Genomic DNA, 71,943 nt, shown 5'->3' with positions numbered 1-71,943 from the left:
ATCAGGCTAACAGAAGAAAAAAAATTGAAGATGTAAGACATAGGCCTGCATTTTCTGTTTCTGGTCTTAGTTCAGATGGTAGGGAAGGCTGGCTCCAAGCTGGCACCTCCGCCTTTGGCCATGTGGTCACTGGTAGATTTTCAAAGTCAAGGAAATTTAATGTCCATTTGCAATTCAAAGAAGATGTTTCCTTGGAATCCATCATGTCTCCTTCCTTTGTGAAGCCACAGGTTTCTATGTAGGTAGAGAACATTGCATTTCTCAAGAAGTCTCCATGTTTTGCATCAGGAAAACTTTAGGTTGTGTAGAGGTAAGTATTTTTCTCCAGCACCAAATTTCGAATGAGTGGATTTTCTTTCTGTTTGCTTCCTTCACTGTCCAGATGTCTCATCTGTATGTGGTAATTGGGAATACAGTGGCCTGAACGATTCTGAGTTTAGTGCTCAGTTGTATTTCTTTGCTCTTCAGTATCTTTTCCAGTTCTTTCATAGCTGCCCTTCCCATTCCTAGTCTTATTATTATTTCTTGACTGCAGTCTCCATTCTGGTCAGTTTTTAATCCTAAATAAGAGAATTCTTTAACTATTTCAATATCCTCGTCGTCTAGATTGAATTTGTATATTTCTTCTGTGGTCATTATTTTTGTTTTCTTTATGTTCAGTATCAGACCTCCCTTTGCACTTTCATCTTTGACCATTCCTGAATGTTTTCTGCTAATATTATGGTGTCGTCCACATATCTTAGGCTGTTAACGTTGCTTCCTCCCATCTTCACTCCTCCTTTTTCTGATTCTAATTCTGCTTTTCTTATGATGTTTTCAGTATATAAATTAAGCAAGTAGAGTTATAGGATGCAGCCTTGCTTGACCCCTTTGACTATTGGGAACAACTCTGTTTCCCCAAAGTCTGTTCTGATGGTGGCCTCTTGTCCTTGGTACAGATTCCCCACCATGACTGTAAGATGTAGTGGCACCCTCATGCCTTTGAATGCATTCCATAGCTTTTCGTGATCTATACAATCAAATACTTTTCTGTAGTCTATGAAACGCATGTTGATTCTTTTCTGGAATTCTTTGGTACACTCCATTAGCTATCACATGCTTGCAATTTGGTTCCTAGTGCCCCTTCCTTTTCTGAATCCTGCTTGCACCTTTGAAATTTCTCTCTCCATGTACATTTGTAGTCTAAGCTGCAGAATTATGGGCATTATTTTGCTTGCGAATTTAGTACTATTGTTTTTTGTATCTCTTTTATTGTGGATTGGTATGTATATTGAGCGTTTCCAGTCTATCGTCCACCGCTTTGTTTCTAATATTTGTTGGCATATTTCAGTTAGCATTAAAGTTGCACACTGGTTATGCTGGAAATTTGGGGGCTGAAGGAAAATTTCACTGAGGGTGCAGGATTCTCCATTTTGCCTCATTCCTTGGCTAGTTACACCACTGCACCCTCTTCCAATCTATGTCAGGCTGCAAAATATCAAAACTAGATGGAGAGAGATCCCACATCATTAAGCATAATTAAATACCTCTTGTCACATCCTTGATTAGTAATCAGATGTGTAAGGCAAAAGCATGGTGCTAGGACAGTGTGTAAAAGTCAAGCCAGCTATGAGTCCAACTCACTGCTGCAATTCTTTTTAAAATTATTTCTCCCAGAACTGAGACCCAAGGTAGCTACCAATAAGATTAAATAGAGGTGCAAATAAAATCATATGAAATTATCAAAACACATCTGAATAAAAGGGTACAAGACCCTCCCCTTGAAAGCCTCTTTATCAGCAAACACTTAATAGCCAAAGGGTCACCTGAATAAAAACACATTTGCCAGCTGATGGAAGAATATCAAGAAAGGGGCTATAGGGAGGAGGTACTGATCTAATGGAATTACCAACTTTTCAAACATCTTGCTTCTGTGTGCAAGTAATAGCACAAGTTACTGCTCATCTTTATGCTATGAGGAGAATAATAATAATAATAATAATAATAATAATAATAATAATTGATATATCCCACCTCTCCCTACAGATCGAGGAGAGATTACAATAGGAAATAAAATACAAATACAACATTAGCAATAAACACAATCCCCCAAACTGTCCACCATACATAAATAACAATCAATTACAGTTTAAAATAGTAGATCCTAAAAGCAATTTAAAACATACTGAATGAGAATAGGGTGACTAGGGGCAGATGGAGTTACCCGCCTTGATCCTCTAAAGGGAGAGGTGGGATACAAATAAATATTTTATTATTATTTATTACCCTTTATGGGAGGTCAGTCCGGGAAGGCCCACCAGAAGAGATTTGTTTTGACAGCCTTCTTAAAGGCATCCAGGGTGGTGATATGACAGATCTCCTCTGGCAGGTCATTCCACACTTTCGGGGCAGCAGAAGAAAACATCCTCTGGGAAACTGTAGCCAATTTGGTCTTATGTGGCTGCAATAAATTCTTCCCAGAGGATTTGAGTGTGTGGGATGGATTATATGGTGAGAGGCATTCCCACAAATAAACTGGGCCCAAGCCATTGTAGAGTTTTAAAGGTGATAATCAACACCTTGTACTGCACCCGGAGGCTGATTGACAGCCAGTGGAGATATTTTAAAATTGGTGTTATGTGGTCAAATCTGGATTTACTAGTGACCATATTTTGCACCAGCTGACGCTTCTGAACTTGGCACAAGGGTAGCCCCATGTAGAGAAGCCTCATGTGTTCATTTTCTGCTGGTGAAGTGTGGGTTAAAGACAGCAAGCCAGGGCATTTTTTTCTGTGTAGTTGGCAACCACAAAGTTAATTATGGAAAAGACAGAGGGATCCATATATCCAGGGGAATATAGTCAGATTACAGAGTTAGATTTTTTAAAAAGGGATAAATCACCAGTTGCATTTGGCTTCTGTGTCAGCGACATGGAGAATCCAGCCTGGGTTTTAGTATAAATGATAAAGGAGATATCCAAGGTGTTGAATCTATTTGGAACCTGGAACATCTCCTTTAAAGTTCAAACTCAAACCCAAAGTGGATTAATTATCTCATTGACATGGAAGCCTCCAGTTGTCACTGCTTATCACTGAAACAGATGGTTGCTTCCTCAGCAAGTTGCAAATATCCTGCTCAGTCACGGGTGAAGACTGAGCCTTGTTTATAGTAGTGGAGGAGAAGTCACAAAGTGCCTTGAACAAAGCAGTCATTTCTGACTCCAAGGAAGCAGCTTCTTTAAATCAAATGATGTTTTTTAACAAATGGGACCTGAAGCACCTGTTCCTTCACTGAGTTTGCAATACAAATATAAAACTTGCATTAGCTAGAACAGCATGGTTGTCCCTGGACTAGTGCTGGTCTCTGAGCCATTGGCTGCTTCCTGACATATTTTCAGGAAAGAAAGATATAATTGTGACTAATGGGATAAATATAGTGTCAGTTCCTGGCACACTGGGGAGATATATTGCTAGCCCTTTACATAAGATAGCCTGAGAAACACTAAGCTAGAATGTTCATTTGTGTCACAAAAGTGAAAATCGTTTGCTTTCTCTACTGTTGTTGTTGTTGTTGTTGTTATTATTATTTAATTTATATGCCACCTTTCTCCCAGAAAGGGACCCAAGGGAGGTCACAAATAAAAGTTTTAAAACTTTTTGATAAAATTTAAAAACAATTAAAATTACCACACTAATACCATATAAAATCACATAAATCATACAAATGTTGAAAACATAAATAGAGCACACATTGATATCAAAACTTCCCTGACGATGATTATACAGTCGGCCCTCGTTATCCACGGATTTTTTATCCACGGATTCAAGCATTCACAGCTTGAAAATATTCCAAAAAAAAGTATAAATTCCAAGTAGCAAACCTTGATTTTCCATTTTCTATAAGGGACACCATTTTACTATGCCATTGTATTTAATGAGACTTGAACATCCACGAATTTTGTTATCCATGGGGGATCCTGGAACCAAACCCCAGCGGATAACAAGGGCCCAATGTATATTAAAATCAGGCTTGAGTAAAATAGTCTTTGAGCAAAGGCCAGCAGGGAGGGAGGACAGCCAAGTCTCCCATGGAAGGTATTCTCAGAGGTTGGGACCAGCCACCAAGCAGGCTCTCTCTCATGTCTTCATACTGTGATGCTGGTGGGACCAAGAGAAAGCCTTTTCCTGTAGATCCTAGGACCTTTGCTAGTTGAAATACAGGCCTGTTACAGACAGCCAAAATAAAGCTGCTTCGAGTCACAGTGGAGGTAAGGTGTTTCAATGATGCATGCGTCCTAAGAGTCCAGAAGCCACACCAAAGCCACGCTCCAAGCTGGAGCATGGCTTTGGTGCGACTTTTGGACTCTTAGGACGCATGCATCATTGAAACACCATACCTCCACTGTGACTCGAAGCAGCTTTATTTTGGCTGTCTGTAACAGGCCACAATCTCTCAGATAGTCTGGACCTAAGCCATATAGGACTTTATAGGTCAGGACCAGCATTTTGAATTGTGCCTGGAAATGAACTGATAGCCAATGAAGCTGTTTAAACAAGAGAGTTATATCCTCCCTATATATGTCAGCATTCTGGCTACAGCATTTTGAACCCACTGAAGTTTCCAAACAGTTTCCAAAGGCAGCCCCACATAGAGTATGTTGCAGTAGTACAAACTGGTGTCATGAGGAAAGCCTTGCAAAAGCAGCACATGAGAGGCTCACAGGCTATTAAGCATCAGCATCAGCTGAGCATAGTATACATCTTTTTCTTTTTTCTTTTATGGATTTAGAATGTGACATCAATGGTGGAATATTTACTCTTTTGTAAAACATTGATTATTGCTGTCCTCCCTGGGTCTGTGTGCAAAACTACAAATACTGTAGATACTTGACCATAAGTCAACCTCATATATAAATCGAGCGAGGTTCTGAGGCCAAAATGATGGATTTTGATATGACCCGTGGATAAGTCGAGGGTAAAACTTAAGGGCATTGAAGGAAAGATGTAAAAGACAAAGCAAAGCAAAATAATGCCAAAGAACTTGCAAAATTCCAGTAGGCATAACTATTTGTGCTCATACTAAAGGCTGGATGGATGAGAGAGTAGAAGGGGGTCAGTGAGTTAAAATACTGTACTTACATTGACCTGTGGATAAGTCGACTCAGTTTTTTTGAGTCAATTTTTCAACATAAATTTCTAGATTTATACGGTACATTAGTATATACAGTAGCACCAGCAACATATTAGATGAGTGGCATAGTACAGAGATGTTATATCCCAATTCAGTCACAAGTGAGAAACTTACCTCTCTTATTGTAGCAAATTATCCATATAAACAACTAATACCTGAGAAGAGGTAACCATGCTAACCTATAAAACAGAGAGAGTGTGTTCTTTCAGTGGCGAACTGTGTTGCGCTTCTACAGTTGGGAGAGCTTATGTGTTACTCTCAAATTGTTATGTTTACTATGTTGATAGTAAACTGTTAGGGACATTATGTGCCCTAGACCCAATAATGTCAGTACATACACATAACTCACTGTACAGTGTTGTTTTTAGATTCAACCTTGAAAAGCATTGAAAGGTATTGGGAACCAAATTATTCAAGATGTTGTCTTTTTCTGTTTTGTTTACAGGCCCTACCACTGTTTTCTTATCCTCCCAATGGATTATTGCTATCCTCCCTGGGTCTGTTTGCAAAACTACAAATACTGTATATACTTGACCATAAGTCAGCCTCATATATAAATCAAGCGAGGTTCTGAGGCCAAAATTATGGATGTGTGCCAGAATTTGAATTCAAAGTAGAATCTCTCTTCCTAAGAGAGGTAATTTTACTGCTGTGGGTTCATAAGGCAGGCAGTTTTAAAACTGTGATGTGCCTAAGCTCTTTAAGGTTTTAAAAGTAAATGCAAAATAAAAAATTGTGCCCATTAGCAACTAGGAATTCAGATAATGTTGTTTGCATTCAAGTCATTTCTGACTTATGGCAACCCTAAGGTGAACTTATAATGAGGTTTTCTTGATAGGATTTGTTGAGAGGGCATTTGCCATTGCCTTCCCCTGAGGCTTAGTGAGTGAGTTTCATGGAGTTGAACCCTGATCTCCAGAGTCATAGTCCAACACTCAAACCACTATGCCAGTGATGGCGAACCTATGCCAGAGGTGGCACTCAGAGCTCTCTCTGTGGGCACATGTGCCATTGTTCCAGCACAGATATTGCCAGAGTTTGTTACTAGAAAGCCAGAGGCACATGGCACTTTGCAATAAATAAGTGGGTTTTGGGTTGTAGTTTGGGCACTTGGCCTTGAAAAGTTTCACCATCACTGCACTATGCCATACTGGCTGAATTAGCATAGAGCAAAATAATGTGACTTATGCTCTATACGATTCCTAAAAGAAATAGGTCCAATACACAGGTCTACAACCATTATTTCATTAGACGCCACGTTCAAATAGTAGTAACCAGAACTTGCAGAAAAGTATCTTCTCCAGCTGTACAGTGTTGTTCATATACCTAATGAGCTAGGAAGACCCGCTGTGTTAAATGGGATTTATTCCCAAGTATTTTATGTTTATGATTGCACCAAAGTCTGGAAACCATGACAACTTCTTTTCTGATTTAAAAGTGGAAAAGGCATATACAATAAAGAGGTTTAAATATATTCTGTGGAAAAAGCCAGCTTAACAGAAGTTATAAAATAAGATGTTACAGAATATAGTGAGTTTTTCTGACTCATTATCTTTTCCTTTGTCAAGGATAGAGATCTCAGCATGGTTTCAATCCTTTTTTTCCATAGCTGTATGCTGTGGTATACAATGTATTAGCTTATCAGTGACTAAGCAAACAGTTGGTTGCCAACAAAGCTTAAAGCTATGCACACAATATGAACAACTGTGGGAAAATGTCACTCCCTGAAGAGCTCTATTGCCTGTTCCTCAGTCTCCCAAAAGCCTGGGTAAGCACCATATCACTTGGTATTTGAAAGATGCTTGCAAAAAAAGATAAAAGGAGCAACAGGGATGCTTCCAAGTTGATCTTGATGGGTATCTCTTTAAAACATAAAAGACCAATGCTGAACCTTCCAAGCATTCTTGTGTCAAATCCAGGAAAGCAGTCTGAAAATAGACAGGTAAAACGTTCTGACTCAAGCATTAAACAGTGCTAATATGATTAAAAAGCTAAGTGGCATCCTAGTCATTGCAGTTGGCCCTCTTTATACACTGATTTTTTATACAAGGATTAAAGCATCAACGGCTTGAAAATATTAAAAAAGTATAAATTTCAAGTATCAAAGCTTGATTTTTCCATTTTATATAAGGGACACCATTTTGCTATGCCATTGTATTTAATGGGACTTGAGCATCCATGGATTTTGTTATTCACAGGGGGTCCTGGAACCAAACCCCAGCGGATAACCAGGGTCTACTGTACTTATTTTGATACAGTGCAGTCCATGCAAATGATACTTTGGAAAGAACAAGTTCCAAAGGGCTTATAGTGGAAGCAGACACACTAGGAGAGCAAAAGGTTGGGTAAAGAAAAATATTTAGCTATTTCAGTCTCCTGGGCTAATTTTAACTAGAAATCATTGAGACTAATGGATTAAACTAAAGATTTAATATGGGAAGGGGGAAGGTCTCATGTTTTGAAGAGCCCAAAATTTGGTTTAACTCAGAACTTGGAAATTTGTGGAGTTCCAGATGTTCTTGGATCCCAATTCCCATCACCTTGGGCAGTGTTGAGGGTAAATGAGAGTACTGTAGCAGTTCATCTTGGAGGGCCCATACTGCTTAAACTACAGAATGTAAATGCACATGGACCTAGAATAATGTATACAACAAAATCCTTTATTCAACAGCATTAGGACTCAGTTAGGACTCAGAGTGGACACCAGAGCACAGAAAGTTATTTTCTAAAAGTAATTAACTGCCAGCTGGTTCAGAGATTCTGGGAACTATAGTCCAATAGTTAACTTTTTCAAGCAGAGGTAATTAACTGCAATTATAGTTCCAGAACAGCCAGCATTGTGTAGAGGTCTGAGTATTGGACTAGGGCTCTGGGAGATCATGGTTGGAATTACTGCTCAGCTGTAGAAATCCATACTTAAAAAAACTTAGCACTTCACTTTCAAGTTTCTCAGAAGTAGCTAGTTACTTTTTCAAAACTTCTTACAAATATGAATGCTGCAGGTGATTTGCTTATTTTCTCTGTCCAAGTTATTCTTACCGCATCCACTTACAGAGGCCGCAGGTTCATAAAAGATACTATCACACTGCAACAGAATTGAAGTTATCCCATGCTACAAGCATAAGGTAATGCAGTTACAACTTCACTATTAGAAAAAGCTCAGTTAATTTTATGTAGCTTGTTATTTGTAATGAATTACTTCAAAGCTCTTGCCAATATAAACATAACACAGAATAATCTGGTAGCATCTTGGACTGTATCATTTCTGACAGCAGAAGGGAAGAGGTTCCATTTTTAACACCCCCCAATCCACCTGAAATCAGTAAACGAAATCCTTTAAAAATAATTCACAATTTAGTAACAATGCAAAAAGATTATGCATCAAGACATATGTAGATAAGTCATTAATATTGTACAAAGAATTGTCAAGTGTATTAGTCTTTTGTATCTTGTTTAGCTCCAAAGCTAATATTGTTAACAACTGTATGTCTATTAAAATGTCTTTCTAGCAAACTGCAGCTGGTTTTGTTGTGGATGTTTCTTCCTATGCAAGCAGAATGCATTTATATCATATTGACATAAAGCTGTCATACTGGTTTCCATTGTGCAAAGACCTTAATTTAAGTGTCTTTTTTTCCAAGTAAAGAAGAGTACCATAATCTTTTAAGCCAGGTTCTTAAGGACAGATTGTCTGATGATTTCCTTGTCATGGCAATTTCCATTCTGGCAGCTGCCAACAACATTGATTTTTTTAATGTTATAATGGCACGTTGGGTCCCCTAAAGATGGCAAGGAGCAATAGCACCTTGCAGTGGTGGATTGTTTGGCCTGTTATTCTATAAATAAGGTCAATAATTCAACTTTGGAGCAGTCAAGCCACATGAATATGGAAGGTCCACAGCTGGTATAGCCTCTCCAACATGGCAGATAAATTGAATTACATTAACTTGGGGAAATCTGGTGAGTATTAGGTACCACTTGTGGATTATTTTGTATTTCTCTTTGGTCTTGGATTTTATGAATTTGAAGAGAAGAGATCCAAATGATACTCCATTATGCATATATTATTTCCCCTATTTAGACACTGATTTTAGGCCTACACCCACGGCTTCTTAATGTCAACTTTCAATCGGCCAGTTATAAAATTTTGATATTGTTTCTCTTGATATAACTTTTTTTCAGTGCTGATTGCTTTAAAGCATATTATCATCTGAGGGGGAACTAGATTTATTTTGTAAAGTTTTAGAAAAAGTACAAATATGCATTTTTAAATGCCAGTTGACTCTGGAATGTTCTATCTTCTTGTCCAAGTTTCCCAACGTGGCCACTGACAAAAAGGTCATCCATTGTGTATATTTTCCAGTTCTTCCAACCATCAAAGGGCCACTGTTTATTTTGGAAACATAGCTCTGGGTGGTAGAAAAATGGTTGGATTGAGTAGGACAGTGGGTCAAAAATGCCTGCCATCTCCCTTAAATTTGTGAAGTGGAATTGCAGAATACAGTAATAATAATAATAATAATAATAATAAAGAATTTTGCAATTTGTCTGTCAGTAAAAGGGGAAGGCTTTTTTATTTGCATAATGATGTGAGCAATTTCCATTGTTATCCATATTATGAATCAGTTGCCTAATTTGGGAGGCCTGAAAATAGACTGACTAAATCTTGTTCTCCAGCGTGCTCATTTACTATAATACAGGAAACATATGCTGATGTAAGTAGTGAAAGAATTAAGCTATGAGGAAGTAACACACATCTTGGTACACATGCCTGGCTGGCATGCTCAGTATGGATTATGTTATAAAATGCAGGCTGCGCAAGAGTTTACACTCATCCCTCCACATTTACAGTTTGGACTTTTGTGGCTTTGATTATTCACGGATTTTATTAGTATGTTCTCTCTAGGAACATCTAGGTCCTCCAGTGCAACTCTATGGTCAACTTTAACCAAAAGTCGCATTGAAGGACCTAGAGATTCCTAGAGAGGACACTCCACTAGGCATTTGTAGCTCCTCCAGCGCAATTCTATGGTCAATGTCTGGCAGATGTTGACCACAGAGTTGCACTGGAGAGATTCCTAGAGAATTGTACTCTCAGATAAAAACATGGTGTTTTTGCTATTCACAAATAGTGTGGAAAAACCACACTCACAGGAGCCTGTGCCCCTAACCCCAGCAAATGCAGAGGGATGAGTGTATTTCAAATGGTACTGAGATGCACAAATGAATGGGAGAATACATTTCCATATGAAATACAATAACTTTCAAAATTCACAAAACAGTGACACTTTAATTGGGCCACTCTAAATACCCAATAAAGGTATCACTTTCTTGCAGATTTTGGATGTTATTATACTTTGCTATATATATATGGCCAACATGGCTATACCTGGATATGATATATGAAATACAGGCCGTCTTTCATGGAAACCAGAGAAGAAATGAGGTTTTTCTAGAAAAGATCCTTGGTGCTAAGACCCACGCTGCTAAGAAATATAAAATGAATAATTTAAACAGTAATCCAATACATTTTGTTTTCCCCCCATAGAAGCTTGATCTTCCTGCTGGAGAATAAGGACCTGGAAGTGAGTCAGACTCAGGATGCTTTCTTCTAGGGTTGTTCCCCCCCCCAGCCCCCCTCATTTTTTAACAAAACAGGAAGAGGAAGAAACGCCATAGTAGTAGTACTACTAAGATCGGAGTATCTTTGATGATTGTGTAAGAAAAGGGGGATTTTGGCAAGTGCAACTCAGAGAGAGACTGGCAACATTTGCAAATGAGTAAATAAAATGCTTAATTTGTACAGTGTTACTCTGTTCTCTATTTTAATATAAGTTGTCATTTTAATTGTTTTTTTATGGTAAATTTGTAATAATTTGAAATTGACTGTAGACTAATTCAATAAATCATCCATTCACAAATGAACTAAAGTGGATCCTAGGTCGGGCAAAAGCTTTTCAGTGGAGGGGAGGAGAGGACCATCATTTCTAACTTCTTTGCCCTCTGACTTGTTTTTCCACAGGAAATCTATTTTATTAATGATGATGATGATGATAATAATAATAATAATAATAATAATTTGTTGTTGGTTGATGGTCTTGAAATAATTTTACACTTTTAAAATTTTTAAAAAGCAATTTGATATGTTAATTTGTTTGTGCTTCAACTTCTATATCATCATCATCATCATCATCATTGCTTCTTCTTCTTTTGATCTTCTTGTAACCTGCCTTGGTTCCCATGCCAGTAAAAAGGCAGCATGTAAATAAAATAAATAAGAGCATGAAGGGCAGCTTTCTCTTTCTTTCTTTCTTTCTTTCTTTCCTTCCTTCCTTCCTTCCTTCCTTCCTTCTTTATCTTCCCTTAAACTTCTGGGGAGAGTTCTATCTTCTATGGTCTATTGTTCCAGTCCTTCACTGGATTGAAACCAAAGCCTTTTTCTTCTCCTTCTCCTACAGCTCCTCCTCTTCATACCAAGCGGATGACACATTCCTACTTCCTTGCAAGCCAACACTGTTTAAAGATAGTTTTTTATGGGGTTTTCGTGCTATGTGGCCATGATCTAGAACAGTTTATTCCTGACATTTCGCCTGTATCTGTGGCTGGCACCATCAGAGAACGCTTTTTAAAAGGTTTTGGTGGTGCTTGTTGTACTTGTCGAATTCATTTCTGACTTATGGTAACCCTACAGCAAACCTATTTTCTTGGCCGTTTTCTTCAGACAGGGTTTTGCCTCTGGGGCTGAGAGAGTGTGACATGCCCAGAGTTAACCACCAGGTTTCCAGGGGAATCAAACTCATTTTGGAGTTTATCACACTAGGGAGATCCCACTGAAAAACAGGATTTAAACTAGATTCGAATTTAAAAAAACAAAAAACCTGCAAATGCGGGATGTTTATCACACATAATGACTGACAAAATAACGTGAAGTTAAACCGGAGCTAAAGCAGAGAAAAACGACAGCTTTTTACTTTCAGGAAGTTCCAGTTTAATTTCACATTATTTCACTTTAACAACGATGTTGTCTGATAAACTTCCCACATTTGTAGGTTTTTTAAAAATTTAAATCAAGTTTAAATCCTGTTTTTCAGCAGGATCTCCCTAGTGTGATAAACTCTTTTGTCTCACATCTTTTATCAGATCTTTTGGTAGATATCAAGAGGAATGGACTCCATCATCAATTCCATCTGGTTCTGTATATGGATGGTGTTAGGAGCCGCCATCTTGTCCGTTCCCTCAGACAACAAAATGTCTTGGGCCTGCTCTATCTTTGCTGTTGTTGTTATTGTTGTTGTTGTTGGGTGCCTTCAAGGCGTTTCCGGCAACCCTAAAAGAGAACAATACAATGAATTATTATTACTATTATTATTATTATATTTATTTATATCCTGCCCTTCTCCCAGAACTGGGACTTGACATTAAAAAACAACATTTTAATTAAATGTCTAATTAAAAATAATAACAATAATTATAAGCTGCTCTGAGAGCCTTCAGGGCTGAAGGGTGGGGTATAAATACCATAAATAAATAAACAAATAAATAACATTAAATAAATAAATAAATAACATTAAAAATGAATTGTATTGTTTTAAATCTACCGTTCGCCGCCTTGAGATATTGGCGAGATATTGGGATATTGGAAAAAAGGAGGGATATAAGAAAATAATAAATAATAATAATAATAACAGCAACAACCGATCATGGGGTTTTCTTGGCAAGATTTGTTCAGAGGAGGTTTGCCATCGCCTTGTTGTTGCAGTAATTTAATTTTGTTTTAGTGTAATATTTTTGTATGTTTTTAATTGTATTATTTTTTTTAATTGTATTATTTTTTAATGTTATAAGCCGCCCTGAGGCCCAGTCCTGGGAGAAGGCTGGGATATAATAATAATAATAATAATAATAATAATAATAATAATAATAAATTTTATTTATAGCCCGCCTCTCCCTGCGGATCGAGGCAGTTTACAACAAACAGAATAATAATAAAATAAATAATTAATGAACTGAAATGACTGTAATAAAAATTTCATTTCACTTCAATATACAATTAAAATATACATTTCTAATTAATCCTCTGCCCCAACCCCCCTCCCAATCATAAAAAGTAATAAACTAAAAACAATAACAATGTAAAATAAACAACAATATAAAATACTAATTAAAAGGATTTTTTAAAAAAAACAATAGCTAAAATTGAAAGTAATTGGAGGCAAGACTTCTATCCTTCCAGGGAGGGGTATACTACTACTAATAATAATAGCCTTCACCTGAGGCTGAGAGAGTGTGACTTGGCTTAAGGGGTTTACATGGATGAGGTGGGAATTTGAACCCTGTTTCCAGAGTCATAGTGCAAAGGTTTCAAACCATGCTCGATTTTATATTACTCAGAGGAAATAACAGTGTTGGTGTAGTGTTTTTGAGTGTTAAAACAACAACTCTGGGAGACTAGAATTCAAATTCAGCCATGGAAACTCCACTGGGTGACCTTTGGTCAAGTCACACTCTCTCAGCCTCCTCAGCGGAAGAAGGCAAAGGCAAAACTCCTCTGAATAAATCTTGCCAAGAAAGGCCTGTGATAGGAAAAGACTTGAAGGCACAACAACAAGAACAGAGCCCTATTTAAAACACTTGGATTGTGGTGGTTGTTGTTGTTGTGTTTTGGACTCCAGCTCCCAGAACCCCAGACTACTGTATTGGCCAACATGGCTGAGGCTTCTGGGAGATGAAGACCAAAAGCTCTTTTAAAGGGCACAATTTGGGGACCATTGATTTGAAGATACACAACAATAACAACAACAGAGCCCTATTTAAAACACATGGGTTGTGGTTGTTGTTATTTGGATTCCAGCTCCCAGAATTCCAAACTGCTGGCCAACATGACTGAGATTTCTGGGAGTTGAAGTCCAAAAGCTCTTAATAAAGGGGCACAGTTTGGGGACCATTGACTTAAAGATACACAACAACAACCACAACCCAAGTGTTTTAAATAGGGCTCTGTTGTTGTCGTGTTGTGTATCATTATTATGTAATGGTGGGGGGGGGTTGTAAGGGGACAATATAATGTGACTATTGTTTGTATTTTTATTCTATGTTGTTATATTGTTAATTGTTTTATTATCATTTCTGTTGTAATCCGCCTTGATTCCTCTGGGAAAAGGCGGAATATAAATACAGTAATAATAATTATTATTATCTTTAAATCAATGGTCCCGAAGCTGGGCGCCTTTTGTGAGATTCTTTTTGGGACTTCATCTCCCAGAAACCTCAGCCATGTTGGATAATAGTTTGGAATTCTGGGAGTTGGAGTCCAAAATCCCTTAATAAATAGCAGTTTGGGGAGCCACTGCTTTAAATTATTCCTGATATATGGCACTTAGCCAGATTTGTCCATAGAGGATTTTTATTTCTGAGGCTGAGAGAGTGTGACTTTGCCCAAAGTCACCCAGCTCGGGAATCGAACCCTTGACTTCCAGAATCAGAGTCCAGCGCTCCAACCGCTATGCCACTCAACCCTAGCGGCGGTGACGCAAGCACTAGAAACGCTATCTGAGAAGGCATTTTGCCCCGCTCCCATTGCTGACGTCACCCACTGCCTTGTATGCCTGAGTAAATCGGAGTGGGTGGGGAGGAAGGTTGCTCGTGAGGCCATCGCGGCTGGCAGCCTCCTGGTTGGCTGCTTCGGCTGCCAATCTCCGCTTGCCCCGCCTTGGCTAAGCCAGGAAAGAAACGGGGCGCTTTATCGTCGCTAATTGGTCGGTGCTGCTGCGCTACCGCTGAAGCGCAAGAACGTTCTGTGGTGAGAGGAGAGGCGCCGCCATTAGCTTCGCCGCCGCTGATATGACGTTCAAGCGGAGCCGAGACCGCTTCTACAGCACCCGTTGCTGCATCTGCTGCCATGTCCGCACCGGCACTATCATCCTGGGTACCTGGTGTATGGTAAGAAAAGACCTTGACCCAGAAGGAGGGAAAGCGAGGGAGGATTCCTAGGTCTCGAACTGCGCATACTCAGAGGGGGGAGGCATGTGCGGTGGGTGAAGTTTCGGCTGATGTTTCATACTGCGCATGCGTCCTCCTAGTTCAAGTTCATCGCTGTGCTGAGGTGGTCTGCGCATGCGCATTCCTTTTCTAGGAGATTTTTTTAATCAGCACTGGCAAATGGAGTTCTTAGCAGAGTTTGGAACCATTTGTTGTTGTTGAAGGACTACATATCCCAGCATCCCTCACGCTCAGTGGCCAACATGGCTATGAGGTTTTGAGAGGGTGTTGTTCCACAAAGAGAGAGAGGAGTTTTCCAAGGCTTGGGATGTCATAATGGAAAACCAGTTTTGGACAATCAGCCAATCAATCTTTATTGCTTTTGGCCAACTTATATGACACAAATATGTTAAAATTCACAGTTAAGCCCATTCAGCCATGAAACCCACAGAGTGAGCCAATACCTGAAGGACCAAAGGTTGGAAACCACTGCTGTAGCATGTATCTAATTTAGCATCTCCCCCCTTGGGAATAAGACTTATTGAATAAGACCTATTGGGAATAAGAGCTATCAAACTGGGGTGGGACCCCTGGGAGAGTTAGTCAAGAGGGGGCACAAGGCTTGGAGGCCCTGACCATCCAGATGTAGGCATAAAGGTGGACACAAGGGTCAAAGGCTTGAGAACCACTGGCCGACAGAGTTCAGTGTGGCTTATTTCGAAATTGCTGGACGTAGGACTAGAGTGTTTAAACGTAAGTAAGCTTGTGACCTTTTTGCTCATAGAGTTGTGAGGAGGAGGAGGAGGAGGAAGTACTTTGAAGGCTGCAGGCCCAGAGGTCTGACCAGGATTGTGTCAGAATAAACCATAGCGAGCCAGCCGTGTGCTTATGCTGCCGCACCTCACTTCATCTTGTAAACAGCATAAAATAAAACTGAATTCCCATGAATCGGCCCTCTTGTCATGTAGAGCACCTTTTTGATCCTAGTATATTTGATCAGACAGTGGTTTCTCTCTTGTTGCCAACACCATGGAGATGTGAAACTAAACTGGCAAAACATAAGGTGTGTTGTCTTTGATTGAGAGCTAGGTAAAGTTACTTTGATACTACAGACTCCTAACCGCCATGTCTCTGAATGCTGTTATCTTCTCATGGTCAACCAGGCATTTCTGTTTCCTTATCTTGGCTAGTCAGGCATCTCTAGAAAACCCGTAATCAGGGTGAAGACCATTGCTGAACCCCCAGCAGCTGTTTTTCAGTACCATGCTGGCTCTGGAATATGAGAGTTCAGTACAACTGTTGGAAGATTTGTTCTTCATGAATTTGCTTGATCCCCTTTTTATGCCTGACTTTCAGAAGCTTCTAGCAATGAGTCTGGATAGGAGGTTGATGACCAATAAAGTCACACGGTTTACACTGGTCTAGAATGTGATATGGCAGCAAATGACAGAATTGTGAAAGGAGGCTTCCAGGAATCTTGAGTACAAGAGAAACTGATTCACTGTTTTTTTCTTATGAAATCTGTATAAAATGCGGATGTTGCAGCTATTTCCCTTTACAGTGAATTGATGGCTTAGAGCCAACAGTGACTATTTTCTGTAGTTATAACCTCTAATGTTGGTTTACGCAAGGGGACTTTTGGGATGCCCTCATTGTTACCCAAAAAGTCTCTCCAAGAATGTTCAACATAGACTTGTGTCACTCTGCCCAGGTCTCCAATATGGGAATAAGTGTTGGTTTGCACACTGATTCGCTGCCTTTTTAGTCTGGTGCTGCTGCTTGTGTTGCTTCTTCCTTTCATCAGAAAGAAAAAAATCATAGTGGAGGGGAGAGAGACAATTTGTTCAGTAGAGCTCTTCTTATACTTGTTTCCATACATGTAAGACGGCCTGCAACACATGGGCCTGTTACAGACTGCCAAAATAAAGCTGCTTCGGGTCTCTTTGGAGGTATGCTATTTAAATGATGCATGGGTCCTAAGTAGGGTTGCCATAAGTCAGGACCTCCAAACCGGGACAAATGTAGGACAAGAATAGGACAACATTTTCAAATGTAGGACAACATTTCTAAAAATGGAGGACACGCCCAAAAAATGGTGATTTTAAAAAAAATGTTAATCTAAATGCATGTTTCTTAGGCATGATCAAAATGGAGGACATTTTGACATTATTCCTGGACAGATGTCAGGAATGTAATTCCCTTTCTGGCCACACACACACATCAATTCTAAAACACACACACACATAGCACATTTACACTATCATTTTCTCTTTCTTGCTTGCTTCTGTTAGATTTTTAACACTTTTGCCTAATGAAGATGTCAGTGGAGCTTTGAAAGCTTGCATGATATATTTTGTGCATTTTGGTTGGTACTATACAGGTATCACTGCATAGTAGATTTTGGCTGTTACTGCACTTGTGTGTCCAATTTGTTACCATAGAATATTTTAATATGTGTGAACATTCTTGACAAGTGTAATCCTGAAAGGTAGACCATTATGTGAAGAATCATAATGACAATACTAGAAGTTCCAAAAGGTTGGAATTAACAAATAGAGTATGGGCAAGTCCTACTCTCCACCCTCTCAGCCTCAAGGAGAGATGAGAGGTCAGGCAGCAAACCTCTTCAGAATACAATCTTGCCAAGAAACCCCAGGATAAATTTGCCTTATTATGGTCTCAAAGTGCTTTTCAGTTCTAAGTCTCTGGTGCCACAGCCATTCTGCAAACTACAATTCCCACATCCAGACAGGGCTGCCATAGGTCAGAAAAGAGTTGAAGGCACACAATAGCTACAACAAAAACAACAGAAGAGGAGGAAAGAAAAGAAGAAGGAGGGAAGAAGAGGGGGCTGGCTTGGTGGCTAGAGAATTGGAGGAGCCAGAATGGCCCTGCAAACCCAGTGGGAGACCTTGGGCAAGTCACACTCTCTCAGCCTCTTAGGAGAACGTAAAGGCAATCCTCTCCTCCTTTGAAGAAACTATGCCAAGGGAACTCTACACAATTACAACAGAAGAGGAGGAAGAGGGGAAGAGGAGGAAATAATAAGAATAACTTTATTATGGCCATTTGGCCAGCACAATGACAAAATTCAAATTTAAAACACATGATAGGTTCATGTAGAGGCAGATTAGAAAGTATAAACAAATGACAGTCTGCAGGATCAGGCAAAGACACAACAACCCTTGGGTCCTCCAGGGAAAAGAGGAGGAAAGAAAAGAAGAAGGGGGAAGAAGAGGAGGAGGAGGAGGAAGAAGAGGAGGCTGCCTTAGATGGAGGAGAGAGACGCCTGGGGCATTTTCTCCCTCCTCCTTCCCCCTTCCTCCTCTCTCCCAGAAACCATAGCCACCTGCAGAGCAGAGAGGAGCCCCAAAGGAAAGGAAAAAAAAAGAACAGACTTTAAAGGGAGTCCCTTGTGCCTGCCTTTTGCCTTGGTGCTCAGCAGCCCTTGGGGACGGAGGCTGGGGGACAAAGGAGGCTGCCAGACCAGGAAGCCCCTGCCATGCTCCTTCTCCTTCTCCCTGGAGGCAGACATCTTGGCTGAAGAGGAGGAGGAGGAGGAGGAGGCGTGACTAAGGGGGTCACATGCGGAGAAGGAGCCAATCCTGCCTTCTTCCAGGCAAGCAGAGCTTGTCAGTCAAAAGTCTTGACTGGAGATTGACAAAATCTGGCCTGGAGTCTGCAGGAACCCGGGAATGAATGGGCAAAACGGGCGGGAAACGGTTTAAACACTCCAATCCGTGAATTTCACGGGGGCAGCCGGGTTATGGCAAGCCTAGTCCTAAGAGTCCGGAGGTCACGCCAAAGCCATACTCCATTCCTAAGCACTGGAGTGCAGCTTTGGTGCAGCTTCCGGATTCTTAGGGTGCATGCATTATTTAAACAGCATACCTCCAAAGAGACCCGAAGCAGCTTTATTTTGGCAGTCTGTAACAGGCCATAGTTTTGATGCAGTGCCTGATTAGTTGTTTTAGATGTGTGCCTTCATGTCAGTAGTAGTTCCCAAAAGGTGCTTGCCACTAGGGAATTCGTATTGCATGTGTGTATATGCAATCATCTGAACCTGGCAACCTAAAAGGAATGTGACAGCACCCCAAGACTGGTTTTTATTTTAACATGAACTTTCAAGGATATAAACCTTCAGACACAGTACAGAGTGATGTTAAAGTCTCAGATTATAAAGTATATGTGTAATCTAAGGCTTTAATATCACTCTGTACTGCATCTGAAGAAGTGGGTTAATATCCATGAAAGCTCACGCTGAAATAAAGACCAGTTAGACTTAAAGATGATGCCACACTTGCTTTTTATTCCTCCCTTCCCGGACGGAGATGGATATTGAATCTTCCTATCCTTTGACCCAGAAGTGCCTTAAGTTATTAAGTTACTGATTAAACTATCAGTAGAAGATGGAGTGCCTTTTAGTAGCTGTCCTCTGGCAAATTAAAAGAGGGAAATGTTCACTGTTATGCTTGGACCAGAAATTATTACATAATGTGTCTATTCAAGAAGCATTTTTATTGTGTTTTTGTTACAGATTAAGATAAACCTATTAAACTAAGCTAAACCAAATCTTCTTGAAGGAGAATGCTATGGTCCAGTTAATGAAACCATGCCCCATTTTTGTGCTAGACTGCATCTCCTTCAGTTGTATGTTCTGTATGGTGCAGTGATCATCAAACTAGAATAGTGTAAAACAGTCACATTGGGGCTTTGTGTGTGCATCTGTGGCCTAAATTGTCAATCCGTGCTTCCATGATAATTCTGTGGGAGAGTCAATGATGTTAAAATATTGGGCATTATGACATACTGACTTCTGCAGTCTCATCTCTACTATAAAAACCTCTTTTCTCAGGTCTAGGATTCAAGGTGTCTTAGAAATATTGAAACAGATACAAGTAAAAGCTCACATCAAAAACCAAATAAATAAATAAAAAAACCATAATCAAACTATCAGTAGAATTAAAAACATTTTAAAAGTACAATCATTGAAAAAGGGGAAGGAGGAAATAGACAATTCAACACATTATTAAAGGCCTTTCCCCTCTGAGCAATCAGTTTTCAGAGCTCTGTCGAAACAGGAAGGTCTTTGTCTGCCTACAGAAGGGTAGCAAAGAGGGTGGTAGATGGGGCTCTAGGGCTGCATTGTCACTGCATAAATAATCCAGTTTGACATCACTTTAACTGCCATGGCTCAGCACTGTGGAATTCTGGGAATTGTAATTTTAAGAAACATTTAGCCTTCTCTGTCAGAGAGCTCTAGTGCCCCAGCAAACTACAATTCCCATAACGTTGAGCCATGGCAATTAAAGTGGTGTCAAACCAAATTATTTCTGCAGTCTGGATGGAGCCTTGGAAGGGAGTTCTAGAACCTAGGAGCAGCCACCAAGGAGGTCATCTCCCATGTGCCTCCAGATATATCTCTGAGGGTTGGGATGGACTGAAGATCTCCAAACGCAAGCAGGCTCATATGGGAGAATATGGTCCTTCAGATAACCTGGAGCTAAACTCTATAGGGACCTCACAGGTCATAGCTAGCACTTTGAATGTGGCCTGACATGATCTGACATATTTCGCAACAGGGGAGCTGTATGTTCCCTGTAGTTAACAGTCTGATTGCAGCAATTTGGACTAGCTGTAGTTTGCACATACTTCTCAAAGTAGTAATAGCATGTAGAATGTATTACCGTAATCCAGATGGGATATAATGACGGTAGCCAGATACATAATCTCTAGGAATGGGCACAACTGTTGCACAAGCCTTAGCAAACGATCAAATGCAAAGTAAATTGTTGTAACCCACTTTGATCTCTTTTGGAAAAGCGGGCTATAAATAAACAGTATTATATTATTATTATTATTATTATTATTATTATTATTATTAAATGAACTGAAAAATCAGCTCTTCCTTTGTCATGAAAAGAAGGCAGTGAATGTGAATTGCAAAACTCACCTACAGATCCCCCTTTAGTCAGTGGTTTCATATGAATTTTATACCTCTAAATTAGGTATTTTAGGTAGGTAATTTATAAATTGAACCAGCGTGGAGAGCAGTGTTCAATTTCCGGCCATGTTCAATATCCTAGGGCAAGTCACATACTCTGAGCCCTAGGATAGGTTTGCCTGCGGCTTGCCGTAAGTCAGAAATGACTTGAAGGCACATAATAACAACACAATAATTTAGAAATTAGGCACAGACTGTAATACTATATGTGTCACGCTCTGAATGTTGTGCTTGCTTTCCTCCAGTGTTTATGAAAATGAAAATTGTTACTAGTGCTGATAGACCTCAGCTAACAAAGCCTTCTGATGAATAAGCTCCTTATTACAAAAGTCCATCCTGCCTCCACCCTCCATTTTCATATCTTCTGTCAAGCTGGACATTTTTTAAAAAACAGCCTTCTTACTGGAAGTACTTTCATTATCGGGTTTCAACAGCATGTCTGCAGCAAAGCAATGCCACAAAACCTGAACAGGGAATGAATGGGATTATATTGTAGACCAGATGATTCTGCTGTAGCTGTATGTGCTTACAGCTACCTCCAGAATCACCTACTGAGCATGTGTGAAGAACAAAACACAAAGAAAACATGAAAGCAGATTAACCTGCCTCACCACCTCCTCTGGCATGTTGATAAAACATACATCTATCATAAGAAGAGTGGGGACTGTTTAATCATTGTAGCATGCATTTTGGAAGTGGCCTCTAGATGACTGCTTCATTTCTCATGTGCATCATGTTAGTTGTGTATAAAAGTTTGCTGAAATCTGTTCAACCACTCTTCTTTTTTTGTAACGCATGAAGACCTACCCCTATTTCTCTTTTAATTCTACCTTTGGCACTGATGTTTTTGCCCAGCAACACATACATCTACTTCATTAACTGAAGCGTACCTGTCTTCTTTTCATGCATACTCCTGTCCTGCTAATTTCACTTTGAAGTACATGTCATTATTTCAGTGTCCATTCCAAATAAATACATTGGGGGTTTGGTGACGGTAAAATCTGACCACATTGTATTGGGTAATTTATCTACTGATCAATAGTCAGATTACACTGTAGTTTTATGTGAGAATTGTTGTCATTGCATTGTTTTTGTTTGTTTGCCTTTTGACTGCAGAAGCTTTGTAAGAGATGAAAAACTGGTCTTTAAATTGTGTGGGGAACAGGAATCTGTCAGATGATAACTCAGGCATACCAAAGTTCACCCAGGACCTTATTATCCATCATCGTAGCTTGTCAGTTGTTCCTTATGTTTATATAGCACCGTCTTTGTATATTATGTTTTATGAAGAATTGGTGAATAGATTCTTTTCCCAAAGGGTTTACAGAATACATATGTATTTCATATATTCATACTTTGGTTTAGTTACAGTAGGGAATGAGAAGAAGCTTGGTTCATTTCTGGCACGGCGTATGTATTGTGCCAGGATAAACTGCTTCCATATAAAAGTTATTCGCTGTTTGTGTCACCTTTGTATTACGTTTGTGGGTAAAAGTTTTATAGTGGTCCAGTGCATACTCTATGAAAGTTCTGTGATGCTCTGAAGCACTAAAGAACTATCTCCTGTGTGTTTGCAGAAGAAAACACTGTAATTCATATAAAAGCAAGAAAATTGGGTTCGAATCAAAATTAGTTGTTCTTCTAACAGGCCCATTGAAATCAAGTGATCATGATTAATGGTACTTAATTAAGCAGCTCTGCTTCAAGTATGAATATGTCTGGATTCATTCCATTATTCTAAAAAGTAAAATCTAAAAAGGGAGAAAGTCTGCTTTAGTAAATCTTTAACATGTTGAAGTGAAGTGCATCTTGCCATCCTAAATCTCCAGGATATTGCTATGCAGTTCACTTCATTAACCAGAACCTTGTACAGTGGGCCCTTGTTATCCGCTGGGGTTTGGTTCCAGGACCTCCCGTGGATAAGAAAATCCGTGGATGCTCAAGTCTCATGAAGCATAATGGCACTACAAAATGGTGTCCCTTATATAAAATGGAAAATCAAGCTTTGCTATTTGGAATTTATACTTTTTTGGAATATTTTCAAACCGTGGATGCTCAAATCCATGGATAAAAAATCCATGGATAAGAAGGGTCAGCTGTATAGTAACTGTTAGGAACTGACCAGTGTTGGGAACTGAATGTAATGTCATGTTTTTGTTGGTTAATGTAAGTAAATCATCGTACTGTACACTCTTTTTTTCACATTATAACCGTCTTATTAAAAATAATAATTGTAAGCCGCTCTGAGAGCCATTAGGGCTGAAGGGCGGGGTATAAATAACGTAAATAAATAAATAAATAAATATGGATTAACTTTGCAATTCAAATGTTTTAAAGCTGTACCCACTGTCTAAAGATGATGAGGACTGTGCTGCAGCATGTTCAGAGGCTGCCAACATTGAGAATGTAATATAGATCATTCCATTTGACATAGGCAGTTTTTCACCTATGGCTTTACCTCTTATCTTAAAGATTATAAAAAGCCTGTTAAGAACTTCCAAGAGTAAATTGGTGGGTAAATTTTGCTCCAGATGTTCTTGGAGTGCACCCTCTAGCATTTTTCACCATTGGGTATGCTGATTTGGGTTGCTGGCAGTTGCAGCCTAGGAACATCTGGAGGGCTGCATGCTCTCCAACCCTTGTTTAAAGGTATATTATTGTCTTATCTCAATAGTGCAAGAAGTACTTGTGTTTTATGAAGTTGGAGATGGAAAATGCAGTCCATAGGTGTCATGAAGCCTGCGAACCCTGTGCAACCCAACCCCCTTTTTGAAGTCACCAAGTCAACCTTCAGTCCCCTTGCCCCCTGCTCTTTCTGTTTAAAACAAAGTTGTCAGTGAATAATCCCCTAAAATGTCCTTAAATGCCTTCTGGAGTGGCAGCATGCATTGAAACAGCTCTTAGACCCATTCTGGTCCTCAAATTTATATATATATTAAAAAAAATGCTGAACATTAACCGTAAAAGGACACACACATCTAGAAATGCAAATCAGAAGTGCTTCTGCTCATTTCAGGGTCATATTTTCAGCCAATTTTATTCAAAGTGCAGGAGTACAGATTGATTTCCACTATAGTTTGCTCACTCTTACTTTTAAGTGAGGTCAACAGAGCTATTGTATGATTAAATAAATCCAAAGTTCTGTGAGCAAGGCTTGGATAAAGCTTTTCTGGCATCTTTGCTTCCAGAAATCTCAGATGACGCGGTACTGTCCTTCCCCTTGTGGATGTGCCTTGGGTTCATTCAGAGGGATGCAAGTGGTTGGAATTGTTCTTTTTCGTAACCTTGATACTTGTCTCCCTAGGAATGATATGCATGAGAACTTGATCTGTGGGATTGTTAGAACCCTTCCAGCCATGTTCACCCTTGGCACGAGTTTGCTCTCTGGAATGTCCCACTCATACTTTCTTTCTGTGTTGGCAGTAAGTTGGGGAGGCTGAATACTTAAACAGTGTCAAGTGCTCCTCTTGAGACCACTTAGTGCCATTTTTATACCCTTAGTAAGGATACCAAACATAATAAAATTGGCTTCTAGTTTCTTGGGAGACCATGTCTTCATCCTACTGGTTAGCAGTGGCTGCTGCCTTCTCTTCAATGGTAGGCTGTGGATGTCAACACAGTACACTGGACCCCCCATATCTGCAGGTTCAACCATCCATGGCTTGAAAATATCTCCCCTCCTCCCCCCCAAAAAGGAGTCCCCAAAGTAAACCCCATACAGTGGGCCCTTGGTAACTGCTGAGCTTTGGTTCCAGAATCCCCCTGTGGGTACCAAAATCCATGGATGCTCAAGTCTCTTTATATACAGTGGCATAGTAAAATAGTATCCCTTATCTAAAATAGCAGGATTAAGGTTTGCTTTAGGGAATTTATGTATTTTTGGAATATTTTTCAAGCCATAGATACTTGAATCCATGGATAAAGAATGTGGATATGGAGCAGGCTCCAGTTCTGTGCTCTTGTTTCTTTCACATGCCTTTCCTCAGAAACATCTCAAGGATCCTTGTATGTGCTGGCAGCCCAGTGGAAATTAGGTCAAAAGCAAAAGAAGGTCAGGTCATAGTTATGAACTTGATGAGGACAGACAGATGGTAGCAGAAGGTTACCTAACTGGATTCAAGGCTGTGTTGCAATCCAAACACTACTCCTGGATTCATTGTCAAAAAATTGGCCCATCTACCTCTGTTTGTCCTGGCTCCTCCTATTCCTGTCATGTGAACCACAAGCAGACCAAGTAAAACCACTGATCTTTTGGGGGCTCTGTTCTCATACCCTTTTGTACCATTAAATGTCTTCAAGAGCTGGTTGTATTAATGTTCTAATACCTTCTTTTATTTTGTATGGAAGTGATATATCAGGATTGCACACACACCCTTTCTGTGTCTCAAAATAACTTCTTTCTCTAGGGGAAATTTGCATTGCTTTCTGCTAGGGTCATTGATGGGTTGCAAACTGTATTTCTCCAGCAGTGTCATTTCTGAAATGATGCCAAGATAAACAGCTACTTAGCTGTAGAAAACAGATCAAATGTTGCTGTCAGTTGCAAGGCCAGTTGCTCAGCGGATGGCTAGAATTGTAGCACTTTGTTGTTGTTAACTGCCTTCAAGTTGACTTCAACCCATGGGGACCCTGTGAAGGAGAGACCACCCAGTTATCCTGACCTCAACTGCTCATGGCCATGGCTTTCCTGGTTTAATCTTATCTGTCTAGTATGCAGTCTTCCTCTTTTCCTATTACATTTCACTTTACCAAATATTATTGTGTCTTTAGTGAGTCCTTCTCATGATGTGTCTAAAGTACGACAGCCTCAGTTTAGTCATCTTGCCTTCCAAGGAGAGCTCAGGCTTGATTTACTTTAGGACCCATCCATTTGTCTTTTTAGCAGTCCATGGTATTTGCAGAAATCTTCTCTAGCACTACATCTCAAATGAATTGATTGTCTTCTTATCAGCTTTTTTCATTGCCCAACTTTCACAACCATGAATAGAGATAGGGAATACTATGGTGTGGTCCATCTTAATTTTAATGTTCAGTGATATATTTTTAGACTTGAGGATCTTGTCTAGTTCCTTCATGGCTCCCTTCCAAATCCAAGTCTTCTTCCGTTTTCTTGACTGTGTCTCCACTCTGATTGATGATGGAGCCCAAGTCTGGAAAATGCTGAACTATTTCAAGGTCTTCATCATCTACTTTATAACTGTGTTGATCATCTGTGGTCAGTTCAGCTGTAAACCAGCCTTTCTACTTTCTGCCTTTACTTTCTTCAATAATCTTTCCAAATCTTTGATATTTTCTGCTGGTAGTATGGTGTCACCCGCATATATGCATATGTAGCACAGGGATGGGTAGAATGCAGCCCTTGGGCCTATAAGGTTGTTTTTATGACATTTGACCCCTCAAGATTGCCCAGATCATGCTTTTCTTATGCGCGCGTGCGTGCGTGTACACGTGCGCACACACAAACACACACAGGTAAATTGCTTTTCAGAAGCTTTTGTCAGTGAGTCCTTGGTATCCACCGGAGTTTGGTTCCAGGATGCCCCCTCCCCCCCATTACCAAAATGGATCCTCAAGTCTCATTATATACAACAGCATAGTAAAATGGTGTCCTTTATATAAAATGGCAAAATGGTTTGTTTTTTGGAATTTATATACTATTTGAATATTTTCTGGCCATGGATGGTTGAATGTGTGGATAAAGGATCTGTAGCTCCACAGTGCTGACTGTATTTTCAGTGCAGAGGGCCTTGCTGTAATTAACAGGAAATCCATTATTTTTTTCCCTAAGCCATCAGTGGACTCCTGGTTACTTCATTTTGGGGGTGTTTTTGGCAGTCCAGATCCAGTCCAGACTCTGGCAGATCCTATGAGCAGAAAATTAATCCCCAGACATAAAGCAGTTGCCTACCTGTTATAAAGCCTGAAGTCCATTGGAATCAGCCTTATTGAACATACTGGAACTTGTTTTTGACTGATGGGAATGGTTTTTGCCATAGAGCTCCGCTCATCTACCACCCTGGCCCAATTTAGGAAGGGACTCAAAACCTTCCTATTTAACCAGGCATTCCCCGACTAAACATCCTATGGGCCTCCCTCCTCACTCGTGGCCGTGTGGTTGGGCTAAGGGGTTTTTATTGTTTTTATGTAATGATGTTGTTTTTAATCTGTTTTATATTGTATGTGCTGCACTAAGGTGCTTTTGTAAGCCGCCCTGATCTATTTGGAAGGGCGGGGTATAAATAAAATTTTATTATTATTATTATTTTTGTGTAAATATACTTAGGGTCACACTGGAAGACTGTAAAACATTTTGCTGTATAATTGGTAGTAGAAGTAATTTTTGCCAAATTAAATATTGTCTTCTAGTTGTACAGTGTTTCTTTTCTATTACAGGTGGTGAATCTTCTAATGGGCATTTTGCTGACAGTTGAAGTGACTCACCCTAACACTGTGCCAACCGTTGATATTCAGTATGAAGTTATTGGTAACTACTATTCCTCTGAGAGAGTGGCAGGTAGGTTTTTAATTTTAGAGGATGGGGGGAAAATAATTTTTGAATACTAAAGCTTGTATTTTTCAGATGCATCTAGCAAAAGCTTGTTGCATTTTAATCTGTCAAGTATATTGATAGGGTCCAATACTTTGTTTGGATCTACTAGCCAAGCCATAATTTGTGATTGTCATTGATCTCTCTGGCTCAGGAAAAGAGTAAGGTGCCTTATAAAAGGGAAATTTTCCTTCAGTGGGAGAGGATATCCTTGGGTTGCTGTTCCCACTTGCTCTGAGAGGTAGGAGTGTTTCAGTTAGGTTTGACGCGCACTCCTTGATGGAGGAGGAAACTGCATCCAGTTTCTTTCCTGCTTGACTATAAGGCAGACTGCCAGTACTAGGGGTGCAGCTTTTGCTTTATCTGCTATTCCAGAATTGCTACTACAGTGTGTAGCTCCCAATCTATGGAGGCCAACTCAGGGTTGTTGAGAGACATTTGTTGAAAAGGCTGAAGGAGGAAAAGAAAGACATTATTTTCACCTTAATTCCGTCAAGATCCTTCTCCCAAAGAAGGGAGGCTGAGCAGATTCCTCTTCACTTGAGAAGTAGTGCTGAAGCACAATAGGGACCTTTGTCTCACTTTTCAGACAGGGATAAAAGAGAGTATCCACTAGTCTGTTTCATGTAGAAAGGATATATGTTTACTACAGACTTCAGGCACAAAGAGAAAAATCCATCTGTAGCTGTGTGTCTGTCTTCCTGTTATTAGAGAACCTAGTCATTTCTGGGAGATACTTTCCCATCCTACAGAGGCCTAACGTAACAGGGCGGTTAGCATGGGCAGTCTGCTTTATCAGAACATAAAGAAGCTGAGTCTGTAGAGGCTTAGAAAGAATGGGTCTGTCCATGCCCTCCATTACTGATAGAAAAGCCCCTCATTTGGAGGTATTTATTATTAGATATGCCAGATTAGGGCAAAGAGACTGGCAAAGAGTCTGGAATACGTACAGTGGGCCCTCTCCTTACACGGGGGATCCGTTCCGCATTCTCCCGCGTAAGAGAAAATCCGCCTATACTCGAGCCCCATAGGAAATAATGGGGTGCATGCATGTGGCGGCGTGGTGTGCATGAACACCATTGTTTTCCCCACGTGGCTTCCACGTAAATTGGAAGCCACATAAAATGCATCCATGCGTGGCACAGGTGCACTGTACTTGGCATCTTTGAAGTGCATGAAAATCAGAGCTAGTCCTCTCTGCAGTGTTGAGTAAAGGAGTCCGGGCTACAGTCTGACAGGAGAGACTATAGGAAATGGTTCTTTCCCTTCATTTCATTATTCTGACCTGTCAGATGCACAGTCTTCCTTCAAAACAGGAATCGGAAGGTAAATCTCATACAGTAGGCCCTTGGTGTCTGCTGAGGTTTGGTTCCAGGATCCCCGAGGATGTCAAAACCCATGGATGTTCAAGTCCCAGTATATAAAATGGCATAGTAAAATGGTGTTCCTTATATAAAATCAAGGTTTGCTTTTGGAATTAATTTTTTTTAAAATCAACCTGTGGATGGTTGAATCCATGGATAAAGAATCTGTGAATATGGAGGGCTAAGTGTATCTTGTCAGTCAGCCTGAAGAATAAAACTTTTGTCTGAATATATCCCACTTCTATAGCCTGAGATGCCACAGAAAGTTTCCAAGGGTTTCTTATTTCCTACATAAGGTAGTTACAGTTTAAAAAGAAAATGATGATGATAATGATAATAATAGTTGTTCCTTGATTTTCAGTTCAGAGTTTCCTTAGTGCAGGAGTGGGCAAAGTTTGGCCTCAGGTCACATAAACGCTCCAGAAAATTTTTAATATCCCAAATTACCTACTTTTGAAAAGCAGAAGTGGACTTATGGCCACTTTCAGGCTTTTTTGGGGGGTGGGGGTGGGGGTCAAACTGTGTGCCCTCCGGAGGATCCCAAAGTCAGAAAATTTGCTCCTAGATCTGCCAGTAAATGGGCATAGATTTGCTGGCTCTTGAGGTAGTGGTTTCAGAACTTTGGATAGCCTCAGTGTTAGCCATTATTAGGCATGGTCATTCTATCTTTTTATAGCATTTCCAAGTCTCTGACCTAAAAATTAGTGGAAATTGCACTGTAACAGAACAGAGATTTATGTATGCTAGCTACAATTTCTGCCCCTGATTATTATTGCAAGTTAGCTATAATTCTCCCTGCTTGTGTTATGGCAGAAACTGATTAGTTTAGCTTTTTCTTTGGCAAATACACTGCTCCCTCGGGTTACGAAATTAATTCATTCCGCGGCCGCTTTCGTAACCCGAAAAGCCTTCGTAAGCCGAATTGCCATAGGCGCTAATGGGGAAAAGCCGCGTTTCGTGCGAAAAAGCGCCGAAAAGCACCAAAAAATTTTTTCGTAACCCGAAAAACATTCGTAACCCGGAACAATTATTTCCAATGGGATTTTTTCGTATCCCGGAAATTTCGTAACCTGGGTATTTCGTATCCCGAGGTACCACTGTATTCCTTTTGAAATACAGGGAATGCACATGATCTGATATTTTACTTAACTATTGCTTTGGGCTTGCTTTCTGAAGGAATGTAGATGACCTAATAAAGCAGTATTCATCATTCCTGCGCACGTATTTGTTAGATTTCATGCATTGCCAAAAAAAGGGGGGTGGGGTGAAATCCACGTTGCCTGTTATTTTTTCTGGGCCACATTTTCTTCTGATGGGTTGCAAAATCTAACAGAGTACATTTTAGATGAGTGAGCAATTCCAGGACTTCATGGGTTCCAGCACATCTGTGTGCCAGATATTGTTCCATTTCTCTCTAGCACTCAGATAGTCTTATCAGATGATGACAGTTCAAAATGGATTACATTGCCTTCCCAGATGAGCAGATCTCTGCCTAAGTTCAGTACGAAGTTCACAGAAGGGTATGGTGTTCATCCTTGAACATGAATCTGATTTATGTCTTTTCAACAATGTCCTAGATATTTTGAGAGGGGGAATGTAAACCAGCCCTTAACAAGTCGGTAATCTAATCTTGGTATCTAGTGGTACTAGTGGTGAAAATACAGAGATGTTTCAATTAGTGCAGAAATAAAGAATCTTAGAACTTACATGGCACTGTTTATTTTCTCCAATGGATGTGGAATATCCTTCTTCCCTTGAGTGATTAGTTTACATTGCTGGATAGGGATCAGGAATTACAGATTGATAGATTGACAATTACAGATCGTTGGGTATATGTCTAACCTATACTAATGTTATATGGTTTTAATCATTCATTCATTCATTCATTTGTTAATATGACTGAGTTGTAACTTTTGGGATTTTGAGAGATATTTTCTTGCCTCGTTTTTATCTCCTGTGCTGTGGTCATAGGTTCTATCTGTAGGTTCTTTCTGTAGTGGTATCTCCATCAGGGAGTGCACTTCAAGTCTAATTTGCATATTTTTGCCTATGCAAACAAGTGGAAGGAGCCATCTAAGGATATTATCCAGCTATTTCAGAAAATAAATATATCATAGTGAGTCCCAACATTTCCTTTTCAGTACATCAATCACCTGTCAGTGTACATCCATATATTACATGGAATAATTTGTGCAGAAGCATGATGGCATTTAAAAAAAATTACTAATGTAAGCAAAGACTTACACATATACTTGACTATAAATCAAAAAAAATGTATGCCCCAAAATTGACCCTAAAATCCTGGGTTGACGTATATACGAGTCAGAACAGTAATACTGTACTGCTTAGAAAGATCCTGATGCCCCACTTTCTGTGCGTTGGCAGTGATTTCTGAAAGAGGTGAAATATGTGATTCTCCTCTCAATCAAATGTTAAAACCTACCCTCCCCATTTTCCTCTGGATCTTTCTGACCATGGAGCACCCCATTTCCCACCACTTTCCTTCCCTTCTCAATCCAATGTTAAACCTTCTTCTCCAGCACCAGGGAAGTGGTGTTTGATAGAGAGGGCAGTGGTATTTTCCTTTTGTCTTGTCCTTTAGATCTGTGGTTCTCCACCTTCCTAATGCCGTGACCCTTTAATACAGTTCCTCATGTTGTGGTGATCCCCAACCATAAAATTATTTTCGTCTCAGTTCCTAAGACCATCAGAAATATGTGTTTTCCGATGGTCTTAGGCGACCCCTGTGAAAGGGTTGTTTGATCTCCAAAGAAGACGCGACGCACAGGTTGAGAACCACTGCTTTAGATCCTTTGTTACATGTCCTTAAGTTTTACCCTCGACTTATCCACGCATCATGTCAAAAACCATGATTTTGGCCCTAAAGCCTTCCCTCAACTTTATATATCAGGTCAACTTATAGTTGAGTATACATGGTAAAAAGATACGTTAACTTAATTACACCTGTCAAATTAGTATGTATGTTTATTAATAATGCTGCTTTTGCATAATCTTGTAATTAGCAATGGGATGAAGGGTGTCAGCTAAGCATAAGACATTCTCCACAATGAAATCTCTACGTTTTGTTTTATATGCTGTTAGACAACTTCACAATTATTGCTTCTGTCTTAGTATATTTTCTTCAGTTGAGCTACTCTCAAGTTTTACCAGTAGGGGAGGGGACATGTCTTGATCTCTGCTATGTTTGTTGAAGTTATCAAGTTCACAAACTGTACTGAAAATCAATGGCACAGGTTCGCCCAAGTGACAAGATAGTTAGCAACTCTTATTTTATTTATCATAAGAAAAGTGGAAAACATGAGTTAAGAGAGGACTGGCTACAAGAATAATTTCTAATTGGAAAAATTAGTAAAATCTGTATATGTTGGTGTAGTGGTTTGAGTGTTGGACTATGACTTTGGAGGCCAGGATTCAAATCTCCGCTCAGCCATGGAAACCCACTGGGTGATCATGTTCAAGTCACTCTCTCAGCCTCAGGAGATGGCAATGGCAAACCCTCTCTGAAGAAACTTGCCAAGAAACTCCCATGATAGATTTGCCTTAGGGTCACATAGTTTGCACCCAGTATTCCCCATAATTTTACTTTACTTTATTTTTTTGCTATAAGAACTTCCAGTATTTATGGTTACTACTACTTTCTAGATCACACTGCTGTTAAATGATTCACAGTGTTCTTGTCATTCATGGTGGTGAATAAATACTAACTTTTAATAGATTGCAAATACAGTGTTGAATTTTTAAACATCCTTTTAATTCTAACATTTTGATTTTTTTCCCACCAGAAAATGCATGTGTTCTCTTTGCCATCTCACTCCTCTTGTTCACAATCAGTGCTATGATGGTGTATGGAGCAATTGCTGTAAGTATATGTAAATGTATTAATGACTCTTGGCACTAAACTTGTATGCTTGTCTTGTTTAAGTATCACAAATACTTCTTATTTTGCCTTTTTAGCATCGGGTTGGCTGGCTGATTCCTTTCCTCTGTTACCAGCTTTTTGACTTTGTTCTCAGCTGTTTAGTGGCTATAAGTTCTCTAACATATCTTCCAAGAATAAAGGACTATCTGGATCAGCTAGTAAGTATCTAAGAAAACTGTTCTAAACATGAAGTGTGTGAGACAGTGTAATGTGTTGGATTATTTGCTATTTGGAACCCCATCCACATCACACCTGGCAAGTTGGCAGTTTGGGAGCAGCACTGTTTAATCAAGAATTTATTTCCTCCTGATAAACTTCCTCCATTGAAAATGAATGTGGTTATTTCCTTTGGTTTTGTGATCCTATAGTCCAGAGTTTATACCACATTGAATGATACTGGGAGACTTATCCAGATCTGCTTTGACTGGTTCCAAAATAGAAATTTCCTCCTAATGGACTTTGAATTTTTTATTAAACTGTTTTTGTTTGTTGTTTCATCTAAATTCTCTACACAATTGATTCAGAAATGAAGACAAAACAGTGGAATAACTTGTGTGTATGGAATAATTCTTTGAATGTGTTTTAGTCATGTGGTAACTAGTATACGATTTAAACATTCCTATTTTGTTTTCTAGCCAGAATTCCCATACAAAGATGATCTCCTTTCCCTTGATTCAAGCTGTCTTCTGTTCACTGTTCTGGTGATCTTTTTCTGTATCATCGTCTTAAAGGTCAGTTTTTTTATAACAATATGTTTCATCTTTTAGGAGACACTAATGCCTCATTAATCTGTCAAAGTCAGTTTTGTGAACATTAAAACAGGGTAAGAATTTTTATTGTAGCCCTTTCCAATTAATTGGGCAGTTTTTAAGTCATAGGCAAGAATTCCTGGCAGGTTTCTTATCTAGATCCATATAAGATCCTACCAGAAGGGACATTTTAGAACCCCAGAACCATATTTTGTTGCAGAATTCATAGAGACAGGCAGCAGCATCTCAAGACTTTTAAGCAATGACCCTTAGATTCAGATCACTGCACCATGTTGTTCTTTTTTAATAGCCAATAAACAGTTGGAACAAAAATTGTTCCAACAAATCTGTTGCATTTTGCCATTGGGATACTTTTTTGTTTCATACAGTATAATGTATTACAATAGAAAATGTCCTTTGTCATTGGTGGTGAAGAGAAGCAGAAAGGCAGAGTTGGAAGGATCTGAAACAGATATCCACAGACATTTCACTGTGGAACACTAGAGACATCATTTGGGAATGACCAGGGCTAAAGAAGCATGCAAACAAAGAAACGGTGCAAGGTATCTTGGAACTGTTCTTCAAAGAAAATATTCTTCACCATGTAATCTGTGAAACAAATAGGGTAGCTTAGTGTGTATTTAGTGGATACAAAAAGAAGACCCCTACCATAGCCAAAGTGAGCTGAAAGGGATACATTGGTGGAGGTGTAGCATGAACAGTTTATGTTAATTATGTATTTAGTCCATCTGTATGCTGCCTTTCTTCCAATGTGAGACCCATGGCAGCTTATAAAACTAAAAGAAAATCAGCTAAAAACCTAACAAAAAATTAAACATAATTAAAACCTTTAATAACTATTAAAACCATTAAAGTTCACACACATATATGTGTGTCATGTGTGTGTGGGCACAAAGTTTTGAAGCCTTAGAAGATCTATGGCATCCATTCTTCTCATTCTTAGGCTGCTGACACTTTAGAAGACCCATGTGGCTGTGTCATTGAATAGCTTCAAATTGTTATATATCTGGGAGACATCGAGCCACTGAAAAGCACCTGGTTAAGTTGGAGATAAATTCTAATTTCAGAATTATAAATCAAATAAACCAAGAATATGTGGGATAAAACTGGTGGTGATGTGATGCTCAGACATTATATTCTTTGAGGGGAGACATTTACCCATGGTAACAGCCTCATGCACTACAGGTATGATAAAGCATGGTGACAACACTAGTTTAATTTATTTCCACAGTGGGTGAACTATGGTGAAAGACCACTTCTGTTTCACCAGCTTAAAACCTGCTTGAGATCTGCTAGCCAATGCCCTAAATACATTGGCACCATTTCATAGAATAAGCATGCGGTACACCCCCACAGTGTCACTTGTGCAGTAGGCGAATGGATAAGAAAATGAGTCAACATTGCACCACTTCAGTTTGTGACAGAGTTGCCTCTAGAGTGGCTGGAACAAAGAATGGCCCTTTGCTGAGCTACGTTTTCATTGTCAGGGGCTATTCTGTTTTTGGGCATAGAATTGCCCCAGTAGTGCTAGGTCTTTCTGCTAATAGAAACAGCCGTTTTCCCTCAGGGTTTATGTATATTTCCTAACAAAGCAAGTTGAAAACAATATATGTAAGATGTTTAGGGTACAGTAATTATGTTGGTTATATTTTATTTATTTTTGCAGAAGTCAAGTCTTGCAGTACTGGGATGTATTCTGTCTCATGCAAACATGTCTTTTCTGGGTTTGGGTGTTTGTGTATTCTTGAATAACCTCCATTCTATACTCATAAACACTCATATGGATATGGGGCATTTTTATCCCCTAAAATACATTAGTATTGTTGGGACTTAGAAGAAAGGACAGAAGTCACTCAGTGCAAGTCTTTTCTAATCCACAGTATGAGGATTAATGGAACAAGAGTACATAGCTGTAGCAAAGACCAGTTAATTAATTCCATTCACAGTTCTTTTCTTCTGTGCTTTGTTTTGCTCTCCTGTGTGTTGACATACTTTCCAGCTAACCTGAAGGTAGTAAAGTAAGTTCTGATACACTTAAAATGCTTCCTTTGTAACTACATGAGCTTGATGCTATAGTTGTAGCTTCTTAGAGAGCTAGAAAACTGGAATAAACAATGTAATTTGCTTCCTTCATTTACTTGCAAAATATATGTATGTGGCTTGTCTCTGTACAGTTGCATAGTTCATAAATCTGCTGTTGACCACTTTCAAATGTCCTCCCCTTCCTCCTCTGCAGGCTTACCTGATTAACTGTGTATGGAACTGCTATAAATACATTTGCAACAGAAACTTGCCTGAAATAGCAGTATACCCTGCGTTTGAAGCACCTCCACAGGTAAAATCTAAATAAGACAAACTATTAAACTTAGGGTGGGGGGCATATTTCTGCCAGCCTTGGTGTGGTTGTATCTGTGCAGACAGATTGCTGCCCTGCTCCTATTGTGTTTTTACTGGAAATATTTGCTGACAGGAAATGATTGAGCCCTCACTAAGTTTGAAAGGGAGTCTTCAGTATTTCAAAACTTAGCCTTCTCTAGGATGGGCTGAGCCAGTGGGTTGGCAGTCCCAGTTCCCTGGATTAAGCTAGCAGGTTGCAGTCTTCCAAATTCTCATATTCTTCCATCAAGCATTATTGTTAAGATACAAAATAGAACAACGTGATTTTTTTTTATGGAGGCATGGTTTTCGAATTCCCCCAGTGCTCAGTTTAAATCTCTTGAATTAGTGATAAAGTAACCATGTGTTGATGAACTAGTACTCCTATTGATCCCGCTGTTGCCAGCCTGTTTTGGGACTGATGACAGTCAGAGAGTATCTTCAGGGGAGGCACAATTTTTTTACCCATGTCTTAAATAGAATATGTGGTGATTCAATGATGCCACTTTTGGGGTAGAGCAGTCACTTCTTTTTTTTTTTTACTTCTCATAGTGTGTGTGAAAATAATAAAGCAAATTAAAAACGAGGTTTTTATTTGTGCTGGTTTACAATCTGTTAGCATGGCTGTGGGGAAGAGCTCTTTGGAAGACCTTTTGAACACAATAGTCTAATCACAAAGAAGCAACTTTACTTAATAATACAGGTAATTTGAACTGTCTAGAGGAGCTATATGAAATCCAGTTTGTTAGATGCATGCTGCAAGTATTTTGACACTCAGGAGCAAAAGGCAGCTTACAGCACTGAGCTGGGATAGAATTGACTTTTTTGTTGAGAACAGATGAAATTTTTAGAAACAGTTGTTTTATTAGACAAACAGTCACCCATCCTTTCCCCGTGTTTCCCTTTACAGTACGTCCTACCAACATACGATATGGCAGTGAAGATGCCAGAGAAAGAACCTCCACCTCCTTACATACCTATCTGAAGCTACTGAACATGAGTTGAAAACACTTGTACCAGCTTCATTTTTATACTGCAAGACTGCTTAAGTATTCAGGGCTTTAGGAGCAACACTATGGTTGAGAGGCATTTGATATAACCTTACTAAACAAAATCCATCTGGGAGTGATTTCTACACCACTACCATGGTAGCTTGATTTTATTGATCTTCTCAGTCCTCCTAAGCAATTATTGCCTTAGGGCTTCATTCTGCAAGCACCTCTGTCTCTGTATATAGCTTCATATTTGTTGATTCATTTAACATGGATGAGTGAGAGCTAGTTTGGGAAATGGGTGTTCACAAGATCAGGTGTTTTACAAATATAGATAAATCTGAGGGACAATCAAACAAGTGGCAATATGACAGCTTGGGTTTTTTATTATTTCTTTTTTTAGAGTGGGGAAAGAAGTTCAAAATGTGGTGTACATTAACATTTATGTGTTTACTTGGCACTTTCTCCTATATCTTACCTTGTTCCTGTGTTATCCAATGCCTTGAAACACTGTTTTCAGGAAATCTGAAGCTGGCATTATGGTTTGAGGTTTTTACCATATGCTGTGAATGCAAGTGTTCACAGTAAATACATTTGTGTCAGTTGCATGCTTCTAATTTGTATGTATTTTCATCTTTGTTTATAAATGATACTTTAATAAAACTTGTTTTTAAAAAAAGGCAAGCAGTGATCATCAATGATTTTGAAATAGGGTTTCTGCTACCAAGCACAAACTTTGATAGCCACAAAACATATTATGAGAATTCTGTATAAAATCAACTTGTATGTTTCAGTGAGGAAATGGTTTTGTGGCTCTCTCTCTGTGTGTGTGTGTGTGTGTGTTGTCATTTTGCCAAGTTTTGTGACTGGGATTTGCAATGTTCATTTCAACATTTAATATGGGTTCACCTGGGAGAACGTTCAGTAATCTCATAGTCGACTGACCTGAAGCCATGGTTTAGATTGGATCGTATCCAGTCAGGGTAGATTGCTTTTACATTAAATCACTTTTGCGATTGCATTAGATTTCCCGTAGGGGTAAAAAAAGTGCAAAGCATTTAATTATAATTAGAAATGTACTTAGAGAACTAACTAAGACTACAGTACATTGTAATTTCCCCTGTGATGATGGCACCCTAGGAAGCCATATGATTTCCGGGAGGGAGTGGGATCTTTGAGGCCTTAGAAGGGATGAAACAACTATCTCCATGGACACTGCTAAAAGAACATAGCTAGTGCTTCTCTGGAGTCAGGTTCCACCATAAAGTTCAAAGAGAAGCTGTAGAGCCACTGGATTTAGAGCCTTTAAACTCCCCTTAGAAAGGGGAAAGAACTATATCTGCTCTTGAGCTGCCTTAATTTATTTCCTTCCTGCTGAAATCAATTGGAGGAAAAGATATGGAGAAAATGCTATGTGAAAAGGAGAAATTCTACACTTCTATGTTGATGGCATGAATCAATGGCACTCCAAAAGATGGTTCCTCCATTTTCTTATCCTGTATGATAGCTGTATACTGAAGTCTTTTTCTATTCAGGAGAGCATACTTGGAAATTTATCATCTCAGGGTACACTGGCCTAAATCCTAGCACGAATTTCAACTAGAGTAGACCTGTTTAACCAGTTGGATTTACCTGCATGTGGACTCACCCTTCAACCACTGTTTCCATGGATTTATTCCAGTTTGGCCAGTCTTTCCATTTTCTAGGTGGGAATTATTTAACCCTCCAGATGATTTTGGGACTGCAAGTACAGTGGTACCCCGGGATACGAAAGCACCGCGTTACGAAATTTCCGGGATACGAAAAAATACTATAGGAAAAAACTGTTTCGGGTTACGTTTTTTTTTTCGGGTTACGAAAAAATTTTTTGGTGCTTTTCGGCGCTTTTTCGCACGAAATCGCGGCTTTTAGCGCTAGCACCTATGGCTTTTTCGGCTTACGAACGATTTCGGGTTACGAACGGCGCCGCGGAACGGATTATTTTCGTAACCCGGGGTACCACTGTACCAGCATTCTTCACCATTGCCAAGTCTGTTGCAGTCTAATAACATTGGGGAGGGCTCAGCAGGAGCATCACACAACAATTAAATATGTAATTCAGTGTCACAATATGTAGTTACTTGGGCAGCCAACTTGGATGCCTTTAATGGAAATAAGACAGCTTTGGAGAGGATGAGATTATCAATATCTGCTAGTCATGGCTGTGTATTTTATAAGAGGCAACGTATCTCAGAACACCAGTTGCAGGGGGACCCAAGTGGAAGGGTGTTGCTATTGTATCGTTAATGGGCTTTTAATAGACATCTGTTCGGCCACAGTGGGAACAAAATGCTAGGCTGGGTGGATCTTTAGTGATTCAACAGAACTCTTAGTGGCTTGGACACTTTTTTTAGGGGGGGGGGATAGTGTTCACACTATGTTACTAATATTCATAAACATGACTAGCAGTCCTGTTATGAATAGTGCCAGAGGAGATCAAACCTGAACTCTCCCTCGAAGCCATGATCATCAAACTGCAGCTGTCATACTTTGGCCATGAGAAGAAATGATTCAGTAGAAAAGACAATAATGCTCGGTAAGGCAAAGACAGTAGGCAAAGAGGAAGAGCACATTAGAGGGATAGACTCAGACAAAGAAGCCGTCTGCAAAACCTGAACAAGGTTGTTGATGATAGTGCGACTTGGATGTCTCAATTGTAGAACTGCCATAAATCAAGGTTGACTTGACAGCAATTAACAACAACAAAGATGGAAATAATTATACTCAGCACAACTTAGTTTCGACCTAAACTGCAAATTAAGAACAGTCAAGACCGCGGATCTCAAGACTGTGAGGATGGAGGGGTGACTGTAGTCTAGGAAAGCTCATGTTACCAACTTCTTTATCTCACTCTCAAAAGGTGCTACAAGATCTCTCCACATACTGATCCTACAAGACCAACACGGCTATATCATTGAATTCCTTGTTTTCTAATGTTGGGAGGGGTGTTAATAACTCTGTTCTAAGCATGAAACACACATTGCTGTGGTGCTTTTGTAAGTCCGACGAAAAAAGTGAAAGACATATAGTGGCTTTTTGATGGCGTAATACAAGTGTTAGCACCGTGGGCATTTTGGATTTTGTGTTTTGTTGCACAAGCGACATGGCAAACGCTGAAGCTCTTTCCCGTCCTCCTTTTTATTTTATTTTCTTGGTCATGATTTTTATTGATTTCCACTATTGTAAGAAAAAATAAAACAACAAAACAAGCGGCATCAAAAAATATATCATTCCAATCATATATATGTATTTACTTATGTCACTAAATAATAATGTCAACATTTTATCTACTTACTTCCTGATTCCTTTTAGCTCTGAGTAACCTGTTTCCTGCTCTAAAGGTGACTATTAGTCCCAGGAAGAGCTAAGTCACCGAAACAATAAAAAATTGGTGTTGCAACACTTCTGTAAAATAATAATCTTTATTATGAACCCGGTACAATTAGTCTTATCTATTTGAGTCTTTAATTACCTTTTAATGCTGCCAACTTGTGTTTTAAATCAAAAGCAGTTTAACTTTTGCACTGAAAACATTCAGGGGCAGCATTCAGGGCCATTTAACGAATGCAAACAAAAATCCATCAGTGATACCTTTATGGGGCCAAACAAAATGCACAATATACTTGATGCAAGCTTTCAAAGCATCAGGCAAGATGTTACAAACCAAACAGGAGAAGGATTAAAAACAATAGATGTTACTCATATGCCTGGATGTTGTTTCAGTCCTTAGTAGAGATGGTATGCTGGGGAGGATGACAACATTAAATAACAACAACAAGAATGGCATCTTATTTTTCTTTGGGATGTGAGTGTTGCATGCATGATTCACACCCGGAAGTTCACAAGCGTCTGGCAGTCTAAGTTTTGAGTAAGTCTATGACTCGGGCGTTCCCACTGCCGTGACGTCACATACACTGCGGAAGACGGAAATCCTGGCAAGTCTTTCGAATGGTCGGAAGTGGCTGCGTGTTTAGCTTCTGGGGGTAAGGGTGCTGCGGAGGGACCTAACAATCGCCTTCCCAATCAGCATTGAGGAGGGGGGAGATGGAGGGAGCTCCCACTGCCGAAACGGCTTCAGACTTGCTGCCTTCGGCGCACGCGCACTTCAAGGAGCGACGGTATGAGACGGCGGAGGAGCTGTACAGCCGCTTTATTGATAACTGCGCATGCTCCGGCACCGGGTGAGTCCATGTATACAGTGAGGTGGGGGTGTGTGTGAAATGGTTGCGGATTAAACCAAGTGGCAGAAATAGGGGTGGTTTTTTTTTAGTTTGTCAAAGGAAACCTCTTTCCAGAGGGGAAAGCTGAGGCAATAAATAATATAATATAATAAATATAAATAAACAAAAATAGACAACATTAGATAGTCAACAGATTATGAGAGAAGCAACACTTAGGTGGCAATCTGTGGCTGTAAAGTTTGGAACCTCTTTAATTGTCATGGCTCCCTCTTATGGGATCTTGGGATTTGTAGTTTCTTGTGGCACTATCTATCTATCTATATGATAAAACTACAAATCCCAGGATTCCATAGGATGGAGCCATGTCACTTAAAACGGTGTCAAACTCCATTATTATGAAACTGCAGTGTGGCAGCAGCCTAAATCCAATGAAAAGAGAGAAGACTAAATGTCTCACAAAACTACAAATCCCAGGATACCATAGCATGGAGCCCTGGCAGCTAGAGTGGGGTCAAACTGCATTAATTCTGCAGTGTAGATACAGCCTGATTATTATTATGGGGGGGGGGGGCGAGATACAGGAGCTGAAAGCTCCACTCTGGACCCCCACAACAAACTCCAACTCCCAGAATCCCATAGCTTTGAGCCAAGACACTTAAAGCGGTGCCAAACCGAGTTATTTCTCCAATGTGGATGCAGCCAATGTTCCATGAAATGTCAGGAGTAGACTTTGGAAGCGTTACTTGTGAATTTTACATTGCCTTTCCTCTGAGGCTGAGAGAGTGTGACTTGCTTAAGGTCACCCAATGGGTTTCCATGGCCGAGCCGGGAAATGAACCCTGTCCAAACTTCAAATCACTACACCCCAAATCCCAACCTGCACTATATAATACAGTCTGTTTGTATAGGAAACAGGTGGGCAAGTGTGGCTCTCTAGATAATGTTTCGTTACAATGCTTGGGCCAAAACACACTGCAGAAATAATCCAGTTTCAGACCGCTTTGACTGCCTTGGCTCAGTGCTAGGGAATCCTGGGAGTTGTAGTTTATTGTGGCACCAGAGCTCTTTCTGAGAGAGAAAGTTAAATGTCCCTCACAAGACTACAATTCCCAGGATTCCCTAGCCTTCAACCAGGACAGTTAAAGCGGTCTCAAACTGGATTATTTCCGCAGTGTGCTTTAGACCACTGGTCAGCCCTAGCAAGCCAACGCATGCAGGAAATCCCAATCAAAGCATCCCTGACAGATGGCCATCCAGCCTCTGCTTGAAGACCTCCAAGAAAGGAGTGAAAGCAGTGGTTTTACTTGTACATAACCTCCCTACATTTTTACCTTGGAGAGTTCAAGGAATGATTTTTTACAGATCAGTTTGCTTTTTAAATGTCTTATTAAGCAAAGCCATGTTTGAAGATGAGGTGTGTGGTGGAACATATTTAACTGTTTCCCCTTCTTTCTCTAGATCCTGCCGTGATCTGGCAACAGCATTTAACAACAGGGGACAGATAAAGTACTTGAGAGTCGACTTCTATGAAGCAATGGATGACTACACAGCAGCCATAGAAGCACAACCTGATTTTGAAGTCCCATATTATAACAGAGGATTGATATTGTATAGGCTAGGTATGGAAGTATTTGAATTCAATATTTAAATTATGTTGCAATTACAGTGGTCCTGCCACATTCACTGGGGTTAGGGGTGAAGGACCCTCATGAATTGAAAAAAACTGCAAATAAAAAAATAACACTTTTCTAGGAATCTCCAGGTCTTCCAGTGCAACTCTATGGGCAACATTTTCCAGAAGCTGATCCTAGGATCATGTTGGAGGACCTACCAATGCCTAGAGAAGTGTTTTTCTCTAGGAACTTCCTCTCCAGCACAACTGTATGACAGCTTCTGGCAGAATTACACTGGAGGACCTACAGATTCCTAGAGAGAACGTATTAGTCAAAACTGCAAATAATCAGATCTGCAAAAGTCAAAACCACAAATGTGGAGGACCAACTGTACTCATTTAATAATGTTCAGACTGGGTTCTTTCTAATAGGGGCTTATAAAATTTCTCTCTACAAGAGAACCCTATCTATATTGTCCACTGGAGTGTGTGTGTGTGTGTGTGTGTGTGTGTGTATGCACATGCCTTCAAGTCACTTGTTGACTTATGGAGACCCATAGGTTTTCTTAGGGAAGGAATTCTCAGAGGTGGTTTGGCCAGTTCCTTCCTGTAAAACAGAGCCTGAAGCACCTGGGATTTGTTGGCAGTCTCCTATTGAAATTCTAACCAAGGCTGACTCCACTTAGCTTCCTAAATCAGATGGGATCTGGTGCCTTTAGGGTATTTAGGCCCTGATGTTAAACTCCTCTAAATAGTCTGCCAGGTTCTTGAGGGAGGTGCACAGTCAATAATCAGGCTTCTTTGTGAAGGGCACATGCCCTGTAGTGCATGGTGTTCTGATGTTCCCATCACTGTACATTTTAGGCATACAGTGATAGTATTGTGGAAGCCTCCTTCCCTTTGTTCTAAATTATCTTTAATTTCTTCTACTTATGCAAAATCTAGTACATGACAGGGTATATACGTAACATATACTAGTCCACCAACCTCATTTTTCCTGCTTTAAATCTCCTAAGTACAGTAGCATACCATTCAGGTGTCCATGCCTGAAAGGTGGAGAACAACTTAACTGCCTCAGTGAACTACCTAATCCCTTTCAGAATTGGATGAGGGAACAAACAGATAATGAAATGTATTAGTAGGTTTAGCTTTTGTTTGTGAGATTAACACTACAATGCTATATATGTTTACTCAAAAAGTCTCTTGAGTGAGACTTACTCCATACTAAATGAATATAAATTTACAGGTTGCAAAGGTATTGAAGTGGAATGTACATAACGTCTTTTTATTGTCTTTCTTTTTTTGAGACAGGATTCTTTGATGAAGCATTGAGGGATTTCAGGAAGGTTTTAGAGCTAAATCCCAACTTTCAAGATGCTGCTTTGAGTTTAAAGCAGACTATTCATGATAAAGAAGAAAAATTAAAAAGGAACTATTAAAAGTCTACTACCTCTGAAACATTTTATTATGGAGACTGGATTTTCTGGCAAAATGAAGAGACAACTTTCCCTTACCACATTTCTATCAGAAAACAGGACCTCAAACAAGATTTATTGAAATTTAACCTATTTTTAATGTAGAGTGCATAAAATTGTATTAACCCTCAGATTCTATTCACTGTTTTATATTAAATCTTTTAAATTTAGTGTAGCTAAACAAAACTAATAGTGAAACATTAGATTCAATAATGGTTGAGAATTGAACCCCAGTCTCCAGGGTTGTGGTTCAATGCTCAAGCCATTACACTGGCTCACACTCAGATGTTACTGAGTTACAATTTCTGTCATATCTGATCTTTGCTAGAACTGTGGCTGAGATAGTGATGCCTTTGCTTTCTGATGGTTCAATGTACACCAACTTACTTTCATGTAAAATTATTAAAAATGTATAAAATGACCTGCAGGCTATGTGTGCAAGGTATATATGATACGTGTAAGCTTATCGCACGGCACTTGGAAGGAATGGAACGGAATGGGGGGAAAACATGTGTTACCACATGGAAGAACACCGCCGATGCTGCCGGGAGTCCCCAAATTGTTCCCCAGTCTTTCCACAGCAGCTTATTTTGAAGAACAGTTCAAAATGGTCCTTCCAAATCAGCTGCCGGGGAACAGCTTGGGGATTTCCAGTGGCATCGGTGGTGCTATCCTGTGCGCTAACATATGTTTCCCCCCGTTCTGTTCCCCTTTGTCCAAGTGCAGTGCAATAAGCCTAATTACATGTTTAGATTTGAGTCCCATCTCCAAGAGATATCGTTATGTGTTTATATGCACAAAGAGATATTTCAAAATCAAACTAACTAACTAAATAACAACAACAACAATCCAAACACACCTCTGGTCCCAAGCATTTTGGGTAAGGGAGACTCTCAACCTGTAATGTATAAAACTGACTAATAGGGAAAGGTTTTTTTTTGGTGGGGGTTAAATAGTTCCCAACTGAAATAAATCTGCTGATCTTCAGAGGCAGGCAGTTATCCAGATAAAAGATAGTCAGTGGGATGGCTTCAGACATGTAAGACTGTCCAGCCATTAGATTACTGAATGCTTGAAAAAAAAATCTGGCAATACCCATCACTGTTCTGGGGCTGAACCAGTAATTTTAGCAGCAGCTGTTAAAGACTGGCAACAATCCTTTGGCTGGGATTATTACAGACATGAATAGGCTATAGGACTTTCCAAAGATTTCTTAACAGTAAAGCTGCAGGTGGTTTCATGCATTTCACACATGAGCAAATCTTTGTCAGTTGTTAGGTTGGAATATATCATGTCCTATATCATCTGCTCCCATTATATCACAATAAGGCTGCTTTTGTCTAGTAATTTTATTATAGCTGTCTAGCCAGAGTGCTTCATTGCATTACACAAGGCTTTCCTTTATTTTGTGGGTTAGTTTGGCCCTCATATAAACTTGGAGAGTGGAGGCTAAGGGATAAAACCAACTTGTCCCGCAAATTAGAGTTTTAACCTGACTGAAAAGGAAGTAAAGTAATATTGGTGTTGCAAGTAAGACCACAGATGGATTCTCACAAAACTCTTACCATGTTGTTTGGTACCAGTGACTGGATACAAAACAGTGCAATATTGCTTCTAGGAATAAGTGGGTTTCTTATGTGTTGAGAAAAGACATGGTTATTTTTACCCTCAGAGCAATCAAGGCATTATGCACTGATGTTCTCCTTTTGGCCTTCTGAGAACCTAGGCTGAAAGATGATGGCTTAACCAAAGGCTGAGTGGCCCTGGACAAGAATGGATCTGTGCCAGGCTTTTTCCAGGATTTAGCTTACACGGTGCAACCATGGAAATTCTCCTAGTCCCAGAGTGAAGAAAAGCATCGCTTCCCCACATAAAATGTTCTGTTCCAAAAGCTTGTGTAATTGTGGAAATTTTCCAGTCTCAAAACAGACAAAGTTGTGGTTTGCACTTCTTGATTTTAATTTACATAGATCTGACATAAGAATCTAATGTGATGTGTACATTTAAAGTAGTCCAAGGCAATGCTGGGAATCTAGAGACCAACTGCAGCAGATAGAATTGTCTAGCTATATCTGAAAAAGAAAGGCAAGATTTAGTTTTCCTCTTTACACAGGTGAGTGCCTACTAGACTGACCACATTCTTGCTCTTTTGCACATTACTCCCCCACAATTCAAGTGATTAAGCATTAGGCACTATGAGCAGGTTGCTCTAGCTAATGAAGACTTCTCATGGAATAGATGTAGCTATTAAATTAATATTTTTAAAAAGTGCCTTGAAATCCAGGAGGAAGGCTCGTATTTTGGTTACAATATTTTTAAAAAACCTTATGTATTAGGGGTAGTGCCAGATTGCTAGAAACTCTCTTTCCCTGACAAGCATACACTGGGGAAAGAAGCAGGTGACAGCAGAGTACTGAAAAGAGAAGAATTATGGTATAAGCTGTAGTCATTGTCATCTTATATGTCCAAAGGCAGCCTGCAAAAATTAAGATGGCATCAGTCACTCAACAGTTCTTACAGTATTTTGAAAGTGGCCAGCAACATCAGATGAGACCTGTGAACTTCAACATTTTCTCCAATGAACTGGGTCTTTACTCTGACTGCACATTATAAAACTGCACTCACAATTTGTTTTGTGATTGAATATATATAGGCAGTTTTTGATCAGAGGCTAGTTTTTATGTTATCTGGAGTGAGAGGGAAAGACTATGTTCTTTTCAGAATTAAACCACCTTAGAGTTATCATCTGTTAAAGAGATGGAAGTGCAGCCCTGATTGTAAGCTAAAATACCATTTTAGGTACAGTATGCCTGGGTCATACACAGGCACGCTTTACACGGACTTGAGCTTATGTGCTCAAGCCACGGGGTGCGCGTGGGGCGGAAGGTGTGGCGTGTCCCATTCAATTGAATGGGTGCGTGCTCCCGTTGCTCCCTGTGCACCGCCATGCCGCCACACACGAGCCCCATTGTTTCCAATGGGGCTTGAGCATAGGCGGAATTTGCCTTACGCGGAGGGGTCCAGAACGGATCCCCCACGTAAGGAGAGGGCGGACTGTATTTACTAAAAGGTCCTATAGCAAATCATGCCAGAAATATCCCTAGAAGTCAAGATGACTAGACTATCATACTTTGGACACATCATGAGAAGGCATGAATCATTGGAAAAGACAATAGTGTTATGAAAAGTGGAAGGAAGTAGAAAGAGAGGAAGGCCACATGTTAAATGGATGGATTTTATTAAAGAGACCACGAATATGAATTTGCAGAAGCTGAGCAGAGCAGTAAAGGATGGGGGGAGGGGGGGCTGGAGATGTCTTATCCATAGGGTTGCCATAGGTCGAAATTGATGTGAAGGCAGTTAACAACAACAATTTATTTCAGCATACCCACCATCCTTATACACTTGTTAATTAAGTTCTGAAACCTACCTAATTTTTTTGTATGCCCAGCAGCTTAATTTATTCAGGATGAAGAATCAAGACTGGTCCAGCCACAACATAACCATGGCGAATAGGAAGAGTTTCAGAATGCTGATCTGAAGTATTACAAACAATATTAGTCAAACAATAATATTGCAAACAATATTAGTCAAATATCCCTAGAATTAAGGGACAGACATTTACTAGCATGTTCAGTTGTAAATGTTGCAAATTATATTTTGGTGACTGATGTGATAAGGCAAACTATCTCACCGTATCTAACAATCAATGAATGGATGTACCCAGCTTTCAGTGTAACACCTACCAAGGTTCCTTCTAGAAATGCATTCTTTAAAGAGATTGTCATTAACAGGCACGCAAGGAGAATTACTGACTGTGACTGTACAGTGGAAATATACCTGGAGAGGAGGTGGGGATGGAGAGAAGAGGAAACAGAAGGATCTTTTGTTAAGTTGCTGTAGAATACAGCAAGCAGAAGCCTGTCTAACATGTATCCCCAAACTGGTCATATTGAATAAACCTTATTCTCATGGGGAAAGAAGAACTTTCCTGTATTGCTATTAATACGAAAAGTCAGACAGCTAATTCTGTTTAGCGCTGCAGCCTTAGATACATTTTCTTTAAATGTTGGATGTAGTAACATACCACCTTCTGGCATTTCAAAAGGGCTGCTTCAAAGTAAAACATTTCCAACCAGTGCTTAGGAAAAGAAAGTTCTTTTCTCATTGTTGGCTAACCATGTATTGTGGATTGCCAGATGCTTGACAACCTTCTTTTGTAGTCTGAGGCAAAGAGACAGACAATCATACCAGGTTTATTGCATTATTGGTAGACTGTGTTTGACTTCATGAGTTTACAGTTTGTCCAGTCTAGGTTTAGTATCTACATCACTCTGAACTTTAGAAAAAAAAATCTCCCAAGTAATGCTAATAAGAACATATATTTTTGTTAGACATTTGCCACTATTTTGAAATCTGTTCTGCCTGTACTGGTACTTTTCATAGTTCTTTTACCTGTGGCACTTCTGTGACTTTCACTGGACATCAGGCTTACATGGTTTGTACAACACAGAATGGAATCTATGTGAATTTCCCCTGAAGTGTAATACTGGCCATCAAACAGCTGATAGTTTTCAGATGAGGCATTTAGAGTGGGCCCTTGGTATTCACTGAGGTTTGGTTCCAAGACCTCTGTGGATACCAAAATCTGTGGATGCTCAAGATCCATTAAATACAATGGCATAGGGAAATGGTGGGTTGGTTGGTTGTTTTGTGCCTCCAAGTCATTTTTGTCTTATGATATCCCTTCTATAGAATGGAAAAATCAAGGCCTGCTTTTTGAAATTCATATGTTTTTTAAAAATATTTTCAAGCAGTGGGTGGTTGGATCCGTGGATAAAGAATCCATGGATATGGAGGGTGGAATGTATTATGAAGATGCCCCGTCCCATAAAAAGGTAAAGGTAGTACTTTCACATGATTGTCTACTCGTAATCGACTGTAGGGCCCCATACACTGAATTTTAGGGCTGAAATAACATTGTCATTCTGTAAATCCTATATTCCTCCCCTTTCCCATTTTTAAATTAAAACAACCCCTTCCTCTTTTTTTAAAATAAATGAAGAAAAGAATAGGTTCATAATCCCTTCTGAGTTGTAATGCTGTGCTGTCTGTCAGAAAGTACCAGTTATCACCTAATTTATGAAAGTTTGAGAAAGTCAGAACGCTTGATAGCCTTGGCTGAAGAGCAGGGTAATAATAATAATAATAATAATAATAATAATAATAATAATAATAATAATAATAATAATAGTAATAATAGTAATAATAATAATAATTGAAGCACCCCTCATGATTATGAACGCATTGTGTCAGATGTGGAGATTATACCACAAAACCACATTTTCCATTCCCAGCCCCTAATTTGGTTTATACCTCTCTTGGAAGAAGAATCAGCACCTGTATTCCCACTCTTTTAAAGTGATTAGGATATTTCACTCTGTCACTTTTAAACACTGGATAGAAGTTCACAGACCCATGGGTTTTGTCCTCACATCTGTTTGGGAGAGGAGAGAAGTGTCATTAGTCATTTATCACATTCACCTGATTAAAATGATTGCAGAAGGTTATGCAGTTCTGCTTGCCCATTTGCAATGAATTTCCACCGGGGAATACTGTCGAATTCTTCAGACTCGGTTATCCAACAATTGTCCAAGTCCAGTTCAGCATCAGAAGCTTCATCTTTTAGTTGAACTTCAAGAAATATAGGCTCCCATAAGTATTTGACAGCTATTGAATGTGTTCCATAAGTTTCTGCGAAAGAGTCATCTGTGTGGGAAAGTTGAAAATTAAAATTTGGGGGTTAGAGTATAAATTGGGGTGTGAATTACATGTGGGACATCCAAGTCCAAGGCATTATACTAGGTCCAAGAGGACCAACAACTTGCCTACAGCGACTGGATGTCCCTTCATATTACATGATATACCTTACAAGGCTGCTACATTAGTTCTTTATGACCACTGACGAAGATGTTCAGTCGAAACGTGTTTGGTCTCTGTTTTGTATTTCCCAACTGTAATGGGCGCACTGGTTATCCCTTTTAATTTATTCTTTGTTGTGTACTTCCAAATTATATGGGCATACTGTGCTATCTCTTTTTATTCCATATTGAGAGGCACAGAGGAATTTATCTGCCAGTGCACTGGTATTTTGTGTGCTTGACCTTTTTATGGGATTTGCAGTTCCCAAGCCTAGTACTGATTGGCAATATTAGCCTTGTGTCTGTTAGGGCTTGGCTCACAGGCCAGAACAAGCCTTTTTGTGCTTAGGATAGCTTTGTAATTTTTTTCATCATCTTTTTAGCATTTCATTGCAACATATTGTTTTAATAAAACTGCTGTGTACTTACCATTTTTATCCCCCCCCCCTAAACTTTTTGTCCACTCATGTGTGAATCATATGGCCTTCCATATATTACTAAACTTCAACTCTCAGTATTCCTCACCATTAATTATGCTGGCTGGGGCTATTGGGAGTAGCAGTTCAACAACAGCCAGAGGGCTATATGATTCCCACTACACCTCTGGCATAAAAGGTTAATATCAAGCTTTTGTTTTAGAGTCACTTATCCTCCTTTAGGAGAATCTTACCTTTGAACACATTTGCAATTACATTCGGAGTTTGTCTTGCTCTTCTAAAACCTATAAAAGAAGAAATCACCTCAGACTTTGTTTTTAAAACCAAAAATAGAAAAGATGCAACATTATACTTGCAATCATTTGCACTTGCCAAATTTGCCTACCTGCCGTGTTTGATCTTGTAATTATTGGACCATAGCCAGAAGGTTGTGATATTTCAGATGAAGAGCCAAAGATAATGGCTGTTTGTGCTACTGTCTCTTTGAGTGGGTAGTAGCACAATATAGTTAGCCTGGAATGGAAGGATACTTTTAGTTTGTAAGTGATTCCAAGGATGAAAACAGTACAGATCTAATGACTCTTACCTGTATTCTGGGTCTCTTGTGATGGTCGGTGGTCCCTGAACTGGAAGAGTCTCTTTTTCAAAGGATATTTCATTTTCATAAATAAGACGGTTGTCTTCAAACTGTATTGGGGAAAACAGTTTCAAAGATACTTGAAGACAAGATGCTTTCCATCTTTCCTTCTCCACATCTACCTTGTCAAATTACTTACCTTCACCAAAGTTCCACAAGTAGAAACGTGAAACTGGAAGAAAGCTCGTTCTTTGGTAAACTCTTTTGGCTTACAAGTGCTGTCCTTCAGTCTTGTTTTGCCCATGTCAATAGATGGAACTGTCTTCATAAGAGCAGATACAGTTACTGTCCCATTAGGATAGCATACTAGAAGAGGAAGAAGATGACAATAAATTAGAACACAAGATCTGTCCCATATGTAAATGCTTTGTAAATATGCAGATGTCCTAAACAGGGCATAGAATAAAGCTCACCTACAAATTCTGGGAAGTAAAAACTGCACGTAATGGAGAAGATATCCACAGTCTCCATAGTGATGGTCTTTTTCAGGGTAAGATCAAATCTTGCTTGGATTCTTTCAAATGAAACTTCCTTTAAAACCACAAGAGGCACATGTGTGTTAGACTTAACTTCTCATTTAAAAATTTCTTGGCACTAGCAAAACATTAGGCATTTGATTCCTTGTTTTAAAATGGTCTAGCGGGTTACTTCACATACCCAGTTCTATAAAATAAACACTGTGGACACTTTTGATGCTTAGCAAAACTCTTCTTTTACTAGGTTTGCTATTTACAATTTGCATTAATATTTGTAAGAATCCACTAAAGATGACTAGGAGATATAGCCAGTAATATACAGAAAGTCACAGATTGAGGACATTACTACATTGGCCTTTTAAACTACAATTACACCAGGCTTTTGGCACTGGCTTTGGCAATCAATACTCATCACACTGGCTTTGGCAATACTCATCACACAATTATGCCTCCCAACCTGTCCCTTTTCATTGACTGGGGGAACGTGTCAATGACCTGACAAGCATACAAGTCCCCAGGTACGAAACATCACTCCTAAGGCAGCTGCACAATTGCCAGTCATGTAGTGTCACTGTCCTCTCCTTCTGTTCTCCCTCAGTATTCTCAAGCATCCTGTTTGCCTTTATTTTCTTTTTAAAAACTTCAATTATGCTAGCAGAGCGCCAGAATTGTGTGAAAAATGTAAACAAACAAACAAAAACTGTAGATATGCTTGGTAGGACATAAGGCAAGGAAGTGGGGGTTAAGGAGAATCAGGAAGAGAGTGCAATGGGGGCAACAGCAAATGAGAGGACATGAAGTCATGACTGCATTGAAAATGCTTCCATTTTATTTTTACTATTGTGGCTGCAGTGGGAATAGGGCTCCTATGGTAAAGTCCATAGTGAAATGTGGGAAAAAGCAAACAGTGTGGCATCAGAGTCTTGCCTAACAGTTCCACTGATTCTAGGTATCAAGACAGATATCTGTAATCCTTTGACCCAAAGCCTACCACATTCAAACCCTATAGTTTATACATACCACTACTCTGACCTAAAGTTAGTGAATTCAAGGATATAGTTGTGCTAGTCTGGATCAATATGCAAAGGATCTTGTAGCACCTTTGTAACTAAAGAAATTGCATCTGATAGTAGATTTAAGTATATGAAAGATGATGGTATTAACTTCTTTCTCTCAGTCTCAAAAGTGCTAAAAGATTCCTTTGCAAACTGACGTTAGTGAGCTATACTCATTAATATCAACAAGTCAATATGTTACAGTTAGGGGCAGCATGGTTCCCCTGTGCATTTCTCCACATGTAGGGTCTACAAAAGCACATAGCTAAAATTTCCTCCAAATTGTTACCCCAAAAGGTGGAGGGAATTGGGGTTCCCACCAACAGTGAAAGTCTCTTCTTGATATTTGAGGGAATTTTTTTAGCTTAACAGAAGGCCTTTGCAAGGTTGGGCAACTTAAGAGATCTTTTACACTGCAGTATACCAGTACTAACGGCAGAGAGATTCTGGTTTTGATGAATTAGAGTTTTATTTAGAAATGTGCAAAGGTGCATGCAAACACACAAAATCAATGCAGCTTCAAGAACCATACAGAGCTAACTGAAAGAAAGATATGAAAGGTTGGATAGTGAGAAATGGAGAGTTAGAGGATGTGACAATTACCAGTACTGAAGAGGTAGTTCCACAGAAGATGGAGATTGGCTCACCAGGGTCTGAGGGCTATACAGAGAGCGGAGCTCTGCTGTGTGTGTCAGAGCTTTGGTCTGTAGCAGCAAATTGGCTATACATGGGGCTGATATTTATACCTAACTTCTAGCCTTGAGGGGTATTTAGTACTATTCTGCAATGTAACAAAGATATCCGAATGACTGATGGCTTTAACTTTAGAGTAAAAAAAATTGACTGGATTTGAGACAATCCCTGGATGGATGGATGGATGGATGGATGGATGGGGAAGGTGAATAGGGACACAGCCTGCGGTGAGAAAGAAATAGGCTCTTTAACTGATTTATGATGGGACTCATAAAATGAGAGATGATATGCTGAGTGTCTGGGGGAGGACAGAGTGATCAGTAAACTCATTAAACTTTAGTGCTATCTAACATCCTCCACATGTTTTCGTGTCAGTGTGCCTTTCCTGTGGGAAACTTCCTAGTGTTCCAAAGATCATCACGACCTTTTAAAAACATGCTTGGCTCTAGATATCAAAAGATGAAAATATGAAACCCTATATTCAATATGGGTGGTGTAGGGTATGGTAACAAACTGTAACACATTGTCTTGTCAACATTACTGAGCATAATTCACAGTGGGACAGACTGCCACAAGGGATATATTGTGGAGTCTGGATGTAACAGACTTCAGTTCAAAATTTTATGGAGATGTAGTGTTGATTATTGAAATCAGTAGAACCATTAGCAAAGGACACCAAGATCTCTGCCATTATCTCTCCCTCTCATCCGAGTCCATATTTGAATACAAGTCCCATGGTTCCTTATCAGTATCTGTTGTGGAACATGTGGAGGGTGGGAGAGTGGAGATAGAGGACACTGATCTTGGTTATACTGTAGAAAGGTTTAATTTACTAGCATTCACTTCAACTGGTATCTGAAAAATTGGAATGGTAAGATAATGTACCTCATAGATAATCCCAGTAGCAAAGAGAGGAACTTGTAATACAAGATGAGTGTCATTTGTAGTGAGAAAATATCCATCTGAAAAGGCAGTAGCTTGATTTAAAGGCTTATTGCCTACATAAAGGCGCCAATATTTGTACATGTCACTGGTTGGAATAGCTAAATACATGTTTGCTTTGTCACAATACCCAATGCCTTCTGGCAGTACTGTGGAAGAAAAAGGCAAAGAGAGAAAGAGAGAGAGAGAAATTATAAAGTAACTCTCCCAAAATATGCTATACAAGGATGTGTATAAACTTTAGGAGATCTTTTAATTTTAAGCCCCCTAAATATGAAGACATTTGACTTTCAGATGGGAGGACTTTTGTTTGTCAACACTAAGATGACCTATATGAACAGTCTTCAACTGGTGGTTCTATACATGATCAAATTCTTGGTTATGTCCCAGGCAGCTTTCATAGCTAGGTATTTGAGGAAAAAGTGAGACACACAGACATAGTTTAGATCAGTGGTCCCCAAACTGTGCTCTTTAAGGGATTTTGAACTTCAGCTCCCAGAATCCCAGACTATGGGCCAACATGACTGAGGCTTCTGGGAGCTGAAATCCAAAATCTCTTAAAGGGCACAGTTTGGGGACCACTGGTTTAGATGCAGACCACATACCGAAGGTTATAGTGGAACCTAGGGCTAAAGTGGGAGATGAGAACATGCAGTCTGCCAGATCTTGTTTGGTTGCAACTTCCATCAGCTGTAGCCCCCAGTCACCAGATGAGAATGATGGAAGCTGCAGTCCAACAATAACTAGAGAGCCATATGTTTTTCTCCTCTGGACAAATGGATGGAAATTCCGACTCTACAGCTGGGTGATTATGGCTAAACAGTGTAATTAAGAAATAATATTTGCTTTTTATTTAAAGGCATTTGAATATAGACTGTATATGACAGTACTGTATATCATTAAAGTTTTGACTGAGATTTATTTTTTTAAAGCTGTTCATATGGTTCATTGGCTCACCAACATAGTGTCACCTTTATCTCTGAAGTGCAACAAAAAGTAATAACATTTTAATAATGAAATAACAAAAAGTGATAACACAGAGATTGGCATCCATGATACATTAATATAACCAATACTAATTGGTGACTTACCAATATCTGCAACTACGCATTCTACGTCTGCAAGATGGTGGTATAGCTTCTTCTCAGGACCCACATTCAGTGTGTAGTTCACATAGAGGGAATATTTAGTTTCATTCTTGTTTATATACTTTTAAAAAAGTGTTAAAATCATGAATTTGATAGTATTAGCTACAAAAAAAGACTGTTTCTTTTTTTAAAATCTTGTATATGCTATTTTGGCTGAAGAGCAGGGTATAAATAAATGTTGTTGTTGTTGTTATTATTATTATTATTATTATTATATCAATTTGGAAGTACAACAGCAATAAGATCATGACCATCAAACCACAAGACTGTCTTCTACCATTTTAAACAACATTGTAGGCATGTCTCCTTCAAGAGGAGAAAAGCTTTGGGAATATTAAACTAGGTACGATTTTTTAGAAGTTAGAGGTTAACTGGTCATGGCACACAACAACTTTCCCCAAAATATATGGGACTTCATTTCCCATCATCCTCTACCAATGCAGCCATTAACTAGTCTGTCTAGAGATTATGCAAGTTGCAGCACCAAAAAAAGTAATATGTAGGGCACTAGGTTGGGAAAGAAACAGAAATCTTTTGAGAGAACAAATTCAGCATGATATACTCAATGAGCGTCTGGTAGGCCTAGCTCCAAGACAGGCCTATTTTCTGCATGGTTGCCTAACAATGCAATGATCTCCTGCTGTCGCACTAACATTGCTACTATTGTGAATGATCAAGTACATGCATATTTACTGAATCAGGTTCATTAAGGATAGAAAAATATTTCTGTAGATTAAATCCCATGATAGCTTCATCTTAAGCATCACCATAACTTGAAGGTACACAACAATATACAATGTCTGTTATGGCACGAATATTTCAAGCATAGAGCCCCAGCTGCATTACCTCTTTCTGGACAATGGGATCATCAAAAGGTACTTCCAGTCTAAAACCTTTTGTTCCGTTAGGAAAGGAAATATCAGAAATCTTGTAGCCCTTTTGTTCTGCTTCTTTGAGAGTTAAAGGTATGCCTCCTATTGTAAGTGTTACCAGAGTGACATCAGGAAGGAAGACTCCCAACAGGACATCAAAGAGTCGCATTGATGGAACGGTGTCTGTAAAGACAAAAGGGAATTTGTGAACAGAAAGTCACAAGGATTGGTAGAATATAGTTGGTTTTTTTTAACAGAAGTCTTAGCATTCAGCTGTACTTTGAATATGCAATACTCTAAATAAATATTATTATGATTATTATGTTTTTATAACTGGTGGGAAGAATAGGGATTTGGGTATTTTTAATGTATACCTTTTTAAACTGTATTTGTTTTAATACTGTAATTCACTTGGATTCCCTGCAATTAAGCGGAATATTAATAATAATAATAATAATAATAATAATAATAATAATAATAATACAAGAACAACATTCCATAAAATAACTCCCATTTAATAATATTTTGGGGCAAAGTAGCTGTTTTTCTGTAAATTGAGCTATGTGTCTTCTGTCATTAGATTAAGTAAATCTACAACTATAAACTACAGGGAACATCTAGTAGAGGTAGGACCAAACATTTTCCTTGTAAAAGGAAGGATATTCTTTAAGCATACTTTTGGATATACTATTAGATATTGTTGTCTATAGAGAAACATGATTGTAGCCTCCACTTTTATCTCTTAAGAACAGAGATCAAAAACCTATTTTCAATAAGGGATTAACCTTCATAGGTCTTCCTGGGGAACACTAACATGTTTTGCTTTTATGAGATGTATGTTATTTTTACAAGTCATCTTCCATCTAATTCTGCACCTTAGCTGTTCCAACTTACTATTGACTACTGTTGGTATTTGTGGCATGAAGGGTGTAGTGATTGGTTTAATCACTGTATACTTGGTCAGCTGCCAGTCTGTATCTGTCCAGGCATGTTCCAAAAATAAGTCAATACTCCATGTCATTCCATAGACACCACTGGATACAGTGCTCTGAGGGGAAAGGAACAGAGATGGAAAATAATATGTTACGATGTGAACTTACATCAAGTGGGACTAATTACAGTGAAAACCCACAGTAACAATGAACCTCTCATTTGTTGTTGATAACTGCCCTCAAGTCAACCTGATTTCATGGCAACTTTGTGGATGAAACATCTCAAAGACTCCCTGTCCTCTGCTCAGGTCCTGCAGGCTCAGGCCCATGGCCTCCCTGACTGAGTCCATCCATTTGGCATACGCCTTCCTCTCTTTCTCTTGTCCTCTACCTTTCTTAGCGTCATTGTCTTTTCTAATAATTCATCCCTTCTTATGGTGTGACCAAAGTATGACAGTCTTAGTTTGATCATCTTGGCTTCCAGGGAGATTTCACACTTCATCTGTGCAAGGGCCCATTTATTTGTCTTTTTGGCCATCCACGGGTATCCTCAGCATTCTTCTCCAGCACAGGTTTTGTTGTTTGTCCAGCACCAACAAGGGCCTTCTATGTAGCCCTAAGGAGACCCATAACCAGGTTTCTTCTTTCCATGTGTCAATTGTTGTTGTGCATTGTCTCCATCTTTTTAAAATTTCATCATGGTCATGTATTATGATCATAGAGTATCCCCATCCCTATCGGTTTAAATTCTCTTTGAGTTTCTGAATCTTGTGGAAGAGGTCTCTTGTTCTTCCTTTTTTGTTGCTGGCTTCTATTTCTTTGCATTATTTGTTGTAGCAGTTTTCTTTAACCTTGAGCAGTAACTGTTGGACTTTAGTATTCATAGCTCTGATTTTGTGCCTGTTTTTCTTTTCTTATGCTTCTTGTTTTCCTTTGACTGCTTGAAGTGTTTTGTCCATCATCCATTGTTTCTTCTCTTCCTTTTTGGCCACTGATATCATCTTTCTGCATTTCTCTTTGACTATTCCCTTGACTTCTGTTCATATATATATATATATATATATATATATATATATATATATATATATATATTTGGTTCCCAGTTGACTCGGCCTAATATTGCAAAAGTATTTCTCCTTTTTTCTTTACATTCTGTTGAATGTTATCCAGAGCATCATGGTGATTGATTTGGTGTTCTTCTTCAACTTTATTCTAATTTTGGATATTAATAGGTCATGGTGTGTCCTGCAGTCTTTGTATGGCTTCAGCTTTGCTGCAAGAATGGAGCTTCTTCGTGTTCTGTTACCTATTATGTAATCCATTTGTTTTTTGTGTTGACCATTCAGTGATGTCCATGTGTACAGTCTCCTCTCCAATTGTATGAAGAAGGTATTTGCTGTAATACTAAAGTCAAAACATATGGTATTTGCTTGCAATGTGCTGCATCATCTTTGTACCACTGAACTGTGTTTAACAATACATTCACTATTTAGGCAAGTAACCACAGGTATTGAACACTAAGACTATCTTTACCAGTTCAAAGGCTTAGAATTGTGACACTACGTCTGGAGGAAAAACTGGGTTCATCCAAGATATCTTACATTGCTTCTGATGAATATACCAGCAAAAATACCTCTACAGGGAAGAGAATTACAAATTATGCCTCTCTGTTCAGGCATGCTGTGGTACACAGATCGCAAATTATTTAGAGCATTTTGATCCACTTTAGTGGTGGAACGTGGGTAAAAAAATGAACTCTCGGGTTGGATGGGACCAGGCCATTTAAGGCTTCATAGGTCCTCACTAATGCCAGGAAGACTTTAGTTTTTACAACAATATTAACATGAATGCAGTCACATCCTGGAATCATGTGCTCTGAATGCCCCAACTCCTTCAGAAGGAAGACTGCAATCAATGTTGTACAGAAACAAAGGTTTTATAGGCCAACTCATCCTACACTCCAGCTTGTAACATCATGGGATCTGAATTCACATACATTCCCCAATGCATACAGAGCATATTTTGTGATTTAGCAGATATACCTGTCCTAATCTGACAGAGTTCTTTCCCCCTCAGTGTCTGTAGACAGTGAGAACAAGTGTTGAATTTTGCTCTCCCCCCCAGCATTATTAAATTTGGATGAAGAGCAAAGTTTGCAGACTGTCAACACAAATATTAGTCTACTTTTGCCCTATAAACTTTCATAGTGCATATTACCTTAAATCTGCCCCCAGATGCTCCAATTGGGATTTTTATCCCAGTGTGTGTGTTATTATATTCCAATTTATAGTTGAACTTTGTAGGGTCTTCTATTCTTTTCCCTCCAACTCCCATTGATATATTAAGGGACCTGAAGGTTTGTTGTTGAAGGACCAATCTAGGAATCACAGTTGGCACAGTCCATCTTATGACAGCATCTGTGAAGCTGGTACCATCTGTTGATTTATAGAAGTAGCAAGATTCAGATCACTGGTGGATAAAATCAAGATAATTTACATATTATATCAAGCAGGTACTGTTTTAATATTTATGAATCACTTTGCTAAATTTTGCCAAGCTAGCCAAATCTCATGCCATGGTTTCTAAAGGGAAATTGCAGCAAAAACAACCAAGTCGTGTAGTACCTTAAAGACAAACATTTTTACGGTCAGATAGGACCACTGCTAAGGTAATTATCCCTGTCTGTCCTTCTGCGTTGCAATTGCCTCTTATTTCAGTTTCTAAAACCCACCTGCCCTTGCAAATACATGTATATAACTGGCCAGCAATTTGAGGTGACATTTTACATATCTGAAAAAGGTGAACAGTGCCCACAACAGATGATTCATAAAAGAATTGGTTAGCTGTAAAGGTCTCACAAGAGTCTTTGCTGCATTCATGGTAGCTAGCTCTGCTGGCAGAGGTTTTTCAAAGAATGACCAGCTCTTACAGGGGCATTCAAGTAAGTCATGTATTTTGGAATAAATCAGAAATACTTGCCAACAGGGCATGATACAGTGGTATCAATCATGAGGAGAAGCCATCTTTGTTTGTACATGGAAGTGGAACTGACTGTGCTCATAGTGACACCATCAACCTGTATGCAAAATATAAATGGTAAAGTCCTATCTGTCTGTCGACAACATGGTAAGGATTAGAAGAATTCCACCTTTCTAAAAACTCACCACTGAATGTTCAGATTCATTTGTGTAGTATGGAGATCGAAGGAAAACTCTTGTCAGTGTATTATTGAAGCTGTAGCCTAGTTTACTGGCATCACTCACCAATGTTGTCTTTCTCCCTGAAGGAGAATAGAATATCAGCTGCCATATCTGATAGGCAACTCTTTCTGTCTAAAGGGAAAAGAAATGATCAGGTTGACAAGAACATTAAAGCTTTGATGCCACAAAAAGATTATAGGGCAAACATGTACAAATTTATTCAGACACAGTAGATAGGAATCCATTTCTGTACATGTACATTGTGTCAAGCCTAAACCACAAACCTCTGTGTTACGAAGACACAGATTAGGTGTCTCCATCCCCACAAGACCACATAATCAGCAAAAAGAGTTGGGTTCATTAGGATGGGTTTGGAAGTCTGGAAAAGTGACATTTTTTGGATTACACCTCCCAGAAGCCATAGGGCAGCATGCTCAGTAACTTTTCCAAGATGAGGAATGTTTTGTTATGCAACAATTATTTTTTAGAGGCATACGATAAAGGTGGACTGTCACTTAGTTGTGGCTATGAATGATTTATGAGAAGTAGAGATAAAAACAAGCAGTGTGATTTTCTTTCATGGCAACCCAAATCAGTTGCCTGAGCCAGATGTCTAAATTAGTTACTTTCTTCAACATTTAGGTTTGGTCCGGAGCTTAGAAAAGTGGATGTTGTGTATGAGTGTGTAGAACCATCACTCTCAGATTCTCTCAGCTTGCTATGGTGGCAGAAATAATTCTGGGAGTTGTAGTCCCAAAGAGTACACAATTTCTGAGGACCATGGTTTGTCTTATTAAACAAGAGTTTATCTTTTCAAGTAGGGATGTACTTGGCTATAGGTTGACCTCATGTATAAGTCTAGGACAGGTGTTGAGGTCAAATTTATGGATTTTGATATGACCCATGGATAAGTCAAGGATAAAACCTAGAGATGTATAACAAAGGATAATCTTGAACTAAAAATTTCCTTTCCACCTAACTATTTCACTGGAAAATAGTTGTGAGACTTTTGTAAGGTTTTGTATGTACAGCACCTTGGGCTACTTTGGGCACAGTGGCATATAAGCAATTTAAACAAGTACATATTAGCTTCATCCCATAACAGAAGCACACACTCTTTGAGCATACAGTTTGATTTCAAAGATGCTACAAAACTTCAAAAATGACTTTCTCCAAGGGGAGAAGGAGGCAACATGCAATTAAGAGTCTGAGGCCCCATACAGACAGGCCAAAATAAAGCTGCTTTGAGTCACTTTGGAGGTATGCTGTTTAAATTATGCATGCATACTAAGTGTTCGGAAGTTGCATCAAAGCTGTGCTCCAGTTCTTACGACTGGATCGTGGCTTTGGTGTGGTTTCTGGCTTCTTAGGATGCATGCATCATTTAAACAGCATACCTCCAAAGTGACCCAAAGCAGCTTTATTTTGGCCTGTCTGTATGGGGCCTGAGTCACATTTAATACTAATCTAGCTAATCTTTTCATTCTCATTGGCCTGTTACAGACTGCCAAAATAAAGCTGCTTCGGGTCTCTTTGGAGGTATGCTGTTTAAATGATGCATGCACCCTAAGAATCCGGAAGCTGCACCAAAGCTGCACTCCAGTGCTTAGGAATGGAGTGTGGCTTTGGCACGACCTCCGGACTCTTAGGACCCATGCATCATTTAAATAGCATACCTCCAAAGAGACCCGAAGCAGCTTTATTTTGGCAGTTTGTAACAGGCCATAGTGTTGTAAACTGTCATGGGAGAATTTAATGCCCATTAAATTGGAATATGGATCTATTATAAAAGTAATAACAGTCCCTCTCCTACCTCAGGAAGGGCCGACATCCATTTATGAGTCTCATCATCAGAAATCACAGGGACGTCACTCTTCACTGACACCTTGACATGGGATTAGAATTTCTTCAGTACAGAATTTAACAGGCTCTCAATGAAGTCCTAATGCATTCCTGCCTTGTACATTCTTTTTTAAAAGATAAATTAAATGGCTAACTATTTTCTATTCATTGTTCAGAGAGGGAAGGGTTACATTACTATCTAAGTTTACATTACAGGAAGCTACTAAACTGAGATTTACTCTTAGGTGCCGAGTGAGACCAAATTGGAAGAATTACCAGTCAAGAATTATTGGAAAGGGTGACCCAGCCCCACCCACTTTAGCAAAGCATTCCTCATAAATGGGGATTTTACCCCCCCCCCCCCCACACATGCACACTGATCAAAGCTCCCCAGCCTTTCTTTTTTACATTTGTCCACAGATCTCCTACATAAAACAGACTTAGTAGTAGCAAAGACAGGGCCAACATAGCCAAAAACTCCCCATCCCAGGTTGTATATAAATTTTTTGTGTTACCTTACCTCCATGTAATTTTCTTCACACACAATCTCCCGTGGAGCCCATGGGAAGTAATGACAGCTCATGATACGCTGATAAGTTGTAGATGCTCTCATGTCTTCAAATGATGACACTTTGATATTTACAGTAAGAGAGAACTTTTCATCCCTCTGTAATTATTTAGAACACAACTGCAGTTTGTATCTTCATGCAAACAGAAGCTATTTCAAGAATCCACAGAACTTCTGTGCACATTTATCACAGAGCTTGGGAAACTTACTTCTTTAGACTGCAATATGCAGAATCCAGCAGCCAGCCTAATAGCCATACTGTAAGCTGTAGTCCCAACCTCACCCCCCTCGTAACTTTTCCAAACTCTAGTTTATCATTCTACAGCTCTTCTAGTGCTCCAGAAATATTTATATATTTATATAATGCATCCAAATAATTACCTTTAAAAAAAAAGTCAGTACAGCTTCTCCTTTACAATAGCATAGTTAAACATAGCATGTGCTAACTCAGGTTTGATTACTACTGCCTTCACAACTGTGGCTTTTCATCAGCTGTGCCCCTCTTTTCCACACCCTGAGCCCTAATCCTTGCTCCGATGCTAGGTCATACATTGTTCATACTAGAGTGCTTACTGATACATAGACAGCAGATGAAATATATGGGGACTGTGTTTCTCTGGATGTTGTTGGACTTCCAGAGAAGTGAATGGGGAATGTGTTTCTGTAGATGTTGTTGGACTTCATGCCCTATCATCCTTCACCATTGACTATGCTAGCTGTGCTGTAGTCAAAAACACTGAAACAGCCACATTTTCCACATGCTTGTTATCAAGCCAAGAACTGCTATACAGTACATATATTTATCCTGCTTTCTAGTGTTCAAATTGATCCAGTAATAAACTAAACTTTCTATGAGGCCCTGAGGATAATGGTCAACAAAGATGATTGTGACATTTTCAGAAACAACCATGGGTTTAACTCTGGTGACCAACCTCTTCCTTAAATGCATGAGGCTCCCTTCTATTTGCTATTCTGTCTTTAACACAGTGGCTCAGATCCATCATTGCTCTAAATCCAAGCAGCAGATTATGGTCTTTCTTTCTGGCCCCTTCCAGACTGCTACCCTCTGCCCTGCCACCCATACAACACAAAGAGCAGAGGAATAGACATCCAAGGGTACTTCACCTCATCACAAATGGAGTGCATCTAACTACAGTGTGGAGGAGAGTTCAACATTATTCATCTTCCTCACCCCTTTTAAAATAATCTCCCAGGCAGTTTCCTAACAAAAAACTTGTGATGGTAAAAAATGTGTATCTCAATTTAAAACCATTTAAATAATCAGTTTTTAAAATGAGAACCAGCCGCCTCCAGCATGACGTTCAGGCCACAACTTTCAATATTCTTGCTGTATCACCAAAGACAAAACTTACTTATCCTTGGTAAAATGGATACAGTACTTTAAGGTTAGCTTTAGTCACACTTTTATCAGCGTATTCTTTGGTTTCACCTCATTTGTAACATGACAACCAAGAAAAGAAGCCCGAAAGATCCGATTTCCCCACACATCTTCTGACAGGACATAGCCACAGCGAGCTTCCACCTCCTTGTCAGGCAAGACGGTGACACCTGAGTGATCTAGAGACACAGCAGAATGTTAACTCCTCTCAGAGACAGTAACTGGGCAGTTAGTTCAGCCAAATATTTCAACATGACATTTGGAAAATGATGCTTTCTTCTGTGATAGCTCAGCATTCATTACAATTCACAATATTAGATATTACAATACTTTAAGCCTCAAATGCAGTATTTGTGGCTCATTTGACCTCTGTTTTGGTTTTTAAGACATTGTTTTCAGTACCATGCTGTTCCAATTTAGTTGTTTTTCATTCATTGCGAGTCTCAACCAAGGATGGGCATTTTTGGAAACGGCAGATTAAGCTAACGGATTCTGAGATGGACTATTTCACTCACCATAAGCATTGTTTGTCTTACTATGAACAATAAAGATCCAGACACTCGTCTTATTCAACAGACATGGAAACACAGGATGGGTAATCTAAGGCACGGTACAGACCTCCCCAAAAGGGAGGCCTGCCGGTGCCTGTTTTTCCTCCATAGGGAAGCCACAGCCGCCAAAACGCGTGGCTTCCCTGCGGAGCTAAAAGAACCCATGAAAATGGTGTACTCGTGACATCACTGACGCAGCGCGACGTGCGGACACTATGCATCCGTCACGTCACAATGGCAGCGCCCGCATACATGGGATACCGCCATTGTTACGGTGCCATGCCATACCAGAGTAAGCCCTATTCATTTCAGTAGAATGTTACTTTCATAGCCATGCCACATTTATGAAGCGAAGAGACAATATTTTTCTGCCTCCTTGTCCAAAACAATGAATTACAACTCACCCATTATTTCTATCCTGAGGTGTTTTTTCTGCAAAAATGATTCATCCAATTTCATCCAAAACATACTGGAAAAACAGGCAGTTTCTATAAAACCTAGAAAGGGGGTTGAATAAAACTACAGTTAGAGTAGTAATATGAGATTGGTCATTTGGAATAAAGTCCATGAAAATAACTGGTGGATAATTGGTAGTCTTCCAGTCATTGTTGGACTTTGACTCAAACTAATCCCAAAGAATGGTCTAGCATGGTGGGAGTTGTAGTTCAGCAGAATCTAGGACATAGGTTCCACACCCTTGCCTTATATAATTCCACCAAGTCTGGTGGTTCATGGAGTAGGAATCAATCCATCTCACCAACCTGGGGGTGCCAGCACTTGTTGAATCCTCCCCGTTCCAGAATAGAATGAAATGAACAGCAGGATGATTCTACAATTGAGAAAATTGAGTGTTAAAAAACAAGAAACAGAACAGATCAGAGTTGTTGCAGGTTTTTTTTTTTAAGGACAAGCTTCAGACACTAAGTTACTGTACCTGCAGAGCCATTGTTTTGCACCCAGCATCCTTCCAAGGGATTGAAAGCAAGCAAAGTCCTCCAAACTCCACAAATTCTTTCCACAGTGTAGGTGCTCATTGACACAAAATAAACTAAGGAAAAGAAAACAAATGTTGAAAGAAGGATAGTGAGTCTTCTTTATAAAAGAAGGCAAAGCTTTGTTCCTCTTTGAATTTGAATTAGAAGCAGGTGCTCTAGTAGCTATTATTAATCATTGCAGGGGGTCTTGTAGATTTGAATTCAGTTCCCTGGACCAAAGTTTTGAATCAAAATTCTTGGCATCCCCCCCCCCCCCCTTAGTAAGATGGATCCATTGAATTCAGTGAGAGTCACTTACATAAGCTTAGTTAGGATTAATCAATCTCAAACATGTGTTTTTCACACCCCACATACAGAAATTAAACAGGCACAACTTTCCCAATTGTTTTAAATCATCATTCTAGTAAAACAAGAAGAATCAGTAGTACTTTGAGTGTTGGACCATGACTCTGGTGACCAGGTTTGAATCTCTGCTCAGCCATGGAAAACCACCAGGTGACATTGGGCAAGTCACATGCTCTCAGCCAGAAAGGAAGACAAAAGCTAACTCCCTCTGAACAAATCTTGTCAAGCAAACAAACAAACAAACAAAACAAAACATGTGATAGGTTTGCCTCAAGTGCCCCATACCTTAGAAATGACCTGAAGGCACACAACAACAAAAAGTAAAACAACAAGGGTGGACAACTTTGGGGCTTTCCAAAAGTGGTTGGGCTGGAACCCTTACTCAGTATAGTCAACAATGAGGGACCCTTGGAGTTCAAGTCCCAGCAACATCTGGAGGGCTTGAGTTTTGCCAACCCAGGAGTAAAAGCCGTGCTGTATCAGTTAAACATGGCATCTAAATTGCTTTAAAGATACAATACAGGAACACCACCAGTAAAATATTGGCTGAGCTAGCCCCATTCCTTGTTAGGAAGCCAATGGCTGGATGAAGATAATCAGCTGTTGAAAAACAAATTGTGTGGAAAAGGGTCCCTTTGTGTCCTCCAGCCATATGTTTTAAGTTCAGAGCTACCTTTCATCTGCTGTGGAGGACGGGTAATGCTGAGATTATGTGCATAGAGCCAGTGTGGTGTAGAAGCTTGAGCACTGGACTTTGACTCTGGTTGCTGACACATTGCAGATTTAATGCACCTTGATACCACTTTAACTATCATGGCTCCATCCTATAGAATCCTGGGATTTTTAGTTTGTTGCGGTACCAGAGCACTCTGACAGAGAAGGCTAAGTATCTCACAAAACTACAAATCCCAGAATTTCACAGAATTGAGCCATGGCAGCAGTGTCAAACTGCATTAATTCTGCAGTGTAGATGAAGTCCAAGGAGACTCCGGAAATCAAGGTTTGATTCCCTGCTGGGGCATGAAAACCTGGTGATAGGTTCACCTTAAGGTTGACTTGAAGGTGCAGAACAACAACACATACTCCCCAAGTGCATTAGAACACATAAGCCTTGTCTGCAATATTTTAGTCCAAAATACAATTATAACACAGTCTCTGCACATTTATTTTGATGTTATTCCTCTCTGTTTCACTGGAAGCTTACTCCATGGTAAGTGTATAAAGGATTGTAATTTTACATAAGAGTGGGCCATAACGTCAAGTAGATAAGCACTTGTAATGCTGCAATCCTAAATGTATTTTTTTGAAGTATAAAAAAGGGGAAGGAAAAAGTAGTCTAGTGGTACCTTTGAGATTATCTACTTTATTTCAGCATAAACTCTCATGGGCCCATTTTTCTGGATGCCTGGAGCACAGCCCAGACAGGCTAACATTTATGCACACGTGGCAGGGAATGGGAATGTGAAACCTAACACAAATGAAAAATATGCTAACACAGTGATGGGGTGAGAGATGTAAATCTTAATGAGGATTAAGATGTGCAAAAAAGACATAGGTGGGTAATACGTACATCCAAGTGTAGTTTAGCAAAGAAAGACATGTATAGCCGAGAAAAATTTAAGCTAAGAGAAAGGGCAGAAACACACAAACATACAGATAATCACTGGGAGGTAGATGCAAACAGTTGAGGGGGGGGATCTTGTTCAAAGAGTGTTTGAGAACATATAATAGAGAAATACATACTGGTTCCAGGAAAGCTGGTTCTGTAGAAGGCAGATACTTTTCTAGAAGAAGATAGGAGTCATAGTACACACAAATGACATGTGTGTGCTAGGAAGTAACTCCCACTGAATTCCAACTTACTTCCGAGTATACATCTTCCGAGTTTACTTCTGATTTACTTCCGAGTATACATCTTGGGCCTTGGCCAAAAGTAGCTACTTTCTGCCTTTTCTCCATTTAGATCTACTTTGTTAATTCTACTTTCTTTGAACAGTAGTGTTGCTTTGAAATCTGTGTTGCAATGAGGTGTTCAGAAACCTTTGCCCTGATGGAGCATAGGCTATTTTTAGGCCTCTGTTTGGAGACAGAAAAAGGCACAAACCAATGAATCCATGTAATCAGGGATTGAAATACAACATTTAAAAAAATCACATTGGGGTGTTATTTTCTTAGCTCTTTAATGTTTGTAACCACTGCCTTGAACAATAGAACTCTGTGGGTTTTTCCCTGTAGGAAAATTAAAAGCATCTGGTTTTTAAAAATATGACATAGTTGTTTCATTTTGTTTAAAAAGAAAACCCTGGCTTGATCTAACTAAATACCAGTACTGTATCTATAATGAGTTACTATTAATATGTGGGAAAGGCAATCATCCAAAGCCAGTGTAATGTCAAATAACTGGCAGGATCATGCATTTTATTGCCTAAAAGTGACAAATAAAAATGTCAGGATTATAAAAACAGTATTCATTGGACAAGTAATGGCCCATATAGATGTTCCCTACAGCCATTGAAACTAGATGGAATCATCTTGTGGTTAAAGTTAAATTCCAAGGGGTATGATCTTTTTAAAAGCTTATGTTATTTGAATGTTGGTGTGTATGACTACAACACAAATACTACATGCAAAAGATGCCTGGGTAATCATATATTGGCTTAGGAGTTGGACGTTTATAGCTCATATGCGCTTTTAGGAGTTCATAAATAGTTGGGCAAATAACTCAGGCAGCAAGTTCAAATACTGAAAACAACAACAACAAATATAGTGGACCCTTGATATCTGCTGAGTTTTGGTTCCAGAACCCCCTCCCCCCCCCCATGGATACCAAAATCCATGGCTGCTGAAGTCCCATAGAATAGTAAAATGATATCCCTTATATAAAGTGGAAATTTTGCATTTTGGTGTTGTTGTTTTTTAAATTTCAAGCTGTGAATGGTTGAATCTGTGGGTGGTTGCAGAGGATTAATTGTACTTAAAGGTAGTGTCACTAAACACAGACACCCCAACAACCAATTTACAGCACAGTTCTTTACAAGTCTACTCAAGTTTAAATCCCACTGTATCTAGTGGTGTCTGGTCAAACATAAGTGTAGCCTTAGCCTAACTAACCACAGACAAAGGAAAACAGGGTTCCTATTACTGTGACAATTGTTATTAATTCTACACAGGTGCAGTTTATCATGTTGGAATTTTTTTTAAAGGCACAGTTGTCAAAATTTACTATTTTGTACTGGAATTATTACAATCTATTGCTTTGCAAACTGTGCAGTCAATAAAGTATTATTGCAAAAGCCAGAAGACTGCTATACCTTTCTATGCGAAGCCTTTCTAGTTGTTGTCATTGTAATAAAGTACAACACTTCATTTCCCACTATTTTCTATTAGTGGAAAAATTCACATTTAATCTTTAAAGCATTGTTAGGACTCTCCACTGGATGTCTCCCTTCTCCACCTTTGTGGGAAATATTTTCTCTCTTCCAGGGGTATCTTTTCTATTTGTAAATGGGAACAAGCATGCCTAGGTCTGAATTAACCTGAACTTGGAAGAATGCAGACCAGCATGATCTTTCATACTAAGGTAAGTTTCTAAAGCAAGATGAAAGTCAAGCTCTTCTTAATTCATGTTGCTTTCATGCTGTAGGATAACAGAGCAGACAGATATTCCAGACTAATTCAGAGTGATTCTCTGAATATTAAAGGACAAGGAGTGCTTGTTTATCTTGCCTAACAAGATGGGGGACTGTGGGCAGTGAGCATGTGATTTGCATGTAGAATGATATGCAGTTTGGATTTAATATGGATTTATTTACTTATTGAAATTATATCCCACCTTTCTCACGGAATGGGGTCCAGCTTTGAAGGAAAGGGGGGAAATGTTTTACTGCTGTAATAGCAACTTTGAACACCACTAATAATGTGAGGATGCCTTAGAACAGTGATGGTGAACCTTTTAGAGGCCGAGTGCCCAAACTGCAACCAAAAACCCACTTATTTATTGCAAAGTGCCATGTCCCTCTGGCTTTCTAGTAACAAATTCTGGCAAACTCTGTGCTGGAGCAATGGCACATGTGCCCAAAGAGAGAGCTCTGAGTGCCACCTCTGGCACGTGTGCCATAGATTCGCCATCGCTGCCTTAGAAGAAAGATGGACAATGTAAGGCCCTCCAGACGATGATTGACTCCAACTTCCATGCACTCTAGCTAGCCTAGTCAATGATGAAAAATATGCCCTTCAACATTTCACAGTAGTTTCATTGTGGCACATTGTGTATCAGGAGCTGTTCTAACTATCCAACATATTGTATTTTGCTCCCTGGACATTATGTTCCTGCATGAGGCTGCATACTGGCATTTCTATAACTAAGTAGTTGTCTGCAATTATTATTTGAAGGACCATATTCATCCTTGCGAGCCAGTGTGGTGTAGTGGTTTGAACGTTGGACTACGACTCTGGGAATCAGAGGCCCCATACAGACTGCCAAAATAAAGCTGCTTCAGGTCACTTTGGAGGTATACTATTTAAATGATGCATGCATCCTAAGAATCTGGAAGCTGCGCCAAAGTTGCGCTCCAGTCCTTAGGACTGGATTGTGGCTTTGGAGCGGTGTCTGGACTCTTAGGACGCATACATAATTTAAACAGCATACCTCTAAAGTGACCTGAAGCAGCTTTATTTTGGCCTGTCTGTTTGGAGCCATTATCTGATTCTCCTCTCAGCCATTGAAACCAACTAGGTGACCTCAGCTACAGAAAATGGTGTGATAGATTCATCTTAGGGTTGTGATAAGTCAGAAATGACTTGCAGGCACACAACCCCTACAAACCAACCACTGCTCTATGATCTGATAGGGAGTCCCTTCTCTCTGTCCCACCACTCTCACAGGTCCATCTGGTGGGAACATGGGAGAGGGCCTTCTCAGTGGCTCCCCACAGGATCTGGAACTCTTCTCGCAGAGAAGTTAGATTGGCATCCTCCCAGGCATCTTTTAGCAGACAGACTTTTCTGTTTCAACAGGCATTTGATGAGTGGTTGTATAAGGCACATCAACAGTGAACTGAATCCTGCTAATTGTTATGCTGAAGTATATGTGTCTGTGATGCTACATGCTTTAGCCTGGTTTTAATTTTTTATTGTTTAATCTTGTTTTAGGTTTTGCATCTCGTGAATTTTTAACAATGTATTTTTAACTTGTAAGCTGCTTTGAGTCCTGAATGTGGGAAAAGGTTGGATAGAAATAAATATAGTAGTAGTAGTAGTAATAATAATAATAAACATGGGCGGGTTATAAACCGCTGCTTTGAGGCGGTCTGCCGCCACCGCCGTTTGCTCCGTGCGGGAGCTGCAGCAGGCACACCACACGGCTCCCGCACGGACCGAAAAAGAAGCTCCAAAATGGAGCTTCTTCTTGCGGCGCCTCTGTGACGTCGCGAGGTGCCAGGGGCGCATTCGTGACATCACAGATGCCGCGACACATTCGGACG

At 39.5% G+C, this 71,943-nt stretch overlaps 3 protein-coding genes across 9 annotated transcripts; 2 read left to right on the top strand and 1 right to left on the bottom strand.

Annotated features, from left to right (window-relative positions):
* The first annotated feature begins 14,880 nt into the window (after window positions 1–14,880).
* Window positions 14,881–37,811, top strand: LAPTM4A (lysosomal protein transmembrane 4 alpha). The gene is made up of 7 exons (XM_042480041.1): window positions 14,881–15,108; window positions 27,545–27,665; window positions 32,866–32,942; window positions 33,038–33,160; window positions 33,638–33,733; window positions 36,009–36,107; window positions 37,059–37,811. Exons 1-7 carry the CDS (start codon window positions 15,010–15,012, stop codon window positions 37,131–37,133), a joined length of 690 nt encoding a protein of 229 aa, XP_042335975.1. The 5' UTR covers window positions 14,881–15,009; the 3' UTR covers window positions 37,134–37,811.
* A 3,267-nt stretch (window positions 37,812–41,078) lies between these two features.
* Window positions 41,079–44,869, top strand: TTC32 (tetratricopeptide repeat domain 32). Its single transcript, XM_042445422.1, has 3 exons — window positions 41,079–41,360; window positions 42,819–42,979; window positions 44,284–44,869. Exons 1-3 carry the CDS (start codon window positions 41,224–41,226, stop codon window positions 44,409–44,411), a joined length of 426 nt encoding a protein of 141 aa, XP_042301356.1. The 5' UTR covers window positions 41,079–41,223; the 3' UTR covers window positions 44,412–44,869.
* Window positions 44,870–46,385: 1,516 nt separating this feature from the next.
* Window positions 46,386–68,471, bottom strand: LOC121919136 (zona pellucida sperm-binding protein 2-like). Of its 7 annotated transcripts, none has more exons than XR_006101401.1 (24): window positions 68,324–68,471; window positions 66,055–66,168; window positions 65,882–65,949; window positions 65,525–65,617; window positions 64,621–64,748; window positions 63,123–63,269; window positions 62,574–62,645; window positions 60,725–60,892; window positions 60,540–60,636; window positions 59,778–59,995; window positions 57,523–57,676; window positions 56,603–56,811; window positions 55,700–55,817; window positions 54,552–54,757; window positions 51,856–51,973; window positions 51,582–51,748; window positions 51,392–51,492; window positions 51,191–51,318; window positions 51,039–51,089; window positions 50,033–50,216; window positions 49,824–49,944; window positions 48,142–48,287; window positions 47,878–47,984; window positions 46,386–46,519 (listed from the first exon to the last, which is right to left on the bottom strand). XR_006101401.1 is itself a non-coding variant. In XM_042445417.1 (24 exons), the coding sequence occupies exons 2-23, from the start codon at window positions 66,081–66,083 to the stop codon at window positions 47,908–47,910; spliced, it is 2,748 nt and encodes a 915-aa protein (XP_042301351.1). In that variant the 5' UTR covers window positions 66,084–66,168; window positions 68,204–68,471; the 3' UTR covers window positions 46,386–46,519; window positions 47,878–47,907. The 7 variants fall into 7 exon arrangements, 5 of the variants coding, with proteins under 5 accessions (XP_042301351.1, XP_042301350.1, XP_042301354.1 ...); XM_042445417.1 differs by having other exon boundaries at window positions 48,194–48,287; window positions 68,204–68,471; XM_042445416.1 differs by having other exon boundaries at window positions 48,194–48,287.
* Window positions 68,472–71,943: the final 3,472 nt, after the last annotated feature.

Source organism: Sceloporus undulatus, chromosome 1 (assembly GCF_019175285.1).
Source record: "Sceloporus undulatus isolate JIND9_A2432 ecotype Alabama chromosome 1, SceUnd_v1.1, whole genome shotgun sequence".
Lineage (NCBI taxonomy): Eukaryota > Metazoa > Chordata > Lepidosauria > Squamata > Phrynosomatidae > Sceloporus > Sceloporus undulatus.
This window is presented reverse-complemented; position numbering and strand designations above follow the sequence as displayed.

Coding starts and splice junctions, on each gene's coding strand:
- LOC121919136 (XM_042445416.1), bottom strand. Junction 59,996..60,539: donor CACTGTATCATGCCCTGTTG/GCAAGTATTTCT, acceptor ATAAATCAACAG/ATGGTACCAGCTTCACAGAT. Junction 51,493..51,581: donor CTTGTGGAACTTTGGTGAAG/GTAAGTAATTTG, acceptor TCCCCAATACAG/TTTGAAGACAACCGTCTTAT.
- TTC32 (XM_042445422.1), top strand. CDS start 41,224: ATGGAGGGAGCTCCCACTGCCGAAACGGCTTCAGACTTGCTGCCTTCG. Junction 41,361..42,818: donor TGCGCATGCTCCGGCACCGG/GTGAGTCCATGT, acceptor TTCTTTCTCTAG/ATCCTGCCGTGATCTGGCAA. Junction 42,980..44,283: donor ATTGATATTGTATAGGCTAG/GTATGGAAGTAT, acceptor TTTTTGAGACAG/GATTCTTTGATGAAGCATTG.
- LAPTM4A (XM_042480041.1), top strand. CDS start 15,010: ATGACGTTCAAGCGGAGCCGAGACCGCTTCTACAGCACCCGTTGCTGC. Junction 32,943..33,037: donor TGGTGTATGGAGCAATTGCT/GTAAGTATATGT, acceptor TTGCCTTTTTAG/CATCGGGTTGGCTGGCTGAT. Junction 36,108..37,058: donor CGTTTGAAGCACCTCCACAG/GTAAAATCTAAA, acceptor TTCCCTTTACAG/TACGTCCTACCAACATACGA.